The sequence below is a fragment of the Vigna umbellata genome, chromosome 10 (genome assembly GCF_029865625.1).
Source record: "Vigna umbellata cultivar VRB3 chromosome 10, Vumbellata_1.0, whole genome shotgun sequence".
Lineage (NCBI taxonomy): Eukaryota > Viridiplantae > Streptophyta > Magnoliopsida > Fabales > Fabaceae > Vigna > Vigna umbellata.
This window is the reverse complement of record NC_142174.1, coordinates 4,384,803-4,456,891: the sequence shown is the minus strand read 5'-3', so window position 1 is coordinate 4,456,891 and position 72,089 is coordinate 4,384,803. Positions and strand designations below refer to the sequence as shown.

Genomic DNA, 72,089 nt, shown 5'->3' with positions numbered 1-72,089 from the left:
GTCCGCACACATCTGTGTGTATGAGTTCTAATGGCTTTTGAGCTCTTGAGTCCGACTCATTTGGGAAACTCAATCGGAATTGTTTTCCAAGTAGACATCCTTCACAAACTTGGTTGGGATGAGTAATATGAGGCAGTCCTCTCACCATTGCTTTCTTGGAGAGCAACTCTAATCCTTTAAAATTAAGATGGCCAAATCGAAGATGCCAAAGCCATGATTGGTCTTTGTAGCACATCTTAAGACATTGTGGGCCATCACTTTGAATGTTGAGCACGAACATTCTATTTCTTGTCATTGGCACCTTTGCAATGAACCTACTTGTATTATCTCTTATAGAAAGGTTATTATTCTTAAGTTGAATATCATAACCTTTCTCTAAGAGTTGTCCTAAGCTCAAGATGTTGCTCTTCATGCTTGGCACATAATATACGTTGGAAATAAATTGATGTTCTCCATTCTTTAGTCGAATGAGGACATTACCTTTTCCTTTCACTGCCACCTTTGATTCATCTCCAAAAGCCACGTTTCCCTTTACTGATTCATCAAGCTCCACAAACATGCTTCTTTTCCCACACATATGGTTACTTGCTCCACTGTCAAGGTACCAATGATTATCTTCGCCTCTATCTTGGCCCTTGTAAGCCAATAACAAGGTACCATCTTCCTGACACCTTTCTTCAGCATAATTGACTTTCTCTTCGACTTTATTTTTGTTAGGGGCTCTACATTCAGAAGCATAATGTCCAAACTTATCACAATTGTAACACTTGATTCGTGTCTTGTCATACCTTGAATTCGGATTTCCTCTCCCACGACCTCTGTTAGAGCTTTCTCCTCTTTGGTTATTGTTGTTAGGCCTTCGTCCTTGTCCACGTCCATATGCACGCCCTCGTCCTTGTTCTTGACTATAACTTCGCCTTGATTGGTTGTGTGTATTTTCTTCTTTTCTTGAATCAACGTGTGCCTTGAGGACTTGCTCCGTGATCTCTTCCTTCTTCTTTTTCTTTTCTTCATAAGCTTGCAACGAACCAAGAAGTTGCTCTATTGACATGGCCTCCAAGTCTTTTGTTTCTTCGGTAATGGTGACAATATGTTCGAACTTTGGATCTAATGATCTAAGAATTTTCTCCATAATTCTTACATCATCTAGCTTCTCACCATTTCTTTTTAGGTTATTAGTAACCGTTAAAACTCTTGAAAAGTAATCAGAGACTAGTTCACCTTCCTTCATATGCAAAGCTTCAAACTCTCCTCTCAAAGTTTGAAGACGTACCTTTTTGACTTGATCTGCTCCCTTGTAAGAGATCTTAAGCTTCTCCCATGCTTCCTTGGCTGACTTGACTCCAGAAATCTTCTCAAAAGTATCTTCATCTAATCCTTGATAGATTAGACAGAGAGCTTTCTTGTCTCTCTTCCTTGAGTCTCTCAAGTTATCCTTTTGAGCTTGAGAAAGACTCTCTAGATTCTCTGGCTCAATGTGGCCCTTCTCGACCACCTCCCAAACATCATGTGCACCAAGGAGAGCTATCATCCTTAAGCTCCAATTGTCATAGTTGCTCTTAGTGAGCATTGGGACTTGAAAGGGAACTCCAGTATTTGCCATTTCTATGAAGATCTTATGGCTCTGATACCACTTTGTTGGGAGAAAACTTTAAAGGCTAGAAGGAAGTGTTTAAGATTGGGAGAGGTTGGAAGATTTTGAGAGAAGAGGAAAAACTTGTATTGAGTGCTTCTAAACTTTTCTGGCTTGTTTTCAAATGATACAATCATCCCCTATTTATACTAATGGCACCTCCTTAACCAATGGTTAGGATCTTGCCACCACAACATTCATCTAAGGGTTATAATTTATTCTCTAGAACTTTCTAAAACATTCCTATAATTCTAAACTTATCTAGAGACATCTTATGGATAAGTATCTCTAGATATTTTTGTGGAACATTCTAGAATCCTTCTAGATAGGATTTTCTAGAATGTTATTTGGGCCTTTACTAATATTGGGCTTTTATCTTTTAGGCCCAACATACAAAATCAGTTTATATTCCAACAGTGTTTACCTGGAGATATGTGTTTTCTGCAATCTTCCACGAACCTTCAAAGACACAGATAATGTTCTCTGCAATAAGTGTTAAAATGAATGACACCCCTTATTCCTAACTTGTATCTCTTAGCTTCTTTTAAGTGTAAAACCTTTGAACACTCTAGAATCTCATACTAATCCATTTCAACACGCATTCCTCCTAACAAACAAAAGCATCTCTTCCTTTCTTTACAACATTTCCTGAGTATCGTTTTCCTGTTGTTGGCCCACATGTTTATTTGGACTTCATCTTCTTATAAAATTTATGTTATTATTATTAAGATCCAATAACTGAATTATATTTACATAAAACTTTCACTTTAATGTTTGAGAACAAAAAATAAATAGAACTTATTCGGCAGATCATATTGTAAAAAGTAACTTTCCCCCACTTTGTTCTCATAGACATTGTCAAACGAACTTTGGTATTGTTTCTTCATTACACTATAAAAATATTTTTACATCGATTAAAAATGACTTCTTATATCTGTATGCAGAGATATGAAAACAAGAGATATAGAAGAAATTCAATTTTTATATCAGATCCAAAACTGATATAAAATTTAAAAATCTTATACCGGTTCAGTAACAGGTATTAAAGGATTATTTTTATTGACAAAGTTCGAATTACCTTTTCTTTATTAAATCACAATTAATTTTTAACTATTGTGAGTACAACTTTTCTCAACTAGTTCCATCAATATATTTTGTTTCTTCGTATTAAAACCTTTTTATGAAACAAAACTAAATACCACTTATTAGTTATTAGATTAATTTTCTAGTTGAGGAAGATTTATACTAAAATGAGCATGACTATTAAAATTCTCATAGGCATAGTATGTTTCCGTATCCGTTCTCTATCCAGAGTGAGATATTATATTTCGATTAGTTTCCCTAACATAAAAAGTCCTTAACAATTCAACACTTAACTTCAATCTCTTTGTTTTTTAGATTAAACCTTTGAACACTCTAGAATCTCACACTAATCTATTTCAACACGCATTGCTCCCAACTAAGAAAAGCATCTCTTTCTTTTCTTTACAACTTTTGAATACTTTCTTCAGTATAATTTTTCTATTGTTGGCCCACATTTTTCTTTGGAATCTAATCTTCTAATAAAGTTTATTCTAGGTCTTTCACAAACCCATTGACCAAAATCTAATGGATCTGAATTCAAATTTGAACTTTGAAGTGTCATCATAGTAATTAATATGATATAACGCATCTTGATTCAAATACTACCACACAAAACTTTTTCTTTTTATTTATTAATATAAAATAAAATTTGAATTCCTAACAATGAAGAAATATCTCATTATACTTTTAATTGTCATATTATTAACATTGATGCTAATTTTTTTTTTTTTTCACTATCAAAATTTCACTTAATTTTAAATACCTGTATGTACTATATAAACTCGCTGGTTGGTCAATATAGGATGACCGATTGGTCTTAAGAATGACCTAACAGTCAATACAAACCAACATTACCAATAGCACGGAATAATTAAAGATAAAGCATGTTTAATAGTCGTTGAGTTATAATTAGGCCGGTAATAATTATAAGTTTATCTCAAAATTTATAAATACAAATTTGATGAATAATAGTAGATAATTTCATTGAATTTGTGTTTAATATTTATAAGTAATTTTCGACTCGGACTCAACGAGATATATATATATATATATATATATATATATATATATATATATATGAATGCAGGAGGAAGTGTGTTTTGGAGTTGTAGAATCGACCGAGAAGAGTGTGTGATCATATTATTGGTGTTTGTCTTACACTTTTTTTATGCAACTTTAAGTCCATGGTTGGAAAGCAAGAGTAAATGAACACGTAACACATAATCTTTTGATGTTTCTTTTAGAGGCATTAGCAGCATCTTGTTCAGTAAGAAATTATTTTAAAAAAATCCAACTTCTCTTATTGCTTCCTGCGTGAGAGGACAATTCCCATATTGATGTATCCATGTAGAAAGTTTGTTTCCCTTTTCCTTCTCAAATACATATTGGATGGCCCCAACTCAAAAATTTGACTAATAAGACTGATTTAAGTTTGAAATCAATTTGATAAAGAACTCAAATAAGATAATCTTGAATTTTATCAATGGTAATGATATGCATTTTCCATGTCCTAAAAGCTAAAATAAACAACAAAATCATAATAAAACAAATAGAAGAAATTTATACTGCATAACATGTATCCGAAGACCAAATGTATTAAGAAAAATAAAACAAACAAATGATGATGGTTTTATTTGAGAAAAGATGATAGGTTCGGGAAAGTATAAGCTAAGAACAAAGTTTCAACGCAACCAACATAAATTAATAAGAAACGGAAGAATAATATGAGATAGCCAAGTTTGTGCTCAAAGTAGTTCTGACTTGGAAACTTTGAGCCTGATCATGTTCCTGAAGTTGATGCTTAAGATCCTCCGAATGCAGAATCAAAGTAGCTTGAGTCTTTCAACATCATCCAACCAATCCTTATTGAAACCACAGTTACGCAGATCTTTTAACAATTCAACAAATTCAGGGTGGCTTGACATATCAAACACAATATGGCTTTGGAGAAACTTCAAAAGCTCAGCCAGACAAGTGTAGGCAAAGCCCTTGTATCTCTCACTCATGGCATCGTCTGCTAAACGAAGAGAAGGATGCTTCACAAGGAAATTGCTTAACAGAGCCAAGTTCTCTGACCCCAAATGCTTGTTAGAGACAAGTTGCTCAAGCTCCCTTCTTACACTATAACCAGAACTTGAATCTTGAGTGATCTCAGCAAGTTTCTCTGAAAAGGAAATCTCATTCAAAAGATAAACAATAAAAACACATTCAAGTGATCAAATTCATGTCATCTCTCGTAGAACAATTAATATGCGGATAAAACAAAATACAAGATATCTTCTTGTAACCTGGAGAAGCTTTTTGAATGTCTTCAACACCAACATCTTCAAGTTCTATATTCACAACTGAAAACGGTACAGATATTTGAGCTTCTCCATGTTCCTACATAGATTCAATCAATCCGTCATAACATCAGCTTCAATCTCTTTATATTTTATGAGTAGAAAACAAGCAACACTAGTTTTTAGCATGGGAAGTTATATATATAATATTTCACTACATTCAAAAGTAACTGATAAGTGAAACAATGAACTAACTGATTCTGAATCAGTTGACAACGCTATCGTCTTCTCATATGGTGATGCAGTTCCATCTTCACAAGTTTTCTTTGTTTCCTGCATAAAATAAACGAGTTATTAAATTGAGTATTTGATTGAATGTGATTTGCAGTTAGATATGTTAACGGAAATAGATTGATTTGTGTTGACCTGCGATGAAGGGAAGTCAGTTCCTGATAATACCTCAGCTTTAGCATCAATTGAAAAGTCTTCTTTTGCTTTTGTCATTTCATTCTGACTCCTAATCTCTGTGGGTTTAGAGTCTTCGTGGAGATCATCTGCGATCTCTGTTAATATATTCTTTATAGGTTGATCTGTCGCTTCTGATCATATAATAAATATTAAACACCTCTCACAACGTAATTCACAAGATTAAAAGTGTGTGCTTTTAATTATAAATAATATTTTTAAAAGTGTAAGAGTATTTGTTTATAAATGATATTTTGATAATTAATACAAGCTAGCTTCAATTGCTTATTTTCTTCCGTTAATTTTTTTCCTCTTCACTTTGTATTTTTTTCTCTCTGTTACCATAAATGAAACAAAACATCTATGCTAGAGAATAGTTTTACTTTATCGCATTATGAATTTCTTAAATAATCTGTTTCCAGAAAATAAATAAATTAGAATGCAAAAGAATCATCATATAAATATGCCTCAGTGATCATGGCATATGTAAAAAAAAAATTATATAGAATAATAATAGTAAGAGTTGTAAATGATAATTTAAATATCATATCAATATGCATACTAAATCCAAACACTAAATGATTGTTCTAAGTAGTATTTAAATAACATTTGTGTAATTTTAAAAGTGGATCCAACGTATTTATTTTAAAACTCAATTTCAATTTGAAAATTATAATCCAAAACTGAAAACATGTGTTAGGTTATTGTTTTACTACGATGTGGTAGTTTTAAAACTTTTTATCACAGCTTGGTGAGTACCCAAGACATGTTGAGTAAAGAAAATAAGTAGAAAAAAGAGAGTCAGAACCTGTAGAATTAGTATTTTGAGAATTGGTAAACACTGAGTTAGATGTTCCCTGAAAATCTCCATCATTAACATCTTTAGATATAGGAGGCTCCGTGTTAAGATTTGAAGAAGGTATGGCCGTTTCTTCTTCATCATTTTCCTGCATATAGATTTATTGAAACCTTAATCTTGTAGGTTATTAGTGTTTATAAATTCAATTTAGTAATAATTCATTAATAGTATATGATGTTAGAGGAATATGAAGAGTAAATAAAGTATTAAAATCTCAATAACTATTTGAGTATATTTTATTAATTTTTATTAAATATTTTAATTTAATTTATACTCAAAGTTCTTATATTTCTATTTTTTGTTTAAGTGAGTGACATAACTATTATTTTATGTCATTATTTTGCTCATTTGTTTTTCGTTGTTAATATAAACAATATACGCGACGTGTATATTACACCTTAATTGAAAAATAGCACTGGTATTAATGACTTTTGTTTATTATTATGTGAGTGAGCAGAAATAGTATCATTCACGTTATCTATAAACTCTCGTTATATTTGATCTGTTTATTTTTCAAATGCAAGATATCACTCAAATGTAAATCAGTTGTGTGAAAACCTAGAGTGGTGGTGATTTTTACAAGAGAATAGTATAATATTTTAATTATAAAAGGTTTAAGTTATATAAATATTTTTAATAGTTGAATTTCATTTTATATAAAATTGTCGTTTCTCTAAACCTTTTCTTTAAGTTTTTTCTCTATTATTTCTCTTTAATTCTAATCTCAATCTTTATTAGAGATCACAGAATCGATCATAGCAATGAACTCTACATAACTATTAATCAAGGAGTATATAACAAAGTAAGCACTAGTAAAAAAATAACGTTTTTAACTTATATATTATGACTCGGTTTTTGTTGAACCAAAACATATTAAAACACGGTGGCGAGGACGAAACGGCGACGAGGACGCAGCGGTGACGGAGGAAGGTGACGGAGGGCAGATCTGGGCGCATGGAGGGGCGGAGGTCAGATCTGGGCACATGGAGGGGCGGAGGGCTGATCTGTGACGAGTGGAGAACCACCCGAGGGGACGACGGAGGGGGAGCAGATGAAGTTAGTGACGGTGGCGAGGAGGGTGGGAACGACGGAGGATATCCTGACAAGCTTCGTGGGGACGGCGGAAGGGGAGCAGAGGAAGGCAGTGATGGTGGATGCTGGCAAGCTTCGTGGGGGAGATGGTGGTGGTCGGAGATGCTTCTATTGGGGGAAGAACAAAGAAACCCATGTGCGAAGAGGAAGAAATTTGATCTAAAACGCTTCAGCTTAAGTCCATCTTCATCGGTGCTTCTGAGTTTCTGCTTCTGAGTTTCTGCTTCTCATTGCTATTATCACTTTGGTTTTGTGGGTTGTAATTTTGACATTGGTTGTTTATATGTATGAGCTCATTTGCTGCTTCTCTATACAGATTTTTGATATTGATTGTTGTAATACTGTGTCTTGTTTGATTTCTGTTATCGTTTTCTTGTTTGTTTTAGATTCTTGAGCATTGGGAAATCTTGAGTTTGTTTGGCACGATGAATGAACCGTGAACCGCGTCTAAATCTGAAAAAAAACATGAACGCTATTATCTCGGTTATCTAAGAACCGAGGCATATTCCTATTTCGTTTTATATGAGTCTGTAACCGAAGCATAAAACTTAACCTTTTTACCTCGCCCGCATATGCCTCGGTTGTAGAACCGATGCCTATAAACATATACAACCATGGTGTTTACTCTTTATTGTTCTAGTGAAGTTTTCATTTTTGTTTTCCTCTTTTAATTATTTTAGCCCTTGTGGTACATGTGCTCCGAGGGTGATGCATGTGATTGGAGATTGTTCTTGGTGAATCTTTGTTGCTCTTATCATGATGTTATGTTTAAAATTTTAATCGGGGTTTTGATAAGTTTTGTAGGTGATCTTGTGTAGAATATAACTTTAGAGAGAGTAACAATGTGAGAAGGGGTGTTTCTGTTCTCAAGTTATGGAAGTTAATTTTAGTTATTTCATATGTGAAATTCATTCTCTTTTGTTGTGATTTTGAGCCTAGAATTAGATTTTCTTTTGGTCTGTGTTGATTGAATTGTTAGATAAGTTTGTGGTATGTTGAAGCTACTAAAAATCTAGTTTTGTGATATGTGGTATAATGAATATGTTAAACCTAGTGTTGTGGTATGCTTGTGATAATATATTATGGAATTGATCTTTTGGCTAAGAATGGTGTTTTAAATCTATAATTGGAACGTAGTTTATTGGTTTAAAGTATGATATGTTGTATAAAAATTGACAAAATCACGAACAGTATTTTCTGAGGCGTATAGTTTCACTGTCCTTAAGGACTTATCCACAGTGTATTATGCAAGTCTTCTATGATATAACAGAAATTTTCCAGAAAATTTCTTAGAATTTCAGAACTAGCATGAAACTTTACAAGAGAGTAAAAAAATAAACTCAGGATATAAAGAGGATAAGAAAAGAAAGAAAGAAAAACTAAGAAGATAACTTGAGGAATAAAGTTTCCTCTAGAGAGGAGAAAAGAAAGCTTGATTTGGTGGATTTTTAGGAATGCAAGGTCTATTTATAGAGCATAAACTTGGTCATTCTTTTGCAATAAAATATAATTGAACATTTTACAACATGATATAAACTTTGGTATGGATGTACTATCCCAAATTGTAGGATTTTTATTGTCTTTATTATGCAAACTCAATGTACGAGGTTATACATTGTTAGGAAAGTTCTAAATTTGAGTTTGACAAAGGGGCAGGGAAGGGTTTCTTACTGGGCAAAACTGTTGGGAATCTGAGTATGAGTCTAAGTCTCACATTGGATATTGGATAAAAATGAGAAAGTAAAACACTATATAAAGATGAAAGACTCATTAACCCATTACCTTAAGGTTTTGGGTAGAGAGTAATGTCAATCATTTATATAGTTGGGCTCATATCTCATTGGTGTTTGTTGGTATTGTGTCTCTCCGGTTAACCTCATTCTCGATAGACCCAACAGAGACAACCTCTGGTTGCGTGAGTTGGGTTTTCTAGCTTTGAGTCATCTTAGGAAATTTTGGATTCATACTTCGTTAATCGTTGAATCAAACTAAAATTTTGACAGGTGGTCCTAGACATATGAATATTTAGTTTGACCATTGATATCTTGGATTAGAGGCTTATGGTTACAATAATGTTTTTCATCATTTTGATATACTTATTATGCAAATGAAATGGAAAATAAATTATGCATTGTAAATGTTTAGATTGTATTAAATTATATGTGGTGAGATTGGTTGAAAGTGGGAAACATATGTGTGACATTGTGTGTTATATTTGTTGGGTTATTGGGTTCCCTTCCTATGTAGAGAATATGCCCAAATAATGTGGACCTTTATGTTTCACTAGGTTAAGTAAAGATGGGTCAAATTAGTAGAATGTTATAGTATAAAAAACAATTTCAGTGTTCTTATGATAGGAACCTTATATATGTGATATGGTGTAATCCATTGACAGTGCCCTTACAATGAAATAAGGGCCACCACACGTGCACAATTTCCATTGAATCTAACCTCAATGCATGATATCTAAATAATTAAGTCTAGAAGAGTGTTTTGATGTGTGGTATATAGTTTTACATCTATTTGAAATGTATTGAGGTATGTTATGATATGATTATATGATATGATTATTGAGGTATGATGTTTCTTTTCTAAATTAATTTATCCTTTTTTTCAATAATAATCATCTTAACGATAAGAAAATGAAAATGCACTTCTAGAAACACCTTTAGATAACGAGAATCCAACTCTCCGATTAGATAGAAAATAGTAATTTTTGTAATGTATAGTTTTGTGATAGAACATTACATAGTAGTTTGAGATGTATATATGTTATGTTAATACAATTATACTTTATAGGATAACAATAGTAATATACTATTATACTATTAGTTATGAAAATGTTTTATTTTATTAGCCATAAAAATGAGATGTTACGAGTTTTTGTTTTGAAGTTGTTAAAAATACTGCTTTAGTTTCCTATTATGATTTACCCATTATGTGCGTAGCGTAATGGTATTTACACTATTGGAATAAAAATTTATGCGAGAATTCTTAGTGTGTCATGTTGGTTTATCAGGTACGATTTTGTATGTTAATTGCTCATTGAACTAAAACAAGAAACTTACTGGTGAATGTGTTTTATGTAGAGGAAAATCTGTTGGTGATATTGGCATTGATGAAGCTTTTCCAACAACAATTTGTTGTTCTTCCTCTACTCTTTCTTTGCTTTCTTTCACTACATCCTCACGTTGTTTGTTGTCTTCATCAATCTTGGCAAGAGTAGATTTATTTGCATTGTTCTGTGATGAAGTTAACTCACTCCCTCTGCATGATGCTGCTTCAACTTCAGTCCCAATTCCAGAGTCTTCTCTCCTTGGATTCTCATTGCCAATCTCTTCGGGTTTAAGATTATCAAGAGCTCCACTTATTTGCTCATGGAGATCCCGATTTTTGAAATATTCTACAGAAAAGATAGTAACACCCTATTCAAAAAGTACTAACAAGAATAAAATAAAATGTGTGCGCTTAAGAATCATAATTTTAAAGTTAAATTCTAAACATATATATATATATATATATATATATATATATATATATATATTATCTTTTAAATAAAAAATAGTTTAAATTCTTGCATTAATTAGTTATATTTCTACAATATTTAGATCGTTTGTAGTTAATGACTATACTAACAGCATTTTAGACCTTTTACATATTTTTTTAAATAATTATAATAATGATTTTTTATTATTCCAAGCTTGTGATATATATCTTTAGTAAAACTAATGAAAAACCAATGCGTAATGTGTAAAAAAATCGCATATAGTACCTGTCATAGAATATGAAAAATGTTTGAGATCTTGAGGGAATGAAGAGATGTACGGTTTTGGACAATTCCTCACCAAACAATGTTTTACGGTAAGAAATTCAATCTTCTGGCGAAGGCTTGGAAGTTCAACAAAGCCTGCAGTTTTCAGATTTGGAATCTCAACCTTTTCATCACTGTTTCCCTCGAATACTTCCTCTAGCATACTTGCTTCCATGATTAACAGAGCTTCTAACATGGGTACCATTTTGGAAGTTGAAACGGGAAAGATGCATTTCAATTTGTTGCATTCTCTTATGATAAGTGCTTTCAGCCTTGGGAAAAATGGCTTTCTCTGATTCTTTGCATCCTCATCAATTATCTGTTTTAATTCATTGCATCTATAGATGTTAAGTGCCCCTAAATATGGTAAGCATTCCAGCATAGAAGCACAAAATAGTACTTCAACTTTTTCACAACTCTCAATACGTAACACAGTAACGTTTTGTAGAGTGAAAAGAATCTTGGATGTATCATTCAAATTTTTCAGTTCCACACTCATATTTTGTGCAATCACATCATTTGCATTGGGCTCATTTACCTGCAAGTGCAAGTGTTCACCATAGTCAGAAAATGCCTCATGCTCCCACCCAAACTATACAATAAATCTATCTTTTCTCTTAACACATTCCTCCAATAACAACATTCAGAAGTCAACTTAATTACTAATAAACATCCGAAAAAAATATAATGGCCTCATCCTTTTCGATCGTATATATATGCATCTTCAAAAATTGAATTATTATCTTATTAGTTTTTTAATGATGCTTCAGACAAGAGAAAAGAGAAAACACATATGGCATTTTACGAATGAATATTTTATATTTTTGGTAAAATACTACGTAATTATACAATATCGTGCTTTAAATTTATCTCATTTTCAAACAACTGACGTCATTGTTAAATAATTTTATTCTGAAAGAATAAAGAATTTAGTTTTATTACATGTTAACTGTTTACATGCATAATAAAAATTGTGTTTGACACATGTAACAATGTATTACGAATAACTTACCTGCGTTAATTAAATAACTAAATGTTTAATTCCTCCACAGAATGTTTTATAAATAAAATATTCAATTTTTCAAATTTCAGCCATTAGCTATCTATTGTTGCGTATCAAAAGTTTAATAATATCATGTTTAAGAAATTTATTTCTAAAAGAGTGTTTTCAATTTTAAACACAAATAAAATATTAACATAATGTTAACCTAATTGAGATGAGATGAGATTGTTATATGATTAGTCATAATTATATAAAAATGTTAAACCTTTATGTTCAGATAAAATATAAGCATAAAAAACACAAAACATGTAAGATAAAGAGGAGTTAGAAGCTTACCATTGAGAGAGAAGAGTCTTGCAATTGATCCTTGGAATCGAAAGGAATTTTGGTAGTTCTCCCTTTGTTTTTATATTTATGGGTCCAATGTAAAACCTTATATATTATGGACTTTGATTCTATTTGTCCTTTGCTCTCATCTTTGGAAGTTGACTTCTTCACCAATGAACACAAGGACTCATCACATTTTTGAAAAATGTCCACAAAATTAGGCAAGTTCCATAGATAAACATCTTTTATTATGACGTCTTTTAATTCTTGATGTAAATCTTCCTCTTCATGCTCATGTTGGTATCGGCCAAATAAGTATTTTAGCCCATCACAGTCGCCTATTCTAGTATCTTCAAGTTTTGGAATTTTTTGAGTCACCGGAAGTACAAATTGTAACAGGTGACACTCGGAGACATGAAGAGTGGTTAAATTTGGAAATATTGAAATAGTACTCTTGTTATTATGATGAGCATCAACTATTTCTTCTCCAGAATATTTCCATTTGTTTTCATCTCTTATTATACTTTTCAATTGTTCACAATGACCTATCCGCAATGTCTCCAACGACAATAGGCTTTGTGTCGTCGACAACTCAAAAAGAGATGTCAACATTGGACATTTCGAGATAGACAAGCATTTAAGATTGCAGAGGGAGATCTTGCTCTTAAACAATGCGCCTTGCAAATGTATGCAATTATATAGATCTATTGTTTCTAAATCTTTTAGAAGTTCAGAGGGAAGGGGTCCATTGCATATTTCTTTCAAATTTTTCATTCCTTTAAGTCTAAGCATAACCAACCTGGATAAGGCACTTTGCACAAGAGAGTCATTATTGTCAATTAGGCATGTTAGTTGTGAATTATCTGCCAATGCAATCTCCATTAGATTACTCGTAGATTCATCTTCAGGAAAAATAATATCAGGTATGAGATTTTTCCATACTCCTAGAGGTCCACTTAATCTAAGAATTTCTGCTCTTTGAACTAGATTCTTCAATGTCTCCTGAGAAAAAATTTTCATAGCGTTATCCACATGCAGGGAATTCCTTAAAAACCATTCAGGGTAAAACAATTTCCAGGAGCTATCTTCCGCTATACAAAACCTTTGATAGTTAGGAAGCTGTTGGCAATGTTTAAAAATTTTATAGGTTAATAAATGCAACTCTTCCAATGAAGAACAACTTCTAATCACTTCAAATACATTGCTCATTTTAAAATGACAATAATGCAACTTCAATAATTTAAGATTCACCAGTTTTCCAATCTCCCTAGGCAATTCATCCATCCAACATTTAACCAACTCGAGAGTCTCAAGGGCCTGTAGGTTTCCAATAATCGAGATGTCACCTAATTTGAATTCTTTGAGGTATAAAGATTTCATATTGGTCAACCTTTGAATTGACTGAGGCAATGATAAACTTGTAGGTATAAGGGTTAGTAGAAAGAGGTGAGTATTTGATAAAATCAAAACTTGAAGCCCTGGTATGTTTTCAAAGAATGAATTTGGGACCTCCAGTACATGATATGTCTTCATGTAGACAATAAGAATAACAAGTTTAGATCCATCAAACTTGGAGGAAAATAAATTTTTGATTTTTCCTTCACATAATAAATATTTAATATCCTTCCCCTTTTCAACCTTTGTCATTTCATTCTTCTTAGATGTATTCACTGCCACAATCTCCTCGTTAGCTATCCACAAAGCCATTTCACGAACCAAGTCATGCATTTTTACTCTTCCAGATTTACAATTCAAAAGTAAACATGAATCTATGAGTTTATATTTTGCTACAATAACTTTCTTACGACATTCGTCGTAACTGTCATCGTCATCAATTTTCTCAACGAGAGTTGCTCCTTTAGCAAGTCTGACTAAAAGTTCTTCAGATATTTCTTCATCTTCTCGAAACAAAGAACATAAAAGGAACAATTTCTTGGCTGTTTCATCCTTCATATTGTCATAACTATACTTTAGACATGTATAAACTTTTTTCCGACTTTCATCTTCATTATCATGTACGTGCATGGACTTTTGTAAGGATTTTAAGGCTACATCCCATTCTTCCAGAGGTCGTGGACCCTTTAAACTACGAGCAATAAAAGCAATTGCAATTGGCAATCCTTTACACTCTTTCGAAATTTTGCGACCTCTATCAAGAATACTTTTAGAGGAATTATCACTTAAACCAGCATACTTTTGGAACAATATCCATCCCTCTTTCTCAGGTAAGATATGAAGTTCAATTGTCTTGTCACAGTCCATTTGTTGGCATATCTTCATATTGCGGGTTGTTACAAGAATTCTACAATTGTTATGGTTGTCCTTAAATGGAATACCTATTTCTTCAAAATTGATATCTCCCCACACATCATCTAGAATCAGAAGAATTTTTTCACCATTGGTTAATCTATCCTTCAACTTTTTAGGCCTCTCTGATTCGGTACAATTCAATGACAGTCCTAATGGTCCTGCAATATCATTTTGAATCTTTTTCATATCAGGGGTATTAGATATTGTAGTATCAATTACTTGATTAAAACATTTTGACTTCTTAAGCTCCTTACCCACCTCTATTGCTAATGTTGTTTTTCCTGTGCCCCCCATCCCTTGCAATCCAATCATATAGTTGTTGTCATCTTTCAAGGCATTAAAAAGTTCTTCAAATTTCAACTTTCTACTTTCCAATGAAATGTAGTTTTGAGAAGAGTGATATTCAATGTCAAGAACATCACGAGTGATTCCAACATTTTCAAAGTTGCATCCAACAAGTCTTCTAATCTCCTTTGTCTTACTTTCCAATTCCTTCCCCCTACTATATTGCCATTTGTAGTTAGGACACCATCCAAAGAAACATGTCACTTTCTTTTTGGTGTTTTCTTCAATAAGTTCTTTAGTTTGCTTTTGCCAAAGTGTGACGTCTTCTCGTATATTATCACCTCTTCTAGTTGCCACTCTAGCAGACTCTTCCCATGTTTTCTTTTTTGCTATCAAATTTTCCCTTTCCTTTTCAAAGTCATCAGTAATGCATGTGAAGCAACAAATATAACGTGATTGTTCTACTGTTGCATTAATCAATTTGTCCAGATTTGACTTTGCCAAATCAGATACAACGCTCACCATCTAAATCAAATTAATTACAAGAAATTTAATTTATAATAAAATCATATTTTTTCAATAAATTATAGAAAAACTATAATACATTTTCATTATCGACAAAAGTGAAATATTTTATAACCCTAACAAATATAATGTATAAATCCATTTAATGGATACATGTAGTGCTATTAGTTAATTCATATTAGTACCACTGTATGAATCTAGCATACTTTCTTCATTGATTCCTTACGTACCAATTGGAATCTTGCAAACGGTAACATTCGAAATGTGCAATATAACTCGTGCATAACATAATTATGATGGCGAATAGGACTACTCAACATTGAAGATGTTGGTGGTTTTCGACATGGTAAGGACGGGGAAAACCTTTGTAGATAAGAGAGGTTGGTGACTTGCTATCTCAATGATGGCGAATGGAACTTCTAGTAGGAATAAATAACCCACACAATGTGGAGGAGGATAGAGAGAAGCAACGACTTCATTGTCCCTATGTAGATCCAACTATAAATATGAACTTTATGTTGGAAGTTCGAGTATTCCTCTATATTCTATACCATACGAATTCTTTATGAATTTTCCCTATATTTTTTATAACCTAACTAGTGAGAAAAAATATTATATAAACTATGTATTCATATTTATTTATCTGAAGATGTTGGAAATGGTAAAATATTTTATATTTTCTCGGAGTGTATTAAAGCCTAAAGAGACTAATGATAAATAATATGAGATACTTTTGATAGAAAAACAAGCTTTAATGTAAACAAAACATTACAATTTATAGACTCTAATTTTCTTTTTTATCATTTCCAATTCTTAGACTCTCCTACGTAGACATAAGATTCCTATTAACCAATACATTAAATTGCTAACTTTCAGACAAAACTCCTAAGCAAATTAATTACCTATAAAATATGTTGAATAACCCCTCTTTTGAGTTTACTCTAACAAAATTCTCCCATGAACTTAAATACTTCTTCCATCCTTTATTTCGATCAGGATTTTGTAATTATTAAACAACACAATAGCCAATGGCTTTGTAAACAAATTTGCAATTTGATCACGACTTCCCACATGCACCCTCTCACGTATTCTCGGATGAAATGAAATTGAGTGGATCCACATTGCCTTCCTTCACTTATTCTCGGATGAAATGAAATTGAGTGGATCCACATTGCCTTCCTTCACTTATTCTCAGATTAAATGAAATTTCACATCAATGTACGTGCTTCTCTCATGGTTAACTAGGTTCTTTACCAACTCTATATAGGTGACTTGTTATCTACTCGAATTATAGTCTCACTTTCTTGTTTTTGCTCCATTTTTCTTAGAAGATTTCTAAGCTATACTACATGAGAAAGACTCGATGATGTTGCAACATACTCTACTTCACATGTAGAAAATGTCACAACGGGTTGTTTCTTTGAGAGCCAATTAAAGGTTGTGTTGCTCATGAAGAAGACATCCTCGAATGTTCTTTTCTGATCATCTACATCTCCATACCAATGAATGTTTGAGTATCCTACTAGTCGATAGTTGTCTGACCTAGTGTAGTATAACCCGAGTGACACTGTTCCCTGCACATACCTCAATATCCTTTTCAATGTTTTTCAATGTGTGCAGTTCGGCTCCTCTATATACCGACTTACTATTCCAAAGCTTAATAGTATGTCTAGCTTTGTACTTGTAAAGTAATGACGACTTCCAACCAAACTTCGATAGTTATTAGCACAGTCTCTACCATTTAAATTTGAAAGCTTTGTACTCGGTTGCATTAGGGTTAAAACTGTTACCAATGAGGAGCATTGGTAAACTTGAAGATAAACGATTTTGATGATGCTGAAAGACAATAGATTGTGATAATTGTTTTAAAAGCACTTTGTAGATTATAAATGTATTAGGAAAAGCCTTAAACATGTAATACTTAGAAAAATTCGTATTTCTAGAATTGTTACGCATTTAATCGATTATTAGAAGCTATAATCGATTATCCTAAGTTTTGGAAAACCTCGTTGCTCTAGAATAATCGATTATTACTCCAAATAATCGATTATCATTAGTTCTGATGAGAACTGTCAAAGTCTCTCGAATAATCGATTATTCCTCAGGATAATCGATTATCACTTTTGAAAAACCCTGTAACGGACTCAAATAATCGATTATCACTAACAATAATCGATTATCTGTGGCAGTTATAGTTCATCTCTACGAACTAAGACCAGTTGGCTATATAAGTTATTTCCAGAACTCTTAGAAAATAACTCTGACCTTTTTATTCACTCTTAATTGTATTTTGTTGAAACTTATTTTAGTGAAATAGTTAATCACTTTTTATAGTGATTAACAACTAGACGTAGATTCTTTTGACTCGAACCAGGATAAAAATCCAGTGTCTCAACTTTTTTATTCCTTACACTCGTTACTGTTTTATGCACATCAATTGTTTGTTAAATTTTCTCTAAGAAAATTGATTTTCTAAAATGGATCATCATAACTTGATTTGTGATCGTAACACGCTTTCAGAGTATTTTATTCCGCTGCACGACTCTATAACGATACCGATTGTTCCGACAAAAACTAGGTTGCAACTTGTCATCTTAAAAGCTTAAGATTTCTTCGGCTCTTGAGACACAAAGTTACATGTCTCAAGTTGTTTGACTTCTAATCTAAGGAATGTGTCCCAAGTTGGTCATTTGAAATTATTTCTCCATGAAACTTTTAAACTCCTTAATCATTTATGCATAAAATTGAGATGTCAATTTGTGTTGCCCATTCTTTCTAGTAATCACATTCTTTATAGAAATAAAAAATATGAAGGAAATAAAAGTAGAGGAGAAATTTCTAGAAATAAAGAAAATTCCAAAAGCTTCTTTATGACTTGTCAAGGAAAACATCCTCCATGTGGCATCTATAAAAAACAAGTCACTTGGGAAAAGATTGTTGGCATCATGGAAAACTTAAATGTCAATACTCTAAGAAATTTGGTCACGTAAAGAAGTATCTTTCTAATAAAAATAATCAAGCAAACTTGCGAAAGAACATAATCAGGAGAAACTTTTATTCACCAATCAAGAATCTCTTAGTGGCACACGAGTGTTTGGATCTATCTGTTACATACATGTTCCTGATCAAAAGAGGCACAAGCTTGAAGACAAGACTATATGAGGAATATTCTTGGGATATAGTACACATTTAAAAGTCTATTGAGTCTACAACCTACAAGCAAAAAAGCTTGTCATTAGTCTAGATATTGAAGTTGATGAAAATGCTTCTTGGAATTGGGAAGAAGAAAAAGTTGTTAAAAGCAACATTTAGTTCTAGTGCAAAAATCCCAAGAGGAAACTCAAGAAGAGGCAAAACATTCAAGTACGCTTTCTCCACCTCCACAACAATAAGATTCTTCACCTGAATCCACTCCAAGATGAGTAAGATATTTTGTAGACATATATATAAAACTTGCAATTATGGTCATGATTGAGACTAACTATTATGAAGAAGCATCAAAGAAAGAAGTATTGGTCACGGCTATGAAAGAAGAGATTAAAAGGATTGAGAAGAATAACACTTGGGAACTCGTAAACTGCCATCATGGAAAAGACATCATTAGAGTGAAATGAATATATAAAAGAAAGGTCAATCCTGATGGAACTATACAAAAGCACAAAGCAAGTTTAGTTGCCAAAGGCTACTCGTAGCAACCAGGAATCGACTAGAATGAGACATTTGCTCTAGTTTCTCGCTTAAATACCACTAGTGCATAAATAGTGTTTAACGTCATGTGTTTAACATCACATGTTTAACGTCTAACGAATGAAAATCCAACATAAAAAATGATCAGTGGCATTTTTGTAAATAAAACATCATTATAGAAGTCGGTTCCTCTAGTATCAGACGTCAAATAAGCTTTAAACGTCGATCCCCCCAGATCAGACGTCAAAAAGGTCCAAAATTTGTGAATATTAATTTTTTTTACGACATAGACATTGGCCCCTCAAATCAGACGTCAAATTCTCCTTTAGACATCGCCCTCCCCCTAGATCAAACGTCAAAAAGGTCCGAAAATATCTCATTTTAAACGCCAATATTAATTTTTTTTACAACATACACATCGGCCCCCCCGAATCAAACGTCAAATCCCCCTTTAGACGTCGGCCCCCAAATCAGATGTCTAAAAGGTCCGTAAATAAACGTTAGTGCCCCCCAAATCAGACGTTAAATCCTCTACCAAAAGCTGCAAAATCAGAATTGAAAGGCCATTTTTTCAAACATTAGACGTGGAACGTAGGGGGCCGACGTCTAATACACATTAGACATCGGATCTCCTTTCCTACACGTCAATAAGCTGTAAAAATACCGAAAAAGTAGCGCAAAAATAGATTATTTAGTAATTAGACGTCGGATATGGAGAAGGGCCGACGTCAAATGCCCTTTTAAACCCCAAACAATCATAATGCGAGCTTCACTTTCTTTCGTGTTTTTGTTTAGGTTTTTTCTTCGTTCGCATTCGTCATTGTTGCTATAAGGTATGTTTGATTACTTTTATTCAAATTAATTTATTTTGCACCGATTAATTTTGGCTTATGATGCAGTTTTGTCTATGAGTTGATGAATCTTGGTGGCGGTAGTGAGGGTCCAATTTCCATTGCTTGAAACTCATAGTATATACAATTTTATAATGTGCTATAATAATTTTATGTATTTCAGGTGTGGTAATGTTGTAGAAAAAAATTAATTTAAAAAAAACAAAAAGGATGTCAGTTTAGGAGGGGTTTGACGTCAAAATTGACGTCCCAGGAAGGAGAACCAACATCCAATTGACGTCTCCCAATTAGACGTCTGATCTGGATTTGATGTTGAATATCGAAAATAACACACGTCAAAAGTCTTTTTTGCAGTAGTAGTGTACAATTAGAGTTTTAATAAATCATGTAGCATAAAAAGGATGAAACATATATTAAGTTGATGTCAAATCAGCCTTTTTAAATGGAGTGCTCATAGAAGAGATTTATGTTGAATAACCACAAGGTTTCATCAACAAAGGAAATGAAGACAAAGTATTAAGACTTAAAGAAGCCTTATACAGCCTGAAACAAACTCCTCGAGCATGGTATAGCAAGATTGATCAATACTTCATCGATCAAGGATTCAGGAGGAGCAAAAGTGAGCCATAATTATATATTAAGGCACAAGGTCAGTACCATCTCATTTTCTCTTTAAATGTCGATTATATTATCCATATAGGAAATAATATGAAGGTGATGAAAGAATTTAAAAAAAGCATGATGAAGACATTTAAAATGACCGACCTTGGCTTGGTGAACTATTTCCTCGGTATAGTAGGAAAAAGAATTTTAAGACATCTAAAAGACACAAAGGAGTTTGGTATATGGTATAAAGCCATGACTAACTCAAGGATGATTGGCTACATAAATAGTGATTGGGCAAGATCAATGGACGACGTAAAGAGTACGTCAAGATATACTTTCTCACTAGGATCAGGTATTATATCTTGGGCATCAAAGAAGCAAGCAATCGTGCGCACAATCAGCAACATAAGTAGAGTATGTAGCAGCTACTCAAACGACGAGTCAAGAAATATGGTTATGAAGAATACTTCAAGAAATGGGTGAACCACAAGATGCACTAACTATTATCTACTGTGACAATAAATTGACAATAACAATAGCAAAAAATCAAGTCCATCATCAAAGAACAAAACACAATGCAATAACTATTATCTATTTCCATTAAATATCACTTCATTCGAGATGAAGAGACAACTAAACAAATTTCACTCGAGTATTGTCCAATAGAAGATCAAATTACAGATATTTTTATGAAGGTGTTACTAAGACCAAGATTTAAACTACTGCACGCAATGCTTGGAGTTACTGAATTTGTATCAAGGAGGAATATTAAAGTGTATTGCAAATTCTAAATGAATATAGAAAATTCTAAGATAGAAGTATTAAAATGTAATAAAACTTGTAGAATATTATAGAAAAACCTAAGATAGGAAGAAAAAATCAAAGAACATTCTAAATAGATAAAAATCTAGGACATTCCACATGCTAGCATGTTGTAGAATAATCTATAGGTCTATAAATACCCATATACTCTACCATTTGATGCAAGACAACATCTACTACAACTAAGACAATTACAACACTTCTTTCAACTATTACTCTCCACATTTTTTTTACATTTTACTGTCTCTACATTTTCTCTGCCCATCAACTATTTCTTTTACAACCTCAAAATACTAACAAAAACCAATGAATTGAACCCTCATGAACAATCTTCTGGCAGAGATACTGATTGAGGAAGTAGAAAAGATGGAAAGAGTAGTGTTGATAGAAAAAAAATATAGTGTTACAATTGTTAGAAGTACGAGCAATATTTGTATGAGTGCTGGAAAATAATAAAAAAGGAAAGAAGGAGGAAGAAGCAAATTTGGTGCAAGATGATGATAGATCAGACTCGGATCAGGTGCTATTGATGGCAACCACTAGTACTGGTGAAGATAGCTCCTCTTGGTACCTAGATACACGTAGCTCTAATCATATGATCGATTGACTAATTAATTTGACTCTACATGTGAAAAATAGTGTAAGGTTTGCATACAACAGTACAATTGTTGTTGAAGGAATTCACGAAGTGATGATCACTCAAAAAGATGGAAGACAACCTATATGAGTGACGTGTTATATGTTCCAAACAAGAAGAACAATCTTCTCAGTTTGGGAGAGTTACTGGAAAAAGGATATGTGATGAACATGCTGCAAAATCAAATAAGATCTATGATTCTAAACAATGATTGGTGATCAAGGCACCATTGTCCAGAAACAAAATGTTCAAGGTAAATTTAAATGCTACAACAATTCAATGTTTGGCTACCACTAATGTTGAGGAAGAGAGTTGGCTATGGCACTATAGATTTGGCCACCCAAATTTTAAAAGTTTGAATCAATGGAGTACCAAGCAAATGGTGTGTGGTATGCCACCAATTTACTCTCCTTTGAAGACTTGTGAGGGATGTGTGATAGGGAAACAACCAAGGAAGAATTCTAAAACCATTATCCAACACAAATCGCAGCAACCACTTGGAGTGGTCTACTCTGATGTATGTGGATCATTGTATACATCATTATTCAGTGGCAATAGATATTTTGTCACCTTTGTGGACGAGTTCACCAGGAAGATTTGGCTATATATGAAGGAAAAAAGTGAGGTGTTCAATCTCTTTGTTAAATTTTTTTCACTGGCTGAAACCTACTGAAACAATCATTTATTTTTCTGACTATCTTCAACTCCAAAAAACACAATAGTTCACCAACCGAAATCCCAAGTCGACCTAAGCCTCTACGCTCCCAAATAGTGAAAATGGTGGGGCACAAACTCATGAACGAGGAAGAACAAAGGGAAAATCATGAACGGAGAAGATGAATGTAGAAGTAAAGAATATCTACAAATGGGATTCAAGATGTTGTTATGAATAGTTTTCGTTCTTCGTGATTCCAAGGTAATATGATGTATTTTTGTGAATCTCAAACCTAAGTTTGGGCATCTTTGGTCTTCGAAGATGGGTTTGAAAATTTTTAAGTTGTCATAAAATTTGGTTTTAAATGGTCATGATTAAAATTTATGATCAAATTTTATAAGTTGGCAGCAAGAGTGTGGTAGGTACCTAGGATTAAAGGAATTGGCTTTTGAATGGGTTATTGTCAATGCATGGAGTTAATTTTTATGGTATAGTCTTTATTCATAAATCATTATGTTTTATTTTTTGTTCTATATATGCATCCCAATGATGCTTTGTTTCAGAAACGTAAATGACTATCTGTAAATAAGCTCTCTTTCTCGGTTGTCTTGAATAAAGCAACCTGAAATTCATCCTTACCAATTTCTCCATAACTAATTTCTGCACTATTTATATTCTTTTATTTCAAACGTGTTTCAATTTGACTTATATTAAACAATGTGATATTCATTCGTATTGTATGAATATTAAATCTCTCACTCTCTTGTTAATCATTTAAATTAACAAGTGAAATTTAAATAATTTATGAATAGATTCGCTCTTTTAGATGTAATATATCTTACCAAATGTCTTTTGCTAAGGAAAATTTATACAAAACAAATGTTTTGAGAATATCTACTAATCAATGGGATATTCTCAGCTAAAATGGAGCTGCAAATCCAAAATTACTTTGTAATTGCAAATGAAAACAGGGAAGAAAAAGTTGAAAGAAAAAAGGAAAGTGATGAAAAGAGGAGGATGTGTTTTGTGTTTACCTGGAGATATGTGTTTTCTGCAATCTTCCACGAACCTTCAAAGACACAGATAATGTTCTCTGCAATAAGTGTTAAAATGAATGACACCCCTTATTCCTAACTTGTATCTCTTAGCTTCTTTTAAGTGTAAAACCTTTGAACACTCTAGAATCTCATACTAATCCATTTCAACACGCATTCCTCCTAACAAACAAAAGCATCTCTTCCTTTCTTTACAACATTTCCTGAGTATCGTTTTCCTGTTGTTGGCCCACATGTTTATTTGGACTTCATCTTCTTATAAAATTTATGTTATTATTATTATTAAGATCCAATAACTGAATTATATTTACATAAAACTTTCACTTTAATGTTTGAGAACAAAAAATAAATAGAACTTATTCGGCAGATCATATTGTAAAAAGTAACTTTCCCCCACTTTGTTCTCATAGACATTGTCAAACGAACTTTGGTATTGTTTCTTCGTTACACTATAAAAATATTTTTACATCGATTAAAAATGACTTCTTATATCTGTATGCAGAGATATGAAAACAAGAGATATAGAAGAAATTCAATTTTTATATCAGATCCAAAACTGATATAAAATTTAAAAATCTTATACCGGTTCAGTAACAGGTATTAAAGGATTATTTTTATTGACAAAGTTCGAATTACCTTTTCTTTATTAAATCACAATTAATTTTTAACTATTGTGAGTACAACTTTTCTCAACTAGTTCCATCAATATATTTTGTTTCTTCGTATTAAAACCTTTTTATGAAACAAAACTAAATACCACTTATTAGTTATTAGATTAATTTTCTAGTTGAGGAAGATTTATACTAAAATGAGCATGACTATTAAAATTCTCATAGGCATAGTATGTTTCCGTATCCGTTCTCTATCCAGAGTGAGATATTATATTTCGATTAGTTTCCCTAACATAAAAAGTCCTTAACAATTCAACACTTAACTTCAATCTCTTTGTTTTTTAGATTAAACCTTTGAACACTCTAGAATCTCACACTAATCTATTTCAACACGCATTGCTCCCAACTAAGAAAAGCATCTCTTTCTTTTCTTTACAACTTTTGAATACTTTCTTCAGTATAATTTTTCTATTGTTGGCCCACATTTTTCTTTGGAATCTAATCTTCTAATAAAGTTTATTCTAGGTCTTTCACAAACCCATTGACCAAAATCTAATGGATCTGAATTCAAATTTGAACTTTGAAGTGTCATCATAGTAATTAATATGATATAACGCATCTTGATTCAAATACTACCACACAAAACTTTTTCTTTTTATTTATTAATATAAAATAAAATTTGAATTCCTAACAATGAAGAAATATCTCATTATACTTTTAATTGTCATATTATTAACATTGATGCTAATTTTTTTTTTTTTTTCACTATCAAAATTTCACTTAATTTTAAATACCTGTATGTACTATATAAACTCGCTGGTTGGTCAATATAGGATGACCGATTGGTCTTAAGAATGACCTAACAGTCAATACAAACCAACATTACCAATAGCACGGAATAATTAAAGATAAAGCATGTTTAATAGTCGTTGAGTTATAATTAGGCCGGTAATAATTATAAGTTTATCTCAAAATTTATAAATACAAATTTGATGAATAATAGTAGATAATTTCATTGAATTTGTGTTTAATATTTATAAGTAATTTTCGACTCGGACTCAACGAGATATATATATATATATATATATATATATATATATATATGAATGCAGGAGGAAGTGTGTTTTGGAGTTGTAGAATCGACCGAGAAGAGTGTGTGATCATATTATTGGTGTTTGTCTTACACTTTTTTTATGCAACTTTAAGTCCATGGTTGGAAAGCAAGAGTAAATGAACACGTAACACATAATCTTTTGATGTTTCTTTTAGAGGCATTAGCAGCATCTTGTTCAGTAAGAAATTATTTTAAAAAAATCCAACTTCTCTTATTGCTTCCTGCGTGAGAGGACAATTCCCATATTGATGTATCCATGTAGAAAGTTTGTTTCCCTTTTCCTTCTCAAATACATATTGGATGGCCCCAACTCAAAAATTTGACTAATAAGACTGATTTAAGTTTGAAATCAATTTGATAAAGAACTCAAATAAGATAATCTTGAATTTTATCAATGGTAATGATATGCATTTTCCATGTCCTAAAAGCTAAAATAAACAACAAAATCATAATAAAACAAATAGAAGAAATTTATACTGCATAACATGTATCCGAAGACCAAATGTATTAAGAAAAATAAAACAAACAAATGATGATGGTTTTATTTGAGAAAAGATGATAGGTTCGGGAAAGTATAAGCTAAGAACAAAGTTTCAACGCAACCAACATAAATTAATAAGAAACGGAAGAATAATATGAGATAGCCAAGTTTGTGCTCAAAGTAGTTCTGACTTGGAAACTTTGAGCCTGATCATGTTCCTGAAGTTGATGCTTAAGATCCTCCGAATGCAGAATCAAAGTAGCTTGAGTCTTTCAACATCATCCAACCAATCCTTATTGAAACCACAGTTACGCAGATCTTTTAACAATTCAACAAATTCAGGGTGGCTTGACATATCAAACACAATATGGCTTTGGAGAAACTTCAAAAGCTCAGCCAGACAAGTGTAGGCAAAGCCCTTGCAAGGTTGTCAAACTCGAGAGTTTACGTAAACTCGTGAGAGTCCAGTAAACTCGACTCGTAAACTCGACTCGTAAACTCGACTCGTAAACTCGACTCGTAAACTCGTAAGAGTTTACTTTGTATGAAAAAAATATAAATAACATTCTAATTCAAATAAGATAACAAAATTATATAAATTGAAATACATAAGTTCATAGAAATATTGTTCATAACATAAAGATATAATGTAAAATATAAATTGAAATGTCAAAGTCTCTATGCCTAATCCTCTAATCCTCTAATAATGGCATCATCATCTCCATCATCATCATCATCATCTAACTCTTCCTCTGATGAATGTTGTGCTTGTGCATCCTCATTGTTCTCAAATGTTATGTTATCAAGATCAAGAGCATCTAAAACAGGATCTGTTGTTGCTCCATCTAAGTGAACATTTTCACTATCATTTTCACCTTCAACTTGATCAATCTCAACAACATCATCTGTCTCTTCAGCTATCCATTCATCATCTGATTCTATGTCATCAAATGGAAGAGCTATAGTTTTTCGAATCTGTCTACTTTTCAGCTTGGAGTTATACATCACATAAACTAAATCATTCATCTTTTTTTGATGTAAACGATTCCTTCTCTTTGTATGAACCTAAAATGAAAGATAATATTTTTAGTGAAGATATAAACATAATAAAGGAATTTATAAATTAAAAATAATTTAAATTACCATTTCAAATGAACTCCAATTACGCTCACATCCAGAAGAACTACAAGTCAAGCTTAGAATTCGAATAGCAAATCTCTTCAACTCTGGAGTTCCATCACCAAACATGTCCCACCATTCCCCAGGATTTAACTCTTTCCTACACTCTTTTGCATCTTCCATTCCAAACAGGCCTCTAGCATTATGAAATTCAACAATTTGTAAATTAATTTTTCTTCTTTCTGCCATATCTGGTATCATTCTTCTCATGCAAAAATACAATCCTTCTTTCACCTCTCCACCATCATCAGATCTAAAGTTAGGTTCATAGTGGAAATGAGGGTTTAGAAAATAGGCAGCTGCATGCAAAGGCCTATGAAGTTGATTATCCCATCGAGCATCAATTATTCTCCAAACCTCTTCATAACTACATCAATCATGCTATATCAGAAATAATCTAACACATAAGTAATTAAACATTGAATGAGTAAAAGTTTGAAAATTTACCTCTTTTTGATATTGTTAAAGTTAGACCTAATCTTCTCTTTTGCACAGTCCATCTCTTCATAAATGAAACCCATTGCAGGTTTTACATCTGAGTCCACTAATCTTAAGACAACCATGAGAGGGGCAGCAGCTTTCAAGCATATGGAGACATTCTTCCAAAATCGGCTATCTAATACTACATGTGCTACTTTTCTCCCCTCTTGTGAAGTTCCAAACTTGCTTGTCTTCCATTCCTCAGAGCTGAACATGGTCAACAACGATGCCTTCAATTCATGAAGACAAGCAAGAGTTAAATAAGCCGTGGCAAATCTAGTCACACCCGGTCTTATAAGGTCTCTACCTTTAGTAAACTTTTTCAATAAGGAAATCAACATTGATCTCCCATAAATGTAAGTTGTAACTTTTCTTCCCTTCTTAATGGTCAATTCATGGACCTTCAAATTTTTTTCAAAATCTTCGAATATCAAATCAATGCAATGTGCTGCACATGGAGTCCAATACAATTTTTCCCTCTTTTGCATCAACAACTCTCCGGCTGCCTTGAAATTTGCAGCATTATCAGTGACAACTTGAACAACATTTTCTTCTCCAACAAACTCGACAACATCATCCAACATTTTGAAAACTTTATCAGCTGTTTTTGAAATGTCTGAAGTGTCAAGTGAATAAAGAAAAACCGTCCCTCTAGGACTATTCACCAAGAAGTTGCAAATAGAACGTCTTTTTCTATCCGTCCAACCATCAGACATAATTGTACATCCAGTTTTCTTCCACTCCTCCTTATATTCCTCAAGATTTGCATTTGTTTTCTTCACAGCTTGTTTCAAGAGCTTCTCTCTAATATCATGATAAGATGGTGGTTTGTATCCAACTCCATACTTACCAATCATTTCACACATCTTTGCAAATGCTGGATTTCTAATTACATTGAAAGGAATGGCACTGGTGTAAAAGAATTCAGCAACTTGAGCATCAACTTCTTCTTTGTATCCTTTTTTCATCATTTGATTTATAGTTGCTTGAACTCCCCCCTTACTAGTAGTAGCAACTTTTTCTTTTCCTTTAAAACCGAATACCTTGTGTCCTCCTTCAAAATTTTCACTTTCTTCCTCGTCTTCACCGATATTTATCTTTCTTTTCTTTAATGAAGCATTCTTAGCTTCTGCAACTACTTTTATCATCAAATTTTTTATTTCATCCGGAACAGAAGCACAAGGCTCAGAATCTTCTCTAGTTCCAGCAAGATGATGCTTAAATCTAAATATGCCTCCACTTACAATCTTTGAGCAATAGTTGCATTTCACTTTTCTTCCATTACCATTAACATCAAATCCATATTTCCATCCAATATCAGATCGGTTTCCTGGAGCATTTTTACTTCTACTTCTACTAACTGATGAAGATACACTTGGATTAACTTCTCCTGAATTTGATGCGTTTCCCGACATAGTGAAGTAAGCTTTTTCACTACAAATATAAAAAATAAAATGTGCAAACGTTTAAAAATGGAATAAAAACTTGTGTAGCAGTGCAGTGCCGTCTCCCCTCTAATGATGTTGTAAAGTGGTGCAGTGCCCCCCACTATATTTCTCCCCTCTAATGTTTTCAAGGGAGTCACGAGAAACTACCCGAAAGCCATATAGCAGTGCAGTGCCCACTATATTTAGTCTAAAAGAATAAAATATTCATTTCCTAATAAAACTGAAAAACGTAACTCACGGGTTATAATTTTAGAATGACAAAACGTCACCCACCACCAGCGGCTGGAAGAAGAAGAGCAGACCAGAAGTTGCGACGCGAGGAAGGCGGCGAGGATGGCGGCGAGGATGGCGGCGATGACGGCGGGGGACGAAACGCGACCACGCACGGCGGCTGAATGAGCGACGACGACCACGATCTGCAACCGGACCAAGCGCGATCACGAGCGGACGACGGGGACGAAACGAGCGGACGAGCGGACGAGCGCGGACGAGCGGACGAGCGGACGAAGATCAGTGGTGGAGTGAAAACCAGGCGGACGACAGGGACGAAACGCTAAACAGTGGTGGAGTGAAAATCAGGTTTTAAACCCTAAACAAAACGACCATTCTTTTCTTCGTTTCAGCTTTTATCGAACTCGCTAAATCGCTGTGCAATCGCGATTCCGAACGATTCCAGCGAGTCCATGTCCGATTCTACCGAGTTCAGTCCAAAAACGAGTTTGGTACCGAGTTAACTCGGCAACCATGGCTGAAAACGTAAACTCGGACGAGTTAACGAGTTAACTCGCGAGTTTGATAACCTTGAGCCCTTGTATCTCTCACTCATGGCATCGTATGCTAAACGAAGAGAAGGATGCTTCACAAGGAAATTGCTTAACAGAGCCAAGTTCTCTGACCCCAAATGCTTGTTAGAGACAAGTTGCTCAAGCTCCCTTCTTACACTATAACCAGAACTTGAATCTTGAGTGATCTCAGCAAGTTTCTCTGAAAAGGAAATCTCATTCAAAAGATAAACAATAAAAACACATTCAAGTGATCAAATTCATGTCATCTCTCGTAGAACAATTAATATGCGGATAAAACAAAATACAAGATATCTTCTTGTAACCTGGAGAAGCTTTTTGAATGTCTTCAACACCAACATCTTCAAGTTCTATATTCACAACTGAAAACGGTACAGATATTTGAGCTTCTCCATGTTCCTACATAGATTCAATCAATCCGTCATAACATCAGCTTCAATCTCTTTATATTTTATGAGTAGAAAACAAGCAACACTAGTTTTTAGCATGGGAAGTTATATATATAATATTTCACTACATTCAAAAGTAACTGATAAGTGAAACAATGAACTAACTGATTCTGAATCAGTTGACAACGCTATCGTCTTCTCATATGGTGATGCAGTTCCATCTTCACAAGTTTTCTTTGTTTCCTGCATAAAATAAACGAGTTATTAAATTGAGTATTTGATTGAATGTGATTTGCAGTTAGATATGTTAACGGAAATAGATTGATTTGTGTTGACCTGCGATGAAGGGAAGTCAGTTCCTGATAATACCTCAGCTTTAGCATCAATTGAAAAGTCTTCTTTTGCTTTTGTCATTTCATTCTGACTCCTAATCTCTGTGGGTTTAGAGTCTTCGTGGAGATCATCTGCGATCTCTGTTAATATATTCTTTATAGGTTGATCTGTCGCTTCTGATCATATAATAAATATTAAACACCTCTCACAACGTAATTCACAAGATTAAAAGTGTGTGCTTTTAATTATAAATAATATTTTTAAAAGTGTAAGAGTATTTGTTTATAAATGATATTTTGATAATTAATACAAGCTAGCTTCAATTGCTTATTTTCTTCCGTTAATTTTTTTCCTCTTCACTTTGTATTTTTTTCTCTCTGTTACCATAAATGAAACAAAACATCTATGCTAGAGAATAGTTTTACTTTATCGCATTATGAATTTCTTAAATAATCTGTTTCCAGAAAATAAATAAATTAGAATGCAAAAGAATCATCATATAAATATGCCTCAGTGATCATGGCATATGTAAAAAAAAATTATATAGAATAATAATAGTAAGAGTTGTAAATGATAATTTAAATATCATATCAATATGCATACTAAATCCAAACACTAAATGATAGTTCTAAGTAGTATTTAAATAACATTTGTGTAATTTTAAAAGTGGATCCAACGTATTTATTTTAAAACTCAATTTCAATTTGAAAATTATAATCCAAAACTGAAAACATGTGTTAGGTTATTGTTTTACTACGATGTGGTAGTTTTAAAACTTTTTATCACAGCTTGGTGAGTACCCAAGACATGTTGAGTAAAGAAAATAAGTAGAAAAAAGAGAGTCAGAACCTGTAGAATTAGTATTTTGAGAATTGGTAAACACTGAGTTAGATGTTCCCTGAAAATCTCCATCATTAACATCTTTAGATATAGGAGGCTCCGTGTTAAGATTTGAAGAAGGTATGGCCGTTTCTTCTTCATCATTTTCCTGCATATAGATTTATTGAAACCTTAATCTTGTAGGTTATTAGTGTTTATAAATTCAATTTAGTAATAATTCATTAATAGTATATGATGTTAGAGGAATATGAAGAGTAAATAAAGTATTAAAATCTCAATAACTATTTGAGTATATTTTATTAATTTTTATTAAATATTTTAATTTAATTTATACTCAAAGTTCTTATATTTCTATTTTTTGTTTAAGTGAGTGACATAACTATTATTTTATGTCATTATTTTGCTCATTTGTTTTTCGTTGTTAATATAAACAATATACGCGACGTGTATATTATACCTTAATTGAAAAATAGCACTGGTATTAATGACTTTTGTTTATTATTATTTGAGTGAGCAGAAATAGTATCATTCACGTTATCTATAAACTCTCGTTATATTTGATCTGTTTATTTTTCAAATGCAAGATATCACTCAAATGTAAATAAGTTGTGTGAAAACCTAGAGTGGTGGTGATTTTTACAAGAAGAGAATAGTATACAATATTTTAATTATAAAAGGTTTAAGTCATATAAATATTTTTAATAGTTGAATTTCATTTTATATAAAATTGTCGTTTCTCTAAACCTTTTCTTTAAGTTTTCTCTCTATTATTTCTCTTTAATTCTAATCTGAATCTTTATTAGAGATCACAGGATCGATCATAGCAATGAACTCTACATAACTATTAGATCAAGGAGTATATAACAAAGTAAGTTTTCATTTTTTCCTCACTAGTACAAAAAGGGGTTTCTAACGCGCCATATACGCTTCGGTTTCGTAAAAACCGAAGCGTATAAAAAGGCGGTGGTAGTTTAGTAATAAAAGCTAAGGTATACGCCTCGGTTCTTTACTAACCGGTGTCTAAAGCAGTGTACTACATCGGTTTGCCCCTAACAGAGACCTATGCTTTTTTAATAAATTTTTTTAAGGGATTAGGCATCGGGTGGCAGTACAACCGAGGCAGTAGGCTGGATATTGCCTCGGGTATTTTGGAAACCGAGTTAATAGTCCTGCTCTAGGGTAAAAACATATGCCTTTTCCTTCTTCCCGTGTTTCCCCTGCGTTGCTGCCTCCACTGCCTCCACAACTACGCTGCTTCCTTCTTTGCTGTCTCCAACCACTTCAGACGGTGCCTCCATTTAATCACGCTGAGGGTGGTGCATCTCGCTGCCTCCAATGACGCTGGTGCTCTCTCTATCGCTGCTCCCACCGCTACCTCCAACGACCTCCGTTTCTGCGTTTCTGCTCCCTCTGTCGCCTTCTCCCTCTGCCGCTACCCCATTCCTTTCTTTCCCTAGCGGCGAAAACCCTAGCGGCCCCAATCCTTTCTTTCCCTCTCTGTTCCGCCTTCTATTTTCACCTTCCTCCTCACCACCATGTACCAACCTTTCTCTTTCTCTCTTCTTCTTCTTATTGATTTTTGTTTTTCAATTTTATTTTCTTTTTTTTCAGGTTGGGTTGAGTGTGGGAAACGAGAGAATGAGTAAGGTGTCACCGAAGGAGAAGACCACTGGTATATGAAGAACCAGAGAAGCACATCGCAACATTTGGACAATGGCCCGATCCTTCTTACGGTTACTGTTTCTACGGGTTTCCGGGTGGGGATTACCCTTACTACCCTCCCCCGGGACCGTCGTCATCTCCGTCGCGTCCCCATCCAGTGTCGCCGTCTCCTCCTCACATCTTCACTTGGGATTTTCTCAGCGTCTTCGGTAGCTTCGAGAACAGGTATCCGATTTATCAGTCTCGGTTCGAGTCGAGAGCGAGCAGTCTGGATTCGAAGGAGGTGAGGGAGAGGGAAGGGGATTTCCGAATTGGAAGATGAGAAGGAGCACGAAGTGTCGAGAGAGGCTCTTGTGAAGGAGAAGGAAGGTGAAAAGGTGGTATGGGAAAAGGGATCCGCTGGAGTGAGGGATTTCGGGGAAGGGCCTTCGAGCATACCGTGGGGAACCTTGGAAAGACTTCAAGACAAATCCAAGCTTCACTGCTCACGGAGGGTTAAGGCAAGGAGGCAGTCACGAAGCTCCGAGAACAAGTACCTGAGGCCGGGGACTCTTTGGATGTTGTCTGTACTGAAGATGAAATCCTTTCCAGATTCTTGTTATTTCCTATGTGTTTTTTGGGTTCCATTGATCTTTCTGGATTTTTAGTAGTTCCATTTGCTTTAATGTTTTTGCCCAATATTACTTTGATTAGGATGTGCCTTTAAATTCTTGATCTTGGTTCTTTTGTTTTGGTTAATCGGTTCATGACTTTACTTTGCTGCTTCTTGGATGAATTGAGTCTTCTTGGAGGAATGGAGCAATATGACCCATTGAAAAAAAAAACCACCTATTGCCTCGGTTGACCAACAACCGAGGCCAAATTTTTGGCGAAAAAAAAATAAGACACTCTTTACTGCCTCGGTTGCATTTGAACTGAGACAAAAACATACATCTTTTTGACTCGGTTCTCAACCGAGGCAAAAAGCCTACCACTTTTTACCTCGTCTGTATATACCTCGGTTGTAGAACCGCTGCGGAAAGGCAAAAATAATCGCTGTCATTTCCTTTTACTGTACTAGTGCCTCTTTTAATCATTTTAGCCCTTGTGGTGCATGTGCTACTAGGGTGATGCATGTGATTGGAGATTGTTCTCGGTGAATCTCTGTTGCTCTTATCATGATGTTATGTTTAAAATTTTAATCGGGGTTTTGATAAGTTTTGTAGGTGATCTTGTGTAGAATATAGCTTTAGAGAGAGTAACAATGTGAGAAGGGATGTTTCTGTTCTCAAGTTATGGAAGTTAATTTTAGTTATTTCATATGTGAAATTCATTCTCTTTTGTTGTGATTTTAATCCTAGAATTATGATTTTCTTTTGGTCTGTGTTGATTGAATTGTTAAATAAGTTTGTGGTATGTTGAAGCTACTAAAACTCTAGTTTTGTGATATGTGGTATAATGAATATGTTAAATCTAGTGTTGTGGTATGCTTGTGGTAATAGATTATGGAATTGATCTTTTGGCTAAGAATGGTGTTTTAAATCTATAATTGGAACGTAGTTGATTGGTTTAAAGTATCATATGTTGTATAAAAACTGACAAAATCACGAACAATATTTTTTGAGATGTATAGTTTCACTGTCTTTAAGGATTTATCCAAAGTGTATTGTATAAGTCTTCTATGATATAACAGAAACTTTCTAGAAAATTTCTTAAGATTTCAGAACTAGCAAGAAACTCTACAAGAGAGTAAAAAAATAAACTCAGGATATAAAGAGGATAAGAAAAGAAAGAAAGAAAAACTAAGATAACTTGAGGAATAAAGTTTCCTCTAGAGAGGAGAAAAGAAAGCTTGATTTGGTGGATTTTTAGGAATGCAAGGTCTATTTATAGAGCAGAAACTTGGTCATTCTTTTGCAATAAAATATAATTAACATTTTACAACATGATATAAACTTTGGTATGGATGGTACTATCCCAAATTGTAGGATTTTTATTGTCTTTATTATGCAAACTCAATGTACGAGGTTATACATTGTTAGGAAAGTTCTAAATTTGAGTTTGACAAAGGGGCAGGGAAGGGTTTCTTACAAGGCAAAACTGTTGGGAATCCAAGTGTGAGTCTAAGTCCCACATTGGATATTGGATAGAAATGAGAAAGTCAAGCACTATATAAAGATGAAAGACTCATTAACCAATTACCTTAAGATTTTGGGTAGAGAGTAATGTCAATCCTTTATATAGTTGGGCTCATATCTCATTGGTGTTTGTTGGTATTGTGTCTCTCCGGTGAACCTCCTACTCAATAGACCCAACAGAGACAATTTGAGTCATCTTAGAAAATTTTGGATTCGTACTTCGTTAATCGTTGAATCAAACTAAAATTTTGACAAGTGGTCCTAGACATATGAATATTTAGTTTGACCATTAATATCTTGGATTAGAGGTTTGTGGTTACAATAATGTTTTTCATCATTTCGATATAGTTATTATGCAAATGAAATGGAAAATAAATTATGCATTGTAAATGTTTAGATTGTATTAAATTATATGTGGTGAGATTGGTTGAAAGTGGGAAACATATGTATGACATTGTGTGTTAAATTTGTTGGGTTATTGGGCTCCCTTCCTATGTAGAGAATTTGCCCAAATAATGTGGACCTTTATGTTTCACTAGGTTAAATAAAGATGGGTCAAATTAGTAGAAGGTTATAGTATAAAAAACAATTTCAGTATTCTTATGGCAGGAACCTTATATGTGATATGGTGTAATCCATTGAGAGCGCCCTTACAATGAAATAAGGGCCACTACAAGTGCACAATTTCCATTGAATCTAACCTCAATGCATGATATCTAAATAATTAAGTCTAGAAGAGTGTTTTGATGTGTGGTATATAGTTTTACATCTATTTGAAATGTACTGAGGTATGTTATAATATGATTATATGATATGATTATTGAGGTATGATGTTTCTTTTATAAATTAATTTATATTTTTTTTTCAATAATGATCACCTTAACGATAAGAAAATGAAAATGCACTTCTAGAAACACCTTTAGATAAATGGGAATCCAACTCTCCGATTAGATAGAAAATAGTAATTTTTGTAATGTATAGTTTTGGGATAGAACAGAACATAGTAGTTTGAGATGTATATATGTTATGTTAATACAATTATACTTTATAGGATAACAATAGTAATATACTTTTATACTATTAGTTATGAAAATGTTTTATTTTATTAGCCATAAAAATAAGATGTTACGAGTATTTTTTTTTTAAGTTGTTAAAAATACTGCTTTTGTTTCCTATTATGATTTACCCATTATGTGCGTAGCGTAATGGTATTTACACTGTTGGAATAAAAATTTATGCGAGAAGTATCATTTTCTTAGCGTGTCATGTTGTTGGTTTATCAGATACGATTTTGTATGTTAATTGCTCATTGAACTAAAACAAGAAACTTACTGGTGAATGTGTTTTATGTGGAGGAAAATCTGTTGGTGATATTGGCATTGATGAAGCTTTTCCAACAACAATTTGTTGTTCTTCCTCTACTCTTTCTTTGCTTTCTTTCACTACATCCTCACGTTGTTTGTTGTCTTCATCAATCTTGGCAAGAGTAGATTGGTTTGCATTGTTCTGTGATGAAGTTAACTCACTCCCTCTGCGTGATGCTGCTTCATCTTCAGTCCTAATTCCAGAGTCTTCTCTCCTTGGATTCTCATTGCCAATCTCTTCGGGTTTAAGATTACCAAGAGCTCCACTTATTTGCTCATGGAGATCCCGATTTTTGAAATATTCTACAGAAAAGATAGTAACACCCTATTCAAAAAGTACTAACAAGAATAAAATAAAATGTGTGCGCTTAAGAATCATAATTTTAAAGTTAAATTCTAAACATATATATATATATATATATGTTATCTTTTAAATAAAAAATAGTTTAAATTCTTGCATTAATTAGTTATATTTCTACAATATTTAGATCGTTTGTAGTTAATGACTATACTAACAGCATTTTAGACCTTTTACATATTTTTTTAAATAATTATAATAATGATTTTTTATTATTCCAAGCTTGTGATATATATCTTTAGTAAAACTAATGAAAAACCAATGCGTAATGTGTAAAAAAATCGCATATAGTACCTGTCATAGAATATGAAAAATGTTTGAGATCTTGAGGGAATGAAGGGATGTACGGTTTTGGACAATTACTCACCAAACAATGTTTTACGGTAAGAAATTCAATCTTCTGGCGAAGGCTTGGAAGTTCAACAAAGCCTGCAGTTTTCAGATTTGGAATCTCAACCTTTTCATCACTGTTTCCCTCGAATACTTCCTCTAGCATACTTGCTTCCATGATTAACAGAGCTTCTAACATGGGTACCATTTTGGAAGTTGAAACGGGAAAGATGCATTTCAATTTGCTGCATTCTCTTATGATAAGTGCTTTCAGCCTTGGGAAAAATGGCTTTCTCTGATTCTTTGCATCCTCACCAATTATCCGTTTTAATTCATTGCATCTATAGATGTTAAGTGCCCCTAAATATGGTAAACATTCCAGCATAGAAGCACAAAATAGTACTTCAACTTTTTCACACCTCTGAATATGTAACTCAGTAACGTTTTGCAGAGTGAAAAGAATCTTGGATGTATCATTCAATGACAAATTTTCCAGTTTCCCAATCATTTCTTGTGCAATCACATCATTTGCATTGGGCTCATTTACCTGCAAAGTGTTCACCATAGTCAGAAAATGCCTCATGCTCCCACCCAAACTATACAATAAATCTATCTTTTCTCTTAACACATTCCACCAATAACAAGATTCAGAAGTCAACTTAATTACTAATAAGCATGCGAAAAAAATATATTGGCCTCATCCTTTTCGATCGTATATATATGCATCTGTTAGGTGTTTAAACTCAAGCTGTTATACAGTTAATTCTGTTACTTTTCGTTTGCTATAAAACTCTGTCATATTACTTACTTTTATCACTTCAATACATACAAGTATTTTTCACGTATTCATTTTTCTCTGTTCTGATATCTCCTATCAGTATTTCATACTCTGCATTCTCTTACAGTGGTATCCAGAGCCCAGGTTGAAAGAGGACCTAAGGGGTATCGTTTCCGAGTTCAGTGCGGTTGGCTGTGTGTGGTTTAGAACGATCAAGAAAGCAGTTCTTGGACAGAGAAGAAGGGTGGACCATGGCTGATTTTTCTACGACAAACCTTCCTGTACTCACCGACAAGAATTGGAGTAGGTGGAGCACGCAAATGCGCGTGTTGTTTCGCGTTCAAGATGTGAGCAGTGTGGTAGAAGGAGATAATTCCATGAGTGATTTCCGTGGTTCAGAGGATCAGAAGGAGATACTAAGAAAGAAAGATGATAAAGCCTTGCTGATCATTCACCAATGTGTGGATGATATGCATTTCGAAAAGATACAAAATGCATCTACGGCTAGAGAAGCGTGGGAGATATTGGTACGCTGTCATTCTGGGGGAGAGAAAATCATAAAAGTGAAACTCCAGACGCTGCGGAGACAATACGAACTGGCACAAATGGAGGATAGTGATAAGGTTAGTGATTATTTCACTAAAATTCTGAGTATTACTAACCAGATGAAGAGATGTGGCGAGTCCATTAGTGATTTTATGATAGTTGAAAAGATAATGCGGTCTCTACCTCAGCGGTTCGATTATATTGTTGTGGCTATTGAAGAATCAAAAGATACAGAGAAGATGAAGATTGAGGAACTACAAAGTTCCTTAGAGGCACATGAAATGAGATTGGTAGACCGAAATCCCGTAAAGAATGATGAGCAAGCACTCAAGGCGCTGTATGTCAGAAATGAAGAGAAAAAGAAGTTCAAGAAATGGAAAGGAAAATCAGCGAAAGGAAAATGGAAAAATGAGTATAATGCAAATGAGCAAGATGAAAAGGTTGAATGTCCTGAAGGCAAAAGTGGTTCTGAAAAGAACATAAAGAAGAAAGATAGAAGGAATGTAGAATGCTTTAGTTGTCACAAGATGGGGCATTACGCATTCGAATGTTACTCAAATAAAGGTAAACAGAAGAAGAAACAACAAAACAAGGAGGCGTATCTAGCTCAAGAGGATTTTGACTCAGAACCATTAACGCTGATGGTGACAACAACATCTGATAATTCACAATCATTTGTGAAATCGTGGTATTTGGACTCGGGGTGCTCAAATCACATGACATGCAACAAGGAGTGGCTGATCAGATTAGATGAATCAAAGAAGAGTAAGGTCAGATTCGCAGATAACAGCACACTCCAGGTAGAAGGAATGGGAAATGTGGTTATACGGAGAAAAGATGGCTCACATGCTATCATAGAAGATGTTCTACTTGTGCCAGCAATGAAATGCAATCTGCTAAGTCTTGGACAACTTGTTGAGAAAGGATTTACAGTTGTTATGGGAGGCTGTGATCAAGTAGAAGTGTTTGATAAAAATAAAGTGTTGATCTTGAGAAGCAAGATTTCTAAAAATCGAACATTTCAAGTGTGTATGGATGCAGTAGGAAGCCGGCAGTGTTTGTCTACTATAAAGGATGATGATACCTGGAAGTGGCACTTAAGGTTTGGTCATCTAAACTTTAAGGATTTAAGGCAGCTAAGTGGAAAAGGTATGGTTTCTGGAATGACAGAAACCAGTATACCAGAAAACGTGTGTGAATCTTGCATTGTGGGAAAACAAAGCAGAAGACCATTTCAAGCGAGACTGGAGATGAGATCCAAAGGATGTCTTGATGTGGTGCACTCAGATATATGCGGCCCTATGGAAGTGTCGACCTTGGCTGGAAACAGGTATTTTGTCACTTTTGTTGATGAATTTAGTAGAATGGTTTGGGTGTTTCTGATACAGCTGAAGAGTGAAGCACTTGAGACATTCAAGAGGTTCAAGATTAAGGTAGAAACAGAGAGTGGAAGAACCATTAAAATACTTAGGACCGATGGAGGGGGTGAGTATATGTCTCATGCATTTGAACAATTCTGTCAAGACAGTGGAGTAAATCATGAAGTAACAGCACCATACACTCCACAGCACAACGGTTTGGTAGAAAGGAGAAACAGAACAATTATGAACATGGCTAGGTGTTTGCTGTGTGATAAGTGCTTGCCACGAAATCTCTGGGGTGAAGCTGTGTCAACAGCTGTTCATATATTGAACAGGTGTCCTACCAAGAGACTCACAGGCAAAGTTCCACTCGAGGCATGGACAGGTACGAAACCAAGTGTAAGTCATTTTAGAGTGTTTGGATCTTTGGTTTTTAGCCACATTGCAGATCAGAGGAGATCAAAGCTTGAAGATAAAGGAGAGGCGATGGTTCTCGTGGGATACCATCCGACAGGGGCATATAAGCTCTACGATCCTAACAAAGGCAGAATGGTGATCAGCAGAGATGTAGTAATTCTAGAAGATGAGAGTTGGGATTGGGAGAAAGGGCAGACCAGTATCAAGAAGGTGTCGGTGGTGACTGAGATATCAGATGCAACTGATAAGAAAGTTGTTGATGGTGCTGATAGTGATGATACACTAAGGAGACCTAGAAGACAGTCTACAAGACCACCCAGATTTTCAGATTACGACTTATATACGGATACTGGTGTAAGTGATGAAGGTGATCTGGTGCACATGGCGTTAATGGCTGGAACTGAACCAATAGATGTTGATGAAGCTATGGCAGAAACCGAATGGAAGGTAGCTATGATTGAAGAACTCAAATCCATCGAGAAGAATAAAACGTGGAGTTTGGTCGATCTGCCACATGGAAAGCAATGCATTGGATTGAAGTGGGTTTTCAAGCGAAAGCTGAATCCAGATGGCACTGTTTTAAAGCACAAAGCTAGGCTTGTGGCAAGAGGATTTTTTCAAAGACAAGGAATTGACTTCACAGAGGTGTTCGCTCCAAGGTTAGAAACAATTCGTGTAGTAATTGCTATTGCCTGTGCTAAAAGATGGTCTATGATTCAACTTGATGTTAAATCTGCGTTCTTGCATGGACCACTGGAGGAGGAAGTCTATGTTCAACAACCTCCAGGATTTAACAAAGGGAATAAGAAGCAGCAAGTGTACAAGCTTCACAAGGCTCTCTATGGCTTGCGGCAAGCTCCAAGAGCATGGAACAGAAGGATTGACGGGTTTTTCCTTGATCATGGGTTTAAACGCTGTGTTGTGGAGCATCGTGTGTATGTAAGGGAGAGCACTGACGGCAACAGAAGGATTTTCTGCCTATACGTAGATGACTTGTTGATATCTGGATCAAGCCTAAAGGAGATAGACGAGTTCAAGCGTATGATGGAATCTGAGTTCGAAATGACTGATCTCGGGAAGCTTAATTACTTCTTGGGCATGGAATTTACTCAGACAGCAGCAGGATTGTTGATGCATCAGCAAAGATACATGAAAGAGTTACTGGAAAGATTCAAGATGGCTTCATGCAATGATGTTAGGAGTCCTCTTGAAGTAAATACCAAGCTGAAGTTAGATGAGACTGAAGAAGGAGTGAATGAAACGATCTTCAAACAGGTTATTGGCTCATTATGATTCCTATGTAATAGTAGGCCTGACTTGATGTTCAGTGTAGGTCTTCTGAGTCGCTTCATGGGAAATCCAAAGAAGAGTCATATGGTGGCTGCCAAAAGGATATTAAGATACGTAAAAGGGACAACTAACTATGGAATTTTATTTCCATATGGTTTACGTGAGCATGAACTGAAGTTTGTTGGCTATGCAGATTCTGACTACGGTGGAGATCTTGTTGAAAGGAAAAGTACGTCTGGAAACATATTCTTCATCAATAAAGCACCTGTTTCATGGAGTTCTAGGAGCAGAATGTTGTTGCTCTGTCTAGCTGCGAAGCAGAATACATATCTGGATGCCATGCAGCTTGTCAAGGGGTTTGGTTAAAGGAACTAATGAAGGAGTTAGGGATAGTTGAAGAAAGTCCAGTGCTGTTAAAATTGGACAACACTTCTGCCATGAACTTGGCTAAAAATCCTGTTAGCCATGGAAGGAGTAAGCATATTGAGATAAAGTATCATTTCTTGCGTGACATGGTAACCAGAGGAAGAATTGAGCTGATCTACTGCAAATCTGACTTACAACTTGCAGATCTTTTCACAAAACCACTTAAGATTGATAGAATTGAGTTTCTTAGAAAAGATATAGGAGTGTTATCTTTGGACAGCTTGATTTAGGAAGGAATGTTAGGTGTTTAAACTCAAGATGTTATAGAGTTAATTCTGTTACTTTTCATTTGCTATAAAACTCTGTCATATTACTTACTTTTATCACTTCAATACATACAAGTATTTTTCACGTATTCATTTTTCTCTGTTCTGATATCTCCTATCAGTATTCCATACTCTGCATTCTCTTACAGCATCTTCAAAAATTGAATTATTATCTTATTAGTTTTTTAATGATGTTTCAGACAAGAGAAAGAGAAAACACATGTGGCATCTCACGAATGAATATTTTATATTTTTGGTAAAATACTATGTAATTATACAATATCGTGCTTTAAAATTATCTCATTTTCAAACAACTGACGTCATTGTTAAATAATTTTATTCTGAAAGAATAAAGAATTTAGTTTTATTACATGTTAACTGTTTACATGAATAATAAAAAGTGTGTTTGACACATGTAACAATGTATTACGAATAACTTACCTGCGTTAATTAAATAACTAAATGTTTAATTCCTCGACAGAATGTTTTATAAATAAAATATTCAATTTTTCAAATTTCAGCCATTAGCTATCTATTGTTGCGTGTCAAAAGTTTAATAATATCATGCTTAGGAAATTTATTTCTAAAAGAGTGTTTTCAATTTTAAACACAAATAAAATATTAACATAATGTTAACCGAATTGAGATGAGATGAGATTGTTATATGATTAGTCATAATTATATAAAAATGTTAAACCTTTATGTTCAGAATAAAATATAAGCATAAAAAATACAACACATGTAAGATAAAGAGGAGTTAGAAGGTTACCATTGAGAGAGAAGAGTCTATTTGTCCTTTGCTCTCATCTTTGGAAGTTGACTTCTTCACTAATGAACACAAGGACTCATCATCACATTTTTGAAAAATGTCCACAAAATTAGGCAAGTTATATAGATAAACAGCGTTTGGAGATGTGAATATGACGTCTTTTAATTCTTGATGTAAATCTTCCTCTTCATGCTCATGTTGGTATCGGTCAAATAAGTATTTTAACCCATCACAGTCGCCTATTATAATATCTTCAAGTTTTGGAATTTTCACCGGAAGTACAAATTGTAACAGGGGACACTTGGAGACATAAAGAGTGGTTAAATTTGGAAATATTGAAATAGTACTCTTGTTATTATTATGAGTATCAACTATTTCTTCTCCAGAATCTTTCCATTTGTTTTCATCTCTTATTATACTTTTCAATTGTTTACAATAACTTATCTGCAATGTCCCCAACGACAATAGGCTTTGTGTCGTCGACAACTCAAAAAGAGATGTCAACATTGTTGGTATACATAAAAATATATCTCTTTTTTAGAACTTTCAAATACAGGAGTACGTAAGCACAACACTCTAAAAACTCACAAGCATCACTCTGTTTTTCTCTTCCTCTCGGCACACACAAACTTTCTTATTCCTTCTTCCTTTTCTCTTTCTCTCGGTGGTGGTGCATCCTACAATTATTCTCCCACACTTTTATAAGTGAGGTTCATACAAATAACAAACACAGTGCACAATACAAAAGCCATAAAACAAGGAGCACTTTCCGGAAGACTTTAGCTAAAGTGAAGACACATCCCTCAATCAGCATAGTGGTAGGTCCCATCCATTTAACGTTTACCCAACAAAATTCCCCCGTAAACGTAAATGGGTCTTGAGTTTTTCTCATCCTACACCAAATTTACTCATTCCATTATTACTTGGATTCTTCCTGTCGAACATCTCTTTTGCTTCGGTAGTCTTCTTCTTGACCTTGATTCTCTTCTTCTTGACCATAACTGATTTTTCACTAATTGGATTCATCTCTACACTTTCATCTATTCTATTCGCCATACTGCTGAAGTTTTCAGCCTCTGATCGCAGTGCGACACTTTCCGTTGCACTTTCTTCTAATTGCTTCGTCATTTCTTTCTTCTCACGAAAAATATCATCTCCCAAGTGGTCAATTTTATCACGCTTCTCTGTAGCATCCTGATCCATCATCTTTAATTGTTTTAATGAATCATGCAATTTGGACATCATATTTTCCGCGGCAACACGGGCTCGACGCTCTCGATCCAGCTCTGCAAGAACCTCTTGAAATTTCTCTACAGAAACATAATCTGAGTTACCCACTTTCTCTGATGGACTTTCCGGACTCTCCACCTGCTCCTCTACACTATCTGGCAAAATCATCAGCAAACTCTCCATTGTGCTTTCTGTTGAGCTATCCACCACGCTCTCTGCAAGCTCCTTCGAGCTATACAAACTGACCAAACACCTTTCTGGACTGTCTGATCTCCATGACTTTGCATAATCTGGATGCGTCTCGACATCCGATCTCCACAACTCTTCACACCTCGGACGCATCTCGGCATCCGGTTTCCACATCTTCACGTAACTTGGACGCAGTTCAGCATTCGATCTCCAACTCCTCAATGCAGTGTCCGGGCTCTTTCTCGGCAACGCTGCGTCTGGGCTCCTTGCCATCAACAAAATTCCTAACTCTTCACTTTCTTTCTCCGCTTCCTCTGTATGGAGATTCATCTCCTCCTTTTTCTCTGCCCTACAATATTTCGCTATATGACCGGGCTTACCACAATTATAGCACTCAGCCGATCTACAGTCATATGCATAATGGCCGTGCTTACCACATCTAAAGCACTCTACACTTGACCGATCTCCTCGGCCTTTCCATTGTCCTCGGCCACGCCAATTCTGCCGACCGGTTTGCTCTTCCTCATCTTCATAATCACTTTGGCCTTGACCTCTTCGTCCTTGGCCTCTTCCTCCAGGATCACCTCGGCCTTGAGTGTTCCGAGCTCCTCTCCTCAGATCAAACTTTGCCTGAAGTGCCTGATCAAGTGGCTGATACAACTTTCTTCTCCGTTGTTCGTGCGCCTCCAAAGATCCTGCAAGCTCTTCAACCGAGAGTTTTGACAAGTCCTTTGACTCTTCAATGGCACACACAATGCTCTCAAAATCATCTGTTAACGATCTCAGAATTTTCTCCACAACCCGACTGGCTGATAACTCCTCTCCGTTTCTACATATTTGATTTGCCACTGCTTCCACCCGAGATATATACTCGGTTACTCTTTCTTTTTCCTCCATTCTCAAACTTTCAAACTCGCCTCTGAGAGTTTGGAGCCTAACTTGCTTCACTCGGTTGTCACCTTTGTATACTTTCTCCAGAATCTGCCACGCTTCTTTTGAAGATTTTGCATTTACTATCTTCTCAAAGCCAGATTCATCCACAGCTCGGTACAAAATGTATAGAGCTGATTTATCCTTCACACGCGTTTTCTTCAACGCTGCAAGTTGGGCAGCCGTCTGTCCTTCGTCGTCGGTGGGTTCTTCGTACCCATTCTCCACTACATCCCATACGTCTTGGGATCCAAGAAGAGCTCTCATCTGCACACTCCAATTATCAAAGTTGACTTTCTTTGTCAATTGAGGAAGGGACACACTGTTTGCAAGGTTTGCCATTTTTCTCTTTTTTTTTCTCACTCGGACACTCAAGTTCTTATAGCTCTGATACCAATTTGTTGGTATACATAAAAATATATCTCTTTTTTAGAACTTTCAAATACAGGAGTACGTAAGCACAACACTCTAAAAACTCACAAGCATCACTCTGTTTTTCTCTTCCTCTCGGCACACACAAACTTTCTTATTCCTTCTTCCTTTTCTCTTTCTCTCGGTGGTGGTGCATCCTACAATTATTCTCCCACACTTTTATAAGTGAGGTTCATACAAATAACAAACACAGTGCACAATACAAAAGCCATAAAACAAGGAGCACTTTCCGGAAGACTTTAGCTAAAGTGAAGACACATCCCTCAATCAGCATAGTGGTAGGTCCCATCCATTTAACGTTTACCCAACAAACATTGGACATTGCGAGATAGACAAGCATTTAAGATTGCAGAGGGAGATCTTGCTCTTAAACAATGCGCCTTGCAAATGTATGCAATCACATAGATCTATTGTTTCTAAATGTTTTAGAAGTTCAGAGGGAAGGGGTCCATTGCATATTTCTTTCAAATTTTTCATTCCTACAAGTCTAAGCATAACCAACCTGGATAAGGCACTTTGCACAAGAGAATCATTATTGTCAATTAGGCATGTGAGTTGTGAATTATCTGCCAATGCAATCTCCATTAGATTGCTCGTAGATTCATCTTCAGGAAAAATAATATCAGGTATGAGATTTTTCCATACTCCTAGAGGTCCACTTAATCTAAGAATTTCTGCTCTTTGAACTAGATTCTTCAATGTCTCCTGAGAAAAAATTTTCATAGCGTTATCCACATGCAGGGAATTCCTTAAAGGCCATTCAGGGTAAAAATTTTCCGAGACGCTATGTTCCCCTATACAAAACCTTTGATAGTTAGGAAGCTGTAGATGGCAATCTTTAAAAATTTTATTATCATCAGTGGTTACTAAATGCAACTCTTCCAATGAAGAACAACTTCTAATCACTTCAAATACATTGCTGCTTTCAAAATGACAATAATTCAACTTCAATAATTTAAGATTCACCAGTTTTCCAATCTCCCTAGGCAATTCATCCATCATACATCTAACCAACTCGAGAGTCTCAAGGGCCTGTAGGTTTCCAATAATCGAGATGTCACCTAATTTGAATCTTTTGAGGTATAAAGATTTCATATTGGTCAACCTTTGAATTGACTGAGGCAATGATAACCTTGATCTAGGTCCAAAGAGTAAAAAGCTAGTATTTGATAAAATCAAAACTTGAAGCCCTGGTATGTTTTCAAAGAATGAATTTGGGACCTCCACATGATCATATGTCTTCATGTAGACAATAAGAATAACAAGTTTAGATCCATCAAACTTGGAGGAAAATAAATCATTGATTTTTCCTTCACATAATAAATATTTAATATCCTTCCCCTTTTCAACCTTTGTCATTTCATTCTTCTTAGATGTATTCACTGCCACATTCTCCTCGTTAGCTATCCACAAAGCCATTTCACGAACCAAGTCATGCATTTTTACTCTTCCATATTTACAATTCAAAAGTAAACATGAATCTATGAGTTTATATTTTGCTACAATAACTTTCTTACGACATTCGTCGTAACTGTCATCGTCATCAATTTTGTCAATGAGAGTTGCTCCTTTAGCAAGTCTGACTAAAAGTTCTTCAGATATTTCTTCATCTTCTCGAAACAAAGAACATAAAAGGAACAATTTCTTGGCTGTTTCATCCTTCATATTGTCATAACTATACCTTAGACATGTATAAACTTTTCTCCAACTTTCATCTTCATCATCATGTACCTGCATGGACTTTTGTAAGGAGTTTAAGGGTACATCCCATTCTTCCAGAAGTAGTGAACCCTTTAAACTACGACCAATTAAAGCAATTGCAATTGGCAATCCTTTACATTCTTTGGAAATTTTTCGACCTCTATCAAGAATGCTTTTAGAGGAATAATCCCTTAAACCAGCATACTTTTGGAACAATATCCATCCCTCTTTCTCAGGTAAGATATTAAGTTTAATTATCTTCTCACATTCCATTTTATTGCATATTCTTATATTGCGAGTGGTCACAAGAATTCTACAATTGTTATGGTTGCCCTTAAATGGAATACCTATTTCTTCAAAATTGATATCTTCCCACACATTGATAATGCTAATTCTCACCATTATCTAAGCATGAATTTAAGAGCAAAATCAACTCCTTTCTAGCTTGTAACTTGCTAAATCCTCTCTTTTATCTTAGTTTCATGAATAAATGTGTTTTAGGCTACATTGATGAGATTTCATCTATAATCCCTTTATTTTGTAGTAATACAATGATTGGAAGAACCTCCACGAAAAGTATAAAGCTGAACTAACCACATAAGCAAGCAGACCTGCACAAAATAGAAGAAAACACAAGGCTGCAGCAGAGACTCACGCCGGGCGCCTACTGACCTGGGCGGCGCCGGGCGTGAGGTAGCTGACCCATGGCGCGCCGGGCGCCGGTCTGTCGGGCCGCCGGGCGCGACTTTTTGCTGATGTGGCAGAAACGCTTTATTTAACCCTGGAACGCGAAGGGCTCGGGGTCTTTGGTTCTTTGGAGGTCCGATTCTTCTACTGGAGCTCATGGAGGGCGTGAGGAGCTGCTGGGTTCCTCTACTTCTCTACCTTTGGGTCTCCTTCTTCTTCCATCTTCCACTTTGTAAGCTTTAGGGTTCTCCATGGAAGTGGAGAACCAGATTCGTTTTGTTAGGGATTGTTGTAGCCTATGGATTCTTGTGTAATGAATGATTGATTTGATTATATATATGCCTTTTCTATCAAGTGCTAGTATTCTTGTTTCCAATCTTAAAGCTTGCATGTAATAGGAATGTTCATGACTTGAATTTGGGGTTTCATGGATTATGGGGACGTAAGATGGAATCTAGAACTGAAACAAGAGTCCTTGTGGTCATTGATTCTAGGGATGGAAGATGATTCACATGTTGTCTTAAGATCCTAGCTCTTTAATGCGGGTTTGCTTGTTAGATTGTCCAAGGAATTGGAGTTTAATGGGGATAACCTAGGCTCTTTCACCTAAGGGATTGGGGCTAGAGTGTTTTAGTGGATTGACTTTAGTAAATTGATAGAGAGGAGATAAAATTGGTTATACACAAGCGTGCATTGGTGAAAACTAACCTTAGCAATGTCATTTCATACCATTTCTAGTCTTTTCCATTTCCAAGTGCCTTCAATACCAAAGTCCAACCTTGTAATTATGTATGAATTTATCTTTCTGCACTTGTTCTGTATATTGATGTTTTGTTATTGAGTCTATATGAGTTGTTAATCGCACAATTCTCTAGTATTACGAGTCTCTTGGGAAAACGATACCCGGTCTTACCGGTTTATTACTTGAACGATTCGGTACACTTGCCGAACCATCAACAAGTTTTTGGCGCCGCTGCCGGGGGACTCGTATCAACAATAGACTTTTGTGAGGTTTCTAACTTGTTTAGACTTGATTTGTATATAGAACTAACTCTTTTGTTGTAAATAGATTTTCAATTTTACTTGGGCTAATTTGTGGCTTTAGCCTAGTTGTGTCTAAGTGTATGCAGGGGATGTTCATACAAGGAGGACTGCAGCCTCAAAAGCATCATGAAGACCCTGAGATTAAAGGAAGTTTAGGACACAAGGAGACAACTAGCTTGAGCACTACAAGCTGCCCAAAATTCTCCCTTCCTTGAAGTTGCTCCAAATACTAAGTGAAAGATGAAGAAAGGGAGAAGAAAAAGAGAAAGACTAGTCACCACCACCCTTGGATGAGAGACAAAGAACTCAAGCCTAGCAAGCAAAATTTGATCAAGATGATTGAGTGTTTGAAGATGTCAAGGTAGTGGAAGGGCTAAAAAGAAGATATCAAGCTTTGAGAGTTGATTTGGTGGCTAGAATGTGATTCAAGAGGAGTTGGTGGAAGGAGCACACCAACATCAAAATCTGCACTTCATTGAGTAATCCGTCAAGCTAATGACGTTAAACAAGCGCTTTTGGGAGGCAACCCAATTTTCTTATCCTTTTTACTTGTGTTTGTGTGGTTTTTATGTTGTGTGCATTAGTAGCTTATGTTTTGCATGTTTGTGTAGTTTTGAATTGTTGTGATTTTTGAGTTGTAATGTGTTTTTGTGGTTTGTTTGGTGTGTTTTCAAGTGCTTAAATCTGTTATGACATGTTAGAGTGTGCTCTATGATGTTTTGGTGTGATCTTAAGTGCTTAAATATGATTTGGATGCATAAGTGCAATTTTGAGTTGTAGAGTAAAAAGCTTTGGAAATGTGCATTCAATTCACCCATTCATGCATTCAATTTCATTCCTTATAGTTTAGACAAGTTTCAATGATGAAAACATGATATTCTGGATTGATTTGAGTGTGAATAAGGGTCATATACCAAAAATCACAAGTTGGGAAGCTTAATTTCGAAAACTGCAGAATTCTGCAGTTTTCTGCATAATTCACGCCCGGCGCCTCCTGATCAATAGGCGCCCGGCGCAAGCAGCACCTGGCTCAGTTGGCGCCCGGCTCAAGCAGACCTCTGCTCAGCAGGCGCCCGGCTCAAGTAGCACCTGGCTCGGTTCACGCCCGGCGCCTCCTGCTCGGTAGGCGCCCGGCCCCAGCAGCACTGGTTTAAGCACAAAATTTTTTTTTGCTTGTTTTTTGGTTTTTAATTGTTTTGCTGCTTTCTTTTGCAAATTTCTTTTAGTGTGTTTATGGATTCTTCTCTTCAGTTGTTGACTATGGGATGCTAATTTACTTTGAGCTTTCTTGTGCAGAATAACATCTTCCTTAAGACTTTACAGGTTTGAAAACCACCATTGGTTAACCCTTGAGGCATGCGTGAGTTGAGCAAACCATATGACTTGAAGATTTTGCTGCTCATGTACCATGGCCTGGGGGCCAGGCCCCTGCTGATGGGGGAGGTGGAGCAGTTGCGGAGTATAAGCTACTGTGGGAGGAAGATGTTGCAGATGAAAGTGAAGCTAGTATCCTACACTACTGGAGCTGCAAAGAGTCCATTCTAAATTCGGTTTTTCAGTTTTAATTTCCAGTTCTTATTTGCTTTCAGTTTTTGAATTTGGATTTCTTTTTGACTTGCCTAGTGGATAGTTCTTGTGCAATTGGTATGGTGATTTGAGTGAATCATTTGTTATGAATGGAAATCTCTTGTGCTTGCTCTTTATCCATGAAAATTGTTTTGAAAATTTGATTGAGATTATGTGGTTGAGCTTGTTGAACAGAGATTATGGTTGCTTGTATCTGTTTAGATAGATGCTTGGTTTTAATTGTGATCAATATTCTTGGCATGGTGTTTATCAAATTTTGGAACCCTGAGTAAACTTGTGAGATGTTGTGCCTCAGAGTTTATTGCTGAATGTTATTACTTTGGAATCACAGTTGATTTTGCCTAAGTTTCTCTATTTGAACTAGTTACTTGCATGTTACAAATGATCAAGGCCATCTTGTTCTTCCACCTCTTCTACATTTTGAACCTAAAAGCCAATGTATAACCTTTGAACCTTAAAGAAAACTTTCTCATTCCCGAAACCTTAAGCCTATTGAAAAATCCTTAATCTCCTTACCTTGAGTTGAGATGAACATATATGTTAGAGTGAGGAGAATGGTCTAAGTTTGGGGGAGTTCTTGTCAAAAGGGGAGCATTGAGAAAAACAATAAGATGAGTAAAAAGAAAGAAAAAGAAGAAAGAAGAAGAAAGACAAAAACATGAATTCAATGAAAAAGAGTTGGGAAATAAGTTGAGAGTGGTTTATTCAAATTTGGAGAAAAAGAGATACTATGTTATATCATGAATTAAATTGTTTGGTCTCTTATCTCAAGGTGCTTTGTTGTCCAGAAAAACCAATTTTTCTTCTTAGCCCAGCCACAATACAAGCTTCAAAAAGTCCTGGTGATGTAACTTGCTTGTTAATGTGTTTGATATTGTTGAAACAAAAGACAAAGTTGATTTGTGTAACATTGTAATAGTTGAGAGTAGACACACATCCTTATACACCATTGTGCTTGAGTGAAACACTTTCCTTGGTGAGGATTGGTTCCATGCACGCATTGAAAACAACTTGCCATGTTTATTGATCTATCATTTGCATCTATCTTGTGACTTTGAAACTGTTAGCACCATGATTGAAGTTTAGCTTGCTAAGACTATATTGTCTCTTGAATGTGATTTATAAGTTGAGCAAGCATGATTGATTTGGTTTAACTGATTGAAACTATGCTTGAGTTGCTAGACCATTGTAATTGAACTGGTTGTTAGGTAAGGTACTTTTGCTTGAGGACAAGCAAAGTTGTAAGTTTGGGGGAGTTTGATAATGCTAATTCTCACCATTATCTAAGCATGAATTTAAGAGCAAAATCAACTCCTTTCTAGCTTGTAACTTGCTAAATCCTCTCTTTTATCTTAGTTTCATGAATAAATGTGTTTTAGGCTACATTGATGAGATTTCATCTATAATCCCTTTATTTTGTAGTAATACAATGATTGGAAGAACCTCCACGAAAAGTATAAAGCTGAACTAACCACATAAGCAAGCAGACCTGCACAAAATAGAAGAAAACACAAGGCTGCAGCAGAGACTCACGCCGGGCGCCTACTGACCTGGGCGGCGCCGGGCGTGAGGTAGCTGACCCATGGCGCGCCGGGCGCCGGTCTGTCGGGCCGCCGGGCGCGACTTTTTGCTGATGTGGCAGAAACGCTTTATTTAACCCTGGAACGCGAAGGGCTCGGGGTCTTTGGTTCTTTGGAGGTCCGATTCTTCTACTGGAGCTCATGGAGGGCGTGAGGAGCTGCTGGGTTCCTCTACTTCTCTACCTTTGGGTCTCCTTCTTCTTCCATCTTCCACTTTGTAAGCTTTAGGGTTCTCCATGGAAGTGGAGAACCAGATTCGTTTTGTTAGGGATTGTTGTAGCCTATGGATTCTTGTGTAATGAATGATTGATTTGATTATATATATGCCTTTTCTATCAAGTGCTAGTATTCTTGTTTCCAATCTTAAAGCTTGCATGTAATAGGAATGTTCATGACTTGAATTTGGGGTTTCATGGATTATGGGGACGTAAGATGGAATCTAGAACTGAAACAAGAGTCCTTGTGGTCATTGATTCTAGGGATGGAAGATGATTCACATGTTGTCTTAAGATCCTAGCTCTTTAATGCGGGTTTGCTTGTTAGATTGTCCAAGGAATTGGAGTTTAATGGGGATAACCTAGGCTCTTTCACCTAAGGGATTGGGGCTAGAGTGTTTTAGTGGATTGACTTTAGTAAATTGATAGAGAGGAGATAAAATTGGTTATACACAAGCGTGCATTGGTGAAAACTAACCTTAGCAATGTCATTTCATACCATTTCTAGTCTTTTCCATTTCCAAGTGCCTTCAATACCAAAGTCCAACCTTGTAATTATGTATGAATTTATCTTTCTGCACTTGTTCTGTATATTGATGTTTTGTTATTGAGTCTATATGAGTTGTTAATCGCACAATTCTCTAGTATTACGAGTCTCTTGGGAAAACGATACCCGGTCTTACCGGTTTATTACTTGAACGATTCGGTACACTTGCCGAACCATCAACAAGTTTTTGGCGCCGCTGCCGGGGGACTCGTATCAACAATAGACTTTTGTGAGGTTTCTAACTTGTTTAGACTTGATTTGTATATAGAACTAACTCTTTTGTTGTAAATAGATTTTCAATTTTACTTGGGCTAATTTGTGGCTTTAGCCTAGTTGTGTCTAAGTGTATGCAGGGGATGTTCATACAAGGAGGACTGCAGCCTCAAAAGCATCATGAAGACCCTGAGATTAAAGGAAGTTTAGGACACAAGGAGACAACTAGCTTGAGCACTACAAGCTGCCCAAAATTCTCCCTTCCTTGAAGTTGCTCCAAATACTAAGTGAAAGATGAAGAAAGGGAGAAGAAAAAGAGAAAGACTAGTCACCACCACCCTTGGATGAGAGACAAAGAACTCAAGCCTAGCAAGCAAAATTTGATCAAGATGATTGAGTGTTTGAAGATGTCAAGGTAGTGGAAGGGCTAAAAAGAAGATATCAAGCTTTGAGAGTTGATTTGGTGGCTAGAATGTGATTCAAGAGGAGTTGGTGGAAGGAGCACACCAACATCAAAATCTGCACTTCATTGAGTAATCCGTCAAGCTAATGACGTTAAACAAGCGCTTTTGGGAGGCAACCCAATTTTCTTATCCTTTTTACTTGTGTTTGTGTGGTTTTTATGTTGTGTGCATTAGTAGCTTATGTTTTGCATGTTTGTGTAGTTTTGAATTGTTGTGATTTTTGAGTTGTAATGTGTTTTTGTGGTTTGTTTGGTGTGTTTTCAAGTGCTTAAATCTGTTATGACATGTTAGAGTGTGCTCTATGATGTTTTGGTGTGATCTTAAGTGCTTAAATATGATTTGGATGCATAAGTGCAATTTTGAGTTGTAGAGTAAAAAGCTTTGGAAATGTGCATTCAATTCACCCATTCATGCATTCAATTTCATTCCTTATAGTTTAGACAAGTTTCAATGATGAAAACATGATATTCTGGATTGATTTGAGTGTGAATAAGGGTCATATACCAAAAATCACAAGTTGGGAAGCTTAATTTCGAAAACTGCAGAATTCTGCAGTTTTCTGCATAATTCACGCCCGGCGCCTCCTGATCAATAGGCGCCCGGCGCAAGCAGCACCTGGCTCAGTTGGCGCCCGGCTCAAGCAGACCTCTGCTCAGCAGGCGCCCGGCTCAAGTAGCACCTGGCTCGGTTCACGCCCGGCGCCTCCTGCTCGGTAGGCGCCCGGCCCCAGCAGCACTGGTTTAAGCACAAAATTTTTTTTTGCTTGTTTTTTGGTTTTTAATTGTTTTGCTGCTTTCTTTTGCAAATTTCTTTTAGTGTGTTTATGGATTCTTCTCTTCAGTTGTTGACTATGGGATGCTAATTTACTTTGAGCTTTCTTGTGCAGAATAACATCTTCCTTAAGACTTTACAGGTTTGAAAACCACCATTGGTTAACCCTTGAGGCATGCGTGAGTTGAGCAAACCATATGACTTGAAGATTTTGCTGCTCATGTACCATGGCCTGGGGGCCAGGCCCCTGCTGATGGGGGAGGTGGAGCAGTTGCGGAGTATAAGCTACTGTGGGAGGAAGATGTTGCAGATGAAAGTGAAGCTAGTATCCTACACTACTGGAGCTGCAAAGAGTCCATTCTAAATTCGGTTTTTCAGTTTTAATTTCCAGTTCTTATTTGCTTTCAGTTTTTGAATTTGGATTTCTTTTTGACTTGCCTAGTGGATAGTTCTTGTGCAATTGGTATGGTGATTTGAGTGAATCATTTGTTATGAATGGAAATCTCTTGTGCTTGCTCTTTATCCATGAAAATTGTTTTGAAAATTTGATTGAGATTATGTGGTTGAGCTTGTTGAACAGAGATTATGGTTGCTTGTATCTGTTTAGATAGATGCTTGGTTTTAATTGTGATCAATATTCTTGGCATGGTGTTTATCAAATTTTGGAACCCTGAGTAAACTTGTGAGATGTTGTGCCTCAGAGTTTATTGCTGAATGTTATTACTTTGGAATCACAGTTGATTTTGCCTAAGTTTCTCTATTTGAACTAGTTACTTGCATGTTACAAATGATCAAGGCCATCTTGTTCTTCCACCTCTTCTACATTTTGAACCTAAAAGCCAATGTATAACCTTTGAACCTTAAAGAAAACTTTCTCATTCCCGAAACCTTAAGCCTATTGAAAAATCCTTAATCTCCTTACCTTGAGTTGAGATGAACATATATGTTAGAGTGAGGAGAATGGTCTAAGTTTGGGGGAGTTCTTGTCAAAAGGGGAGCATTGAGAAAAACAATAAGATGAGTAAAAAGAAAGAAAAAGAAGAAAGAAGAAGAAAGACAAAAACATGAATTCAATGAAAAAGAGTTGGGAAATAAGTTGAGAGTGGTTTATTCAAATTTGGAGAAAAAGAGATACTATGTTATATCATGAATTAAATTGTTTGGTCTCTTATCTCAAGGTGCTTTGTTGTCCAGAAAAACCAATTTTTCTTCTTAGCCCAGCCACAATACAAGCTTCAAAAAGTCCTGGTGATGTAACTTGCTTGTTAATGTGTTTGATATTGTTGAAACAAAAGACAAAGTTGATTTGTGTAACATTGTAATAGTTGAGAGTAGACACACATCCTTATACACCATTGTGCTTGAGTGAAACACTTTCCTTGGTGAGGATTGGTTCCATGCACGCATTGAAAACAACTTGCCATGTTTATTGATCTATCATTTGCATCTATCTTGTGACTTTGAAACTGTTAGCACCATGATTGAAGTTTAGCTTGCTAAGACTATATTGTCTCTTGAATGTGATTTATAAGTTGAGCAAGCATGATTGATTTGGTTTAACTGATTGAAACTATGCTTGAGTTGCTAGACCATTGTAATTGAACTGGTTGTTAGGTAAGGTACTTTTGCTTGAGGACAAGCAAAGTTGTAAGTTTGGGGGAGTTTGATAATGCTAATTCTCACCATTATCTAAGCATGAATTTAAGAGCAAAATCAACTCCTTTCTAGCTTGTAACTTGCTAAATCCTCTCTTTTATCTTAGTTTCATGAATAAATGTGTTTTAGGCTACATTGATGAGATTTCATCTATAATCCCTTTATTTTGTAGTAATACAATGATTTGAAGAACCTCCACGAAAAGTATAAAGCTGAACTAACCACATAAGCAAGCAGACCTGCACAAAATAGAAGAAAACACAAGGCTGCAGCAGAGACTCACGCCGGGCGCCTACTGACCTGGGCGGCGCCGGGCGTGAGGTAGCTGACCCATGGCGCGCCGGGCGCCGGTCTGTCGGGCCGCCGGGCGCGACTTTTTGCTGATGTGGCAGAAACGCTTTATTTAACCCTGGAACGCGAAGGGCTCGGGGTCTTTGGTTCTTTGGAGGTCCGATTCTTCTACTGGAGCTCATGGAGGGCGTGAGGAGCTGCTGGGTTCCTCTACTTCTCTACCTTTGGGTCTCCTTCTTCTTCCATCTTCCACTTTGTAAGCTTTAGGGTTCTCCATGGAAGTGGAGAACCAGATTCGTTTTGTTAGGGATTGTTGTAGCCTATGGATTCTTGTGTAATGAATGATTGATTTGATTATATATATGCCTTTTCTATCAAGTGCTAGTATTCTTGTTTCCAATCTTAAAGCTTGCATGTAATAGGAATGTTCATGACTTGAATTTGGGGTTTCATGGATTATGGGGACGTAAGATGGAATCTAGAACTGAAACAAGAGTCCTTGTGGTCATTGATTCTAGGGATGGAAGATGATTCACATGTTGTCTTAAGATCCTAGCTCTTTAATGCGGGTTTGCTTGTTAGATTGTCCAAGGAATTGGAGTTTAATGGGGATAACCTAGGCTCTTTCACCTAAGGGATTGGGGCTAGAGTGTTTTAGTGGATTGACTTTAGTAAATTGATAGAGAGGAGATAAAATTGGTTATACACAAGCGTGCATTGGTGAAAACTAACCTTAGCAATGTCATTTCATACCATTTCTAGTCTTTTCCATTTCCAAGTGCCTTCAATACCAAAGTCCAACCTTGTAATTATGTATGAATTTATCTTTCTGCACTTGTTCTGTATATTGATGTTTTGTTATTGAGTCTATATGAGTTGTTAATCGCACAATTCTCTAGTATTACGAGTCTCTTGGGAAAACGATACCCGGTCTTACCGGTTTATTACTTGAACGATTCGGTACACTTGCCGAACCATCAACACACATCATCTAGAATCAGAAGAATTTTTTCACCATTGGTTAATCTATCCTTCAACTTTTTAGGCCTCTCTGATTCGGTACAATCCTTCAATGCCAATCCTAATGGTCCTGCAATATCATCTTGAATCTTTTTTATATCAAGGGTATTAGATATTGTAGTATCAATTACTTGATTATAACATTTTGACTTCTTAAGCTCCTTACCCACCTCTATTGCTAATGTTGTTTTTCCTGTGCCCCCCATCCCTTGCAATCCAATCATATAGTTGTTGTCATCTTTCAAGGCATTAAAAAGTTCTTCAAATTTCAACTTTCTACTTTCCAATGAAATGTAGTTTTGAGAAGAGTGATATTCAATGTCAGGAACATCAAGACTGATTCCAACATTTTCAAAGTTGCGTTCAACAAGTCTTCTAATCTCCTTTGTCTTACTTTCCAATTCCTTCCCCCTACTATATTGCCATTTGCAGTTAGGACACCATCCAAAGAAACATGTCACTTTCTTTTTGGTATCTTCTTCAATAAGTTCTATAGCTTGCTTTTGCCAATGTGTGACATCTTTTCGTATCTTATCACCTCTTCTAGTTGCCACTCTAGCATACTCTTCCCATGTTTCCTTTTTTGCTATCAAATTTTCCCTTTCCTTTTCAAAGTCATCAGTAATGCATGTGAAGCAACAAATATAACGTGATTGTTCTACTGTTGCATTAATCAATTTCTCCAGATTTGACTTTGCCAAATCAGATACAATGCTCACCATCTAAATCAAATTAATTACAAGAAATTTAATTTATAATAAAATCATATTTTTTCAATAAATTAAAGAAAAACTATAATACATTTTCATTATCGACAAAAGTGAAATATTTATAACCCTAACAAATATAATGTATAATCCATTTAATGGATACATGTAATGCTATTAGTTAATTCATATTAGTACCACTGTATGAATCTAGCATACCTTCTTCATTGATTCCTTAAGTACCAATTGGAATCTTGTAAACGGTAACATTTGAACTGTGCAATATAACTCGTGCATAACATAATTATGATGAGGAGCTCAACATTGTAAATCTCGAAGGAGGCAAGGAGGTTAAGGTCGACATAGGACTACTCAACATTGAAGATGTTGGTGGTTTTCGACATGGTAAGGACGGGAAAACCTTTGTAGATAAGAGAGGTTGGTGACTTGCTATCTCAATGATGGCGAATGGAACTTCTAGTAGGAATAAATAACCCACACAATGTGGAGGAGGATAGAGAGAAGCAACGACTTCATTGTCCCTATGTAGATCCAACTATAAATATGAACTTTATGTTGGAAGTTCGAGTATTCCTCTATATTCTATACCATACGAATTCTTTATGAATTTTCCCTATATTTTTTATAACCTAACTAGTGAGAAAAAATATTATATAAACTATGTATTCATATTTATTTATCTGAAGATGTTGGAAATGGTAAAATATTTTATATTTTCTCGGAGTATATTAAAGCCTAAAGAGACTATGATATATAATGAGATAGTTTTGATAGAAAAACAAGCTTTATGTGAATAAATTTATTCACTTCTCAGATATATTTCAATGTAAACAAAACATTACAATTTATAGACTCTAATTTTCTTTTTTATCATTTCCAATTCTTAGACTCTCCTACGTAGACCTAAGATTCCTATTAACCAATACATTAAATTGCTAACTCTCAGACAAAACTCCTAAGCAAATTAATTACCTATAGAATATGTTGAATAACCCCTCTTTTAAGTTTACCCAAACAAAATTCTCCCATAAACTTAAATATTTCTTCCATCCTTTATTTTGATCAGGTTTTTGTTATTATTAAACAACACAATAGCCAATGGCTTTGTAGACAAATTTGCAATTTGATTACGACTTCCAACATGCACCCTCTCACGTATTCTTAGATAAAATGAAATTTTTAAATTATATTTTTTCTTGAATATTCGTATAAAAATGCTTAAAGTGAAGAAATAATATTTTATTAATATTATAGAAAAATATTAGAAAACAAATAAAAATACTCTAATTCACTATGTGACTTTAAAATTCAGAAAAATAAGACTTAATTTAAAGAAAAAGGTGAAAATAATAGCATTGACATAATTCAATTTCGTCTTATTAACACGATATTATTATTATTTTTATTTCTCTTTTTACCTTATTTGACTTCATTATTTTAATTCAATTTTATTTTACTTTATTATATTTCATTTTAACTGCTCTGATTTTTTCTTGTAATAAGTGATTATTCTATTGAAAATTTGTGGTTGATTGTCACAGACATTTTGTACAACAATAAATTGATGAACCTGATTTCAAGTGCTATCTTAAAGAATAAAACCTTTATTTTCCATTCACAAAACTTAACGAGAATATCAATGATCACATTTTTGTGGTGTACAAGAATGAAAGTGATCGACTTCAATATCAATGATCACATTTTGTGGTGCTTATGTGGTTATATACTCAATTGCTTATGAACAAGAATAGTTGTGGTTTTTTATGTGAGATTTTATCAATTTTTTTGGTGTAGTAAGTGCTTATCTACTAAGTCCTAAGTGGTTATTTCATAACGGGGTTTTGTAAAACAATAAAAGTGGTTTAATTCAATCCCAATGACCACATCTTTTTGATGCAGTAAGTGGTTATCTCCTAAGTCCTATGTGGTTATTTCAGAACAGTGTTTTGTACAGCAATAAAAGTGGTTTAATCCAATCTCAATGACCACCTATCTCTTGGTGTAGTAAGTGGTTACCTACTAAGTCTTAAGTGGTTATTTCAGAACGGTGTTTTGTACAATAATAAAAGTGGTTTAATCCAATCTCAATGACCACATATCTCTTGGTGTAGTACGTGGTTACCTACTAAGTCCTAAGTAGTTATTTTAAAACGGTGTTTTGTACAACAATAAAAGTTGTTTAATTCAATCCTAATGACCACATTTTTTTGTGCAGTAAGTGGTTATCTACTAAGTTCTAAGTGGTTATTTCATAACGGTATTTGTTTTGTACAACAATAAAAGTTGTTTAATTTAATCCCAATGACCACATTTTTTTGGTGCAGTAAGTAGTTATCTACTAAGTCCTAAGTGGTTATTAGAACAATTTTCTATACAACAATAAAAGTAGTTTAATTCAATCCCAATGACCAAATGTTTTCGGTGCAGTAAGTGGTTATCTACTAAGTCCTAAGTGGTTATTTCAAAACGGTGTTTTGTACAACAATAAAAGTTGTTTAATTCAATCCCAATGACCACATTTTTTTTGTGCAGTAAGTAGTTATCTACTAAGTCCTAAGTGGTTATTTCATAACCATGTTTTGTACAACAATAAATTTTGGTGCAGTAAGTGGTTATCTACTAAGTACTTAGTGATTATTTCAGAATGGTGTTTTGTACAACAATAAAAGTGGTTTAATTCAATCCAATGACCGCATTTCTTTGGTGCAGTAAGTGGTTATCTACCAAGTCATATGTGGTTATTTCAAAAAGATGATTTGTACAACAATAAAAGTGATTCAATTCAATAGTAATCTTATTTTTTCAAGTAATGCATTCATAGTAATCTTATTATTCTTACCGTCAATGTAACCTCTTATATGTTTGACGTTTGTAGTTTTAAATTCATATTTTAAGTACAAAAAAGTTGATAAAAAAGTTGTGTTTGGTTTCACTGAATACAAAACCAAATATACACATTTAATTTAATATTGTTGCAGGGAGCAATGATGATCATAATCCCTCCTTAATTTGTAGACAACACCTCAAAAACCCATGAAAAGATTGGGGAAATAGATGCAACGATTTTAATAGAAAGAATGATGGTTTGTAGTGTTTCTTTAATTTACAGATCAAATTCTCCCAATCTATTCTAAAAGAAGTACTTTCAAGTATAAAGTGTTTTAAAACATTGAATCATAACGAAATTGTTCTAAGGACATAAAATGTTGGTTAATTGGGTTTAGAACAGAGGATGTATAACATTGAGTAGCCATTTTCTAGCTAAGAAGCCAAGACAATACAACAAAATTGATCGTGAAGTACACCAGCTATGATCATAGCACAATTCAAATAATGCAAAAACTAAATTACAGATTCCAATTTCATAGACTGCTAGAATTTCAAGAAGGATCAAGAACGACATTAGGAAGATCAGCTCGTCCCATCTTTCCTAAACCTTGAAGTATCATATTGTATGTAATAAAAATAATCAAGCAAACTTGCAAAAGAACATAATTAGGAGAAACTCTTATTCACCAATCAAGAATCTCCTAGTGACACACGAGTGTTTGGATCTATCTGCTACATACATGTTCCTGATCGAAAGAGGCACAAGCTTGAAGACAAGACATATGAGGAATATTCTTGGGATATAGTACATATTTAAAAGTCTATTGAGTCTACAACCTACAAGCAAAAAATCTTATCATTAGTCTAGATATTAAAGTTGATGAAAATGCTTCTTGGAATTGGGAAGAAGAAAAAGTTGTTAAAAGCAACATTTTAGTTCCAGTGCAAAAATCTCAAGAAGAAACTCAAGAAGAGGAAAAACATTCAAGTACGCTTTCTCCACCTCCACAATAATAAGATTCTTCACCTAAATCCACTCCAAGATGAGTAAGATATTTGGTAGACATATATACGAAATTTGCAATTATGGTCATGATTGAGCCTAACTATTATGAAGAAGCATCAAAGAAAGAAGTATTGGTCACGACTGTGAAAGAAGAGATTAAAAGGATTGAGAAGAATAACACTTGGGAACTCGTAAACTGCCCTCATGGAAAAGACATCATTAGAGTGAAATGAATATATAAAAGAAAGGTCAATCCTAATGGAACTATACAAAAGTACAAAGCAGGTTTAGTTGCCAAAGGTTACTCGTAACAACCAGGAATTGACTATAATGAGACATTTGCTCTAGTTTCTCGCTTAAATACCAATAATGCATAAATAGTGTTTAACGTCACGCGTTTAACGTCTAACGAATGAAAATCCAACATAAAAAATGACCGGTGACATTTTTGAAAATAAAACATCATTATAGAAATCGGTTCCTCTAGTATCAGACGTCAAATAAGCTTTAAACGCCGATCCCCCCAGATCAGACGTCAAAAAGGTCCAAAATTTGCGAATATTAACTTTTTTTACGACATAGACATTGGCCCCTCAAATCAGACGTCAAATCCTCCTTTAGACGTCGCCCTCCCCCTAGATCAAACGTAAAAAAGGTCCAAAAATATCTCATTTTAAACGCCAATATTAATTTTATTACAACATACACATCGGGCCCCCTGAATCAAACGTCAAATCCCCCTTTAGACGTCGGCCCCCAAATCAGATGTCTAAAAGGTCCGTAAATAAACGTTAGTGCCCCCCAAATTAGACGTCAAATCCTCTACCAGAATCTGCAAAATCAGAATTGAAAGGCCACTTTTTCAAACATTAGACGTGGAACGTAGGGGGTCGACGTCTAATACACATTAGACATCGGATCTCCTTTCCCACACGTCAATAAGCTGCAAAAATACCGAAAAAGTAGCGCCAAAATGGATTTTTTAGTAATTAACGTCAGATTTGGAGAAGGGCCGACGTCAAATGCCCTTTTAAACCCCAAACAATCATAATGCGAGCTTCACTTTCTTTCGCGTTTCACTTTCTTTCGCGTTTTTGTTTAGGTTTTTTCTTCGTTCGCATTCGTCATTGTTGCTATAAGGTATGTTTGATTACTTTTATTCAAATTAATTTATTTTGCACCGATTAATTTTAGTTTATACCAATTAAACTTCGTTTGCACTGATTAAATTTCGTTTGCACCAATTAATTTTGGCTTATGATGCAGTTTTGTCTATGAGTTGATGAATCTGGGTGGCGGTAGTGAGTGTCCAATTTCCATTGCTTGAAACTCGTAGTATATACAATTTTATAATGTCCTATAATAATTTTATGTACTTGAGGTGTGGTAATATTGTAGAAAAAAATTAATTTAAAAAAAACAAAAAAGATGTCAGTTATGAGGGGTCTGACGTCAAAATTGACGTTCGAGGAAGGAGAACCGACATCCAATTGACGTCTCCCAATTAGACGTCTGATCTGGATTGGATGTTAAATGTCGAAAATAACACACGTCAAGTCTTTTTTGGAGTAGTGTACAATTAGTGTTCTAATAAATCATGCAGCATAAAAAGGATGAAACATATATTAAGTTGATGTAAAATCAGCCTTTTTAAATGGAGTGCTCATAGAAGAGATTTATATTGAATAACCACAAGGTTTCATCAACAAAGGAAATGAAGGCAGAGTACTAAGACTTAAAGAAGTCTTATACAGCCTAAAGCAAACTCCTCGAGCATGGTATAGCAAGATTGATCAATACTTCATCGATCAAGGATTCAGGAGGAGCAAAAGTGAGCCATAATTATATATTAAGGCACAAGGTCAGTACCATCTCATTTTCTCTTTATATGTCGATTATATTATCTATATAGGAAACAATATGGAGGTGATGAAAGAATTTAAAAAATGCATGATGAAGACATTTGAAATATGGTGAACTATTTCCTCGGTATAGTAGGAAAAAGAATTTTAAGATATCTAAAAGGCACAAAGGAGTTTGGTATATGGTATAAAACCATGACTAACTCAAGGATGATTGGCTACATAAATAGTGATTGGGCAGGATCAATGGACGACGTAAAGAGTACGTCAAGATATGCTTTCTCACTAGGATCAGGTATTATATCTTGGGCATCAAAGAAGCAAGCAATCGTGGCACAATCAACAACGTAAGTAGAGTATGTAGCAGCTACTCAAACCACGAGTCAAGAAACATGGTTACAAAGAATACTTCAAGAAATGGGTGAACCACAAGATGCACTAACTATTATCTATTGTGACAATAAATTGACAATAACAATAGCAAAAAGTCAAGTTCATCAAATAACAAAACACAATGCAATAACTATTATCTATTTCCATTAAATATCACTTCATTCGAGATGAAGAGACAACCAAACAAATTTCACTCGAGTATTGTCCAATAGAAGATCAAATTGCAGATATTTTTACGAAGGTGTTACCAAGACCAAGATTTAAACTACTGCACGCAATGCTTGGAGTTATCGAATATGTATCAAGGATGAATATTAAAGTGTATTGCAAATTGTAGAAGAATATAGAAAATTCTAAGATAGAAGTATTAAAATGTAACAAAACTTGTAGAATATTGTAGAAAAACCTAAGATAGGAAGAAAAAATCAAGAACATTCTAAATAGATAAAAATCTAGGACATTCCACATGCTAGCATGTTCTAGAATAATCTATAGGTCTATAAATGCCCATATACTCTACCATTTGATGCAAGACAACATCTACTACAACTAAGATAATTACAACACTTCTTTCAACTACTACTCTCCACATTTTTTTTACATTTCACAGTCTCTACATTTTCTCTACTCATCAACTATTTCTTTTACAACCTCAAAATACTAATTAACAAAAACCAATTAATCGAACGCTCATGAACAATCTTCTGGCAGGGATACTGATTGAGGAAGTGGAAAAGATGGAAAGAATAGTGTTGATAGAAAAAAAATATAGTGTTACAATTGTTAGAAGTACGAGCAATATTTGTATGAGTGCTGGAAAAATAATAAAAAAGGAAAGAAGGAGGAAGAAGCAAATTTGGTGCAAGATGATGATAGATCAGACTCGGATCAGGTGCTATTGATGGCAACCACTAGCACTGGTGAAGATAGCTCCTCTTGGTTCCTAGATACACGTAGCTCTAATCATATGATCGATTGACTAATTAACTTGACTCTACATGTGAAAAATAGTGTAAGGTTTGCATACAACAGTACAATTGTTGCTGAAGGAATTCACGAAGTGATGATCACTCAAAAAGATGGAAGACAACCTATATGAGTGACGTGTTATATGTTCCAAACAAGAAGAACAGTATTCTCAGTTTGGGAGAGTTGCTGGAAAAAGGATATGTGATGAACATGCAGCAAAATCAAATAAGATCTATGATTCTAAACAATGATTGGTGGTCAAGGCACCATTGTCCAGAAACAAAATGTTCAAGGTAAATTTAAATGCTACAACAATTCAATGTTTGGCTGCCACTAATGTTGAGGAAGAGAGTTGGCTATGGCACTATAGATTTGGTCACCTAAATTTTAAAAGTTTGAATCAATGGAGTACCAAGCAAATGGTGTGTGGTATGCCACCAATTTACTCTCCTTTGAAGACTTGTGAGGGATGTGTGATAGGGAAACAACCAAGGAAGAATTCTAAAACCATTATCCAACACAAATCGCAGCAACCACTTGGAGTGGTCTACTCTGACGTATGTCGATCATTGTATACACCATTATTCAGTGGCAATAGATATTTTGTCACCTTTGTGGACGAGTTCACCGGGAAGATTTGGCTATATATGATAGGAGAAGGAAAAAAGTGAGGTGTTCAATCTCTTTGTTAAATTTTTTTCACTGGCTGAAACCTACTGAAACAATCATTTATTTTTCTGACTATCTTCAACTCCAAAAAACACAATAGTTCACCAACCGAAATCCCAAGTCGACCTAAGCCTCTACGCTCCCAAATAGTGAAAATGGTAAACTCGTGAACGAGGAAGAACAAAGGGAAAATCATGAACGGAGAAGATGAATGTCGAAGTAAAGAATATCTACAAATGGGATTCAAGATGTTGTTATGAATAGTTTTCGTTCTTCGTGATTCCAAGGTAATATGATGTATTTTTCTGAATCCCAAACCTAAGTGATAGAGTTATTGTGGCCGCTCGTCTTAACGATCGACAGGTACGATCGTCATCGTGCCTGTCGTTCGTATCGATGATTGTGTTATGGTCGCTCGTCCTAACGATCGACAGGTACGATCGTCATCGTGCCTGTCGTTCGTATCGTTCGTATCGTTCGTGGCCCTCGACAGGAACGCTCGTCCTCGTGCCTGTCGCCCACGCTGCTCGACAGGAACGTTCGTCCTTGTGCCTGTCGCCCACACTGCTCGACAGGAACGTTCGCCCTCGTGACTGTCGCCCACACTGCTCGACAGGAACGTTCGTCCTCATGCCTGTCGTCCACACTGCTCGACAGGAACGTTCGTCCTCGTGCCTGTCGCCCACGCTGCTCGACAGGAACGCTCGTCCTTTTGCCCTGTCGATCGTTCTGTTTCGTTTATTCCGTTTGTCTTCTTATTACTGATCGTTTCCTTTTATTAGGACGTTCGGTCTTAGAAGCTTTTCTAGTTTTCTTTTCTTCCTGTTTATATACCTTTATCTTGTTGTATTTTCTGTAACTTTGATAATACATTTCTTTTCTCCTTTGCTCTCCGATTCTCTCTTCCTCTTTTCTCTGTTTTCTTACATGGTAGCAGTAGACAAATACTTTTCTCATGGCTTTCTCTAATTCTACCACCGATTATCTTTCCAATCCTGCTAATCCTCTATTTCTGCATCCCGGTGAGAATCCAGCTCTTATTCTTGTCACTCCTCCTCTTTCTGACAACAACTATCAACAATGGCGCCATGATATGCTCGTTGCTCTGGAAACCAAGAATAAAGAAAAATTCGTTCTTGGCACTATTCCTTGCCCTCCTGCTGATGATACTCTACACGAAGCCTGGAAACGTTGTAACAAGATGGTGATTTCATGGCTGACACGATCCATGACTCTTCCTATTAAACAGTCTGTTATGTGGATGGAATCTGCCTATGACATTTGGATTGATCTTCTTCAACGTTTTTCTCATGGTGATAAATTTCGTATTGCTGATCTTCAAGAAGCCATTCATTCTTGCAAACAAGGTGATTCCACTGTATCTCAGTATTATACTCGTCTTCAAATTATTTGGAAAGAGCTTTCTTTATATCAAACAATTCTTGTCTGTACCTGTCATTCTCCTTGCAATTGTGGATTATTACTCAAAATTCAACAAGATCGCAGTGATGATTCTGTTATCAAGTTTCTTCGTGGGTTAAACGATGAATTCTCTTCTGTACGTTCTCAAATCATGCTAATGGAACCCATGCCGAATCTTCCTAAAACGTTTTCTTTGATCCTTCAACAAGAACGTGAATTTCATAATGCGTCCTCACAAACTACACAAGATTCTATGGCCAATTTCAATTCTTACGATCCTCAACACAAGCCTTATAAAACTGATCGTTCTGGTGTTTTTCCTGGTCGTGGACGAGGACGCACTACAAAGTTTGGTGGTCGTTCTAAATACTGTGATCATTGCAAAAGAACTAATCATACTTCTGATAATTGCTGGATCAAATATGGTCTTCCTCAAGGTTATAAACCCGTCATCAAACCTCATTCTGCTATCTCCAATCCTTCTGCCAACATGACTAATGGTGATTCACACACCTCCACTGACATTTCTAATGATGATTCTGATGCTGATAAAACTCAACCTCAATACACCTTTTCTCAAGATCAGTACCACGCTATTCTTGGTTTATTGAAACAATCTCAATCTCCTACTACTAGGGAGGCCAGTGTTAATCAATGCACTCCACAGTCATCAGGTTCTTTTTCTTCACTTAATTTTTCCTCTTGGATTATAGATAGTGGCGCTACTGATCATATATGTTCTTCCAAATCTCTTTTTCATTCCTTACATCCCATCACTCCTATTTCAATACGTTTACCAAATCACAGTTTTGTTACTGCTGAATTTTCTGGTACTGTCATTCTAGGCAATTTGATTTTACATAATACTCTTTTTGTTCCTAATTTCTCTGTTCATCTTATTTCTATTTCAAAATTGTTACATTCAAATAATTTCTTCATTGTTTTTCATCAAAATAGCTGTCTCATTGTGCAGATGAATACTTACCGGATGATTGGAGTAGCTAAGAAATACAAGGGCCTTTTTTATCTTCTCAGTAATAATGTCACAACTACTTCTGCATTGAATATTTCTCATTCTGTTTTTCATAACAATTCTAATGATTCTTGTAATTTGTGGCACATGAAACTTGGACATCCTTCAAATAAAGTTCTTCAAACTTTAGCCTCTCAATACACTGATATGTTTTTTCAATCTTTTGATGCTTGTGACGCCTGTGCTTTTGCTAAACAAAAACGTCTTAAATTTTCTGTTAGCAAAACTAAATCTCCTTGTTTCTTCCATCTAATTCATGTTGATATTTGGGGCCCCCTTTCTATTTCTTCTATTGATGGATACAAATATTTTTTAACCATTGTTGATGACTATAGCCGTTTTACCTGGATTCTTCTTTTAAAACAAAAATCTGATGTTAAAAACTTACTTCCAAAATTTATTCTCTTAACTGAAAATCAGTTTTCCTGTAAACTTAAAATTCTAAGATCTGACAATGGCAAAGAATTCTTCCTTAATGACTTTTACTCTACTAAAGGTATTTTTCATGAAACTTCTTGTGTTGCTACTCCTCAGCAAAATGGCATTGTTGAAAGGAAGCATCAACATATTCTTAATGTTTGTCGTTCTCTCCTTTTTCAATCTAAAGTTCCTAACATTTTCTGGTCTTATGCTATCAAACTTGCTATTCACATTATTAATAGACTTCCAACACCTTTTCTTCACAATAAATCTCCTTATGAATTAGTTTATTCCATCAAACCTGATTTTTCAAATTTAAAAGTTTTTGGCTGCTTATCATACTCCAGCTCTGCCACTGCAGGACGTACCAAACTTGATCCCAGAAGCACTAAATGTATTTTTCTTGGATATAAATCTGGAACCAAAGGGTTTGTGCTGTATGATTTGAATTCACATTCAATTATCGTTTCTCGAAATGTCATTTTTCATGAAAATATTTTTCCCTATAAAAATTGTTCTTTTTCCCCTCCCTCTCCTACACATGATGATAATTCTGATGTTATTCTTTTTGATTTTCCTACTGTTCTACCTTTTTCCACTACTCCAAATCATTCACCTTATAACATTTCTAACACTACTGATAATATCATTACTCCCACTATTGAACAACGAATTTCCCTTAGAAATAAAACTCGACCTAAATATCTTGATCATTACTACTGTGGTGCAACTTCTGCTATTCAACCAAATCATACTACCCCATATCCCATGCATTTGTTTCTTTCTTATAATAATTGTTCCTCTAACCACACTTCTTTTTGTCATAATATTTCTGCTCAAGTTGAACCTTCTTCTTTTAAAGAAGCTAGCAAGTTTGAATGTTGGCAACAGGCTATGAATTCTGAACTTGCTGCCCTTGAAAGAAATCAAACATGGACTTTGGTTAATCTTCCTATTGGAAAGAAACCTATCAGTTGTCGTTGGGTATATCGTATTAAGCACAAATCGAATGGTTCTATTGATAGATATAAAGCTCGTTTAGTGGCAAAAGGCTTCACTCAAACTGAAGGATTGGATTACTATGAAACATTTTCACCTGTTGTTAAAATCACCATTGTTCGGCTCGTTCTTGCTCTTGCTGCCATCAATAAATGGTTTCTTCATCAATTGGATGTCGACAATGCTTTTCTCCATGGTGATTTATCTGAAGAAATATACATGAGGCCTCCTCCTGGTCTTCGTTCATCTACTCCTAATCTTGTCTGCAAACTTAAAAAGTCTCTTTATGGTTTAAAACAAGCTAGCAGAAACTGGAATCACACACTCACATCTGAGTTGGTTTCTCTTGGTTTTAAACAAAGCACTGCTGACCACTCTCTTTTTATCAAATATTCTCCTACTGCTATAACTGTTATTCTGGTTTATGTTGATGATATACTTCTTTCTGGAAATAACTTGTCTGAAATCACCATTGTCAAAGATCATCTACACAACAAGTTTCACATTAAAAATCTTGGAGATCTCAAATTTTTTCTGGGTTTTGAAATTGCTAGATCTCAAGCTGGGATATGTATTAATCAAAGAAAATATTGTCTTGAGTTAATCTCTGAAGCTGGTATGTTAGGTTGTAAACCTGCTTCTACTCCTGCTGATCCTTCTATCAAACTTCATGCTGATGAGGGCCCTCTTCTCACTGATCCTTTTTCTTATCGGCGTCTTATTGGTCGTCTTCTTTATCTCACTCATACACGGCCTGACATTACTTTTGCCGTCCAACAACTTAGTCAATTTATATCCACTCCTCGCCAACCTCACATGCAACAAGCCATGAGAATTATTAGATATTTAAAGAATGCTCCCGGCTCTGGTCTATTATATGCTGCAAATAATTCTTTCCGCGTGCACGCATATTCTGACTCTGATTGGGCTACCTGTGCTACCACTAGAAGATCCATCTCTGGTTTTTGCGTTTTTCTTGGAACTGCTCTTATCTCCTGGAAATCAAAGAAACAAACCACCGTTTCCAAATCTTCTTCTGAAGCCGAATACAGGTCTTTGGCTTCCTTAACCTGTGAATTACAATGGCTGCAATATCTTTTAAAAGATTTGAATATACCGTGCCCGACACCTTATTCTGTTTACTGTGACAACAACTCTGCTATTCACATTGCCAAGAATCCCACCTTTCATGAACGAACCAAGCATATTGATATAGACTGTCATGTCACTCGACAAAAGCTTCAAGATGGTCTCATCAAACTTCTGCATGTTTCCTCTCCCAATCAAATTGCAGATGTTTTCACCAAATCACTTTATCCTTCTCCTTTCAATATGGTCACTTCCAAGCTAAACATGCATAACATTCATGTTCATCTTGAGGGGGGATGATAGAGTTATTGTGGCCGCTCGTCTTAACGATCGACAGGTACGATCGTCATCGTGCCTGTCGTTCGTATCGATGATTGTGTTATGGTCGCTCGTCCTAACGATCGACAGGTACGATCGTCATCGTGCCTGTCGTTCGTATCGTTCGTATCGTTCGTGGCCCTCGACAGGAACGCTCGTCCTCGTGCCTGTCGCCCACGCTGCTCGACAGGAACGTTCGTCCTTGTGCCTGTCGCCCACACTGCTCGACAGGAACGTTCGCCCTCGTGACTGTCGCCCACACTGCTCGACAGGAACGTTCGTCCTCGTGCCTGTCGTCCACACTGCTCGACAGGAACGTTCGTCCTCGTGCCTGTCGCCCACGCTGCTCGACAGGAACGCTCGTCCTTTTGCCCTGTCGATCGTTCTGTTTCGTTTATTCCGTTTGTCTTCTTATTACTGATCGTTTCCTTTTGTTAGGACGTTC

General features: G+C 35.2%; 4 protein-coding genes across 5 annotated transcripts; all 4 read right to left on the bottom strand.

Moving 5' to 3' along the window:
• Window positions 1–4,257: 4,257 nt before the first annotated feature.
• LOC148191703 (uncharacterized) lies at window positions 4,258–15,675 on the bottom strand. Of its 2 annotated transcripts, none has more exons than XM_088100742.1 (8): window positions 12,565–15,675; window positions 11,187–11,763; window positions 10,483–10,817; window positions 6,272–6,410; window positions 5,425–5,597; window positions 5,254–5,331; window positions 5,005–5,098; window positions 4,258–4,880 (listed from the first exon to the last, which is right to left on the bottom strand). In XM_088100742.1, exons 1-8 carry the CDS (start codon window positions 15,673–15,675, stop codon window positions 4,540–4,542), a joined length of 4,848 nt encoding a protein of 1,615 aa, XP_087956868.1. In that variant the 3' UTR covers window positions 4,258–4,539. The 2 variants fall into 2 exon arrangements, with proteins under 2 accessions (XP_087956868.1, XP_087956869.1); XM_088100743.1 differs by having other exon boundaries at window positions 5,458–5,597.
• A 10,490-nt stretch (window positions 15,676–26,165) lies between these two features.
• LOC148191701 (uncharacterized) lies at window positions 26,166–58,664 on the bottom strand. Its single transcript, XM_088100746.1, has 10 exons — window positions 57,872–58,664; window positions 46,445–48,220; window positions 43,351–43,882; window positions 37,462–38,044; window positions 31,676–31,732; window positions 30,830–31,002; window positions 30,659–30,736; window positions 30,410–30,503; window positions 30,086–30,285; window positions 26,166–26,612 (listed from the first exon to the last, which is right to left on the bottom strand). Exons 1-10 carry the CDS (start codon window positions 58,627–58,629, stop codon window positions 26,448–26,450), a joined length of 4,416 nt encoding a protein of 1,471 aa, XP_087956872.1. The 5' UTR covers window positions 58,630–58,664; the 3' UTR covers window positions 26,166–26,447.
• Window positions 26,669–29,283, bottom strand: LOC124846572 (uncharacterized). The gene is made up of 3 exons (XM_088100744.1): window positions 27,821–29,283; window positions 27,338–27,740; window positions 26,669–27,259 (listed from the first exon to the last, which is right to left on the bottom strand). The coding sequence occupies exons 1-3, from the start codon at window positions 29,266–29,268 to the stop codon at window positions 26,879–26,881; spliced, it is 2,232 nt and encodes a 743-aa protein (XP_087956870.1). The 5' UTR covers window positions 29,269–29,283; the 3' UTR covers window positions 26,669–26,878.
• On the bottom strand, window positions 43,750–46,422 carry LOC148191702 (uncharacterized). Its single transcript, XM_088100745.1, has one exon. It carries the CDS (start codon window positions 46,039–46,041, stop codon window positions 44,239–44,241), a length of 1,803 nt encoding a protein of 600 aa, XP_087956871.1. The 5' UTR covers window positions 46,042–46,422; the 3' UTR covers window positions 43,750–44,238.
• Window positions 58,665–72,089: the final 13,425 nt, after the last annotated feature.

Coding starts and splice junctions, on each gene's coding strand:
- LOC148191703 (XM_088100742.1), bottom strand. CDS start 15,675: ATGGTGAGCGTTGTATCTGATTTGGCAAAGTCAAATCTGGACAAATTG. Junction 11,764..12,564: donor AAGACTCTTCTCTCTCAATG/GTAAGCTTCTAA, acceptor TTGCACTTGCAG/GTAAATGAGCCCAATGCAAA. Junction 5,598..6,271: donor TCAAAATACTAATTCTACAG/GTTCTGACTCTC, acceptor TTATATGATCAG/AAGCGACAGATCAACCTATA.
- LOC124846572 (XM_088100744.1), bottom strand. CDS start 29,268: ATGTCGGGAAACGCATCAAATTCAGGAGAAGTTAATCCAAGTGTATCT. Junction 27,741..27,820: donor TTTAACAATATCAAAAAGAG/GTAAATTTTCAA, acceptor TGATTGATGTAG/TTATGAAGAGGTTTGGAGAA. Junction 27,260..27,337: donor ATTGGAGTTCATTTGAAATG/GTAATTTAAATT, acceptor CTTTCATTTTAG/GTTCATACAAAGAGAAGGAA.
- LOC148191702 (XM_088100745.1), bottom strand. CDS start 46,041: ATGGCAAACCTTGCAAACAGTGTGTCCCTTCCTCAATTGACAAAGAAA.
- LOC148191701 (XM_088100746.1), bottom strand. CDS start 58,629: ATGGTGAGCATTGTATCTGATTTGGCAAAGTCAAATCTGGAGAAATTG. Junction 30,504..30,658: donor TGTCAACTGATTCAGAATCA/GTTAGTTCATTG, acceptor GAATCTATGTAG/GAACATGGAGAAGCTCAAAT. Junction 30,286..30,409: donor CATTCAAAAAGCTTCTCCAG/GTTACAAGAAGA, acceptor TTTCCTTTTCAG/AGAAACTTGCTGAGATCACT.